This window comes from Hevea brasiliensis, chromosome 5 (genome assembly GCF_030052815.1).
Source record: "Hevea brasiliensis isolate MT/VB/25A 57/8 chromosome 5, ASM3005281v1, whole genome shotgun sequence".
NCBI classification, from domain to species: domain Eukaryota; kingdom Viridiplantae; phylum Streptophyta; class Magnoliopsida; order Malpighiales; family Euphorbiaceae; genus Hevea; species Hevea brasiliensis.
The window spans coordinates 47,910,656-47,982,744 of NC_079497.1; the positions used below are offsets into that span (position 1 = coordinate 47,910,656).

Sequence of the window (72,089 nt, forward strand, 5' to 3'; positions counted from 1 at the left end):
TACTCCATTTACCCTCAATTTTTGCTATTTACATTAGGTACCCCTAAATTAATTTTTCATTATATTTTCCAAGTGTAATATTATTTATTTTTAATGTACATTTAGGTCAAAAGACAATTCGGGATGTCAAATGACCACAATGCCCCTGTTCGGGTTGCATTCCTGATTTTTCGGTAACACCGGGTTTTATCCGCTTTTCGATTTCCCACTTTTCTTTGTACTAATTATTTAATTTTTATTTAATATTTCTAATGATATTTATACTTCAATAGGGGTCTATTTAAGTCCTAAAAATATTTTCCAGGGTTCCCCGTAGTCCAGGGCTAGTCAACGGTCCACGCCATAACTTCCCAGTGCGGTCACCCATCGCTAGGGTTCCCGGCTCGCTTAAGTTGGTTGCATTTCTTTACTATTATTTTTCCTTTTTTTTTCCTTGTATTTTCTTTTCTTGTATTTCATTATTTAATGTCTCCTCACTCATATCGAAGTGTAGTTCTAGGCATCCTAGCTGTCCGGACAACACTGGTCACCGGAACAGTAGAACGCATTATCGAACATAGGGGTGTTACAATTGTCCCCCCCTTAAAATAAATTTCGTCCACAAAATTTTACCCAATAGTCATCTTACAATAGTCATACGTTTATTTTTTTCCTTTTTATACGATCGTATAATCTTCTTTTCCTCAAATTTGTATAAGACTTTTAACAATCTAATACAACGTTTAATTTGTTTGTATATCACCAATCTTCTCTTACTATTGTCCTGTCTAATATTTCGATTCATGTTCCTTCTTGCATGACCCTTGAGGTCATATTAGAATCATTTATCTAGTCATTGGTCCTCTGACCATTCTAGTCCATAGTCTTCCTCACATTCGTAACATTTCTTTGTTATATTTGAACCAATTGTTTGAATTTTTTTACTTTCATAACTCTGTTTATCTGTTAATATTCTATAGCTTACTTCCTTTTGTACTGAACTATAACCTTTCGATATTCTAACCTTTGAGTTTTAGATCCCTAAGTAGGATTTTCAAACTTATTTCTAACAATTAAATTCTGTCCTGGCATAACTATACCAAAACAGATGCCGTTGGTAACTATTCTTATCTAGGTATACTATCGGGTAGTACGTAGCTCTAAACAATAATCTCAAGTCAGTACTGTAATCTGCAGCTTATAGTATAAACATCAAGAACATTGCGTAGTTACTACGATACATCCCAATAGATCAAACTTTCCTATCTTTTATCCTTTTCGAATTCACCGATATCTGAAACTTATTATGATTACAATATCCATTAACAATTAACAACTGTAACATCTCTGCCTTCATCTAGAACAATTCTATTACCGCATCTTACTTTTATGTCCTCTTGCCTTACATTAAGTAGGCTTGCCATTTAGCTTTATAATTTATAGTGTTTTAGAAAATACTTTTCGCCGATAAACTCTTCCAAAACAAATTTTACTTATTATCACAATCCTTATACATTTTATTAACACTGACCTCCAGTCCTAACAGACTTGTTACTAGCACCTCAAGTCCATTTTTGTGCATGGAATAGCAATGCAATCAATGATGCTAGCACTCACATAAGAATGGGTAGAACCCGGATCAAATAACACAAACACATCTTGGTTAAAAGTTGAAAAGGTACCAGCCACAATATCAGATGTCTCTGCCTCTTCTCTTTGTCTCATTGCATAGACTCTGACTGGAGCACTGTCTTGCTCTGAATGTTTTACTGTGCCTTGGTTGCCTGATAGGCTACCTCTACCCCTGCCTCTACCTCTGCTGGGTGGTTGTGAATTTCTGGTGACAGGGCTCTGAACTGACCCTTCTGCAGTAGTAGGAGGTGGTCCAACTCTGCGACTACTGGTGCAGTCCTTGGCAAAGTGTCCTGTGCCTCCACAGTCATAACAGGCTCCAGTAGCCTTATAGCATATCCCACCATGATATCTTCCACAAGCTTCACATTGACGAGAAAGGTAGGAACTTCTAGTTGTTCAACGACTGGACCTTGGTGGTCTCTGCCTTGATGATCCACCTCTGTTATATCCCTGAGCTCGGGGCTCCTCAATTTCTTTTCTCTTTCTCAAATTACTGCTTGAGCTCTAGCCCATAGGTTTCTCCCTCTTCTGTATTTCATGTTGCCCTTGTGGGGGTTGGGTCTATACTTGGGCTTGGGCTGACAGGTTATCAGCCATTTGTTGAAAGAAAGTGGCCATTTGCTGGGCCATTTGTGCAGTAATTTGTACCGGTAAAACTGGTACAGTCAGACCTTCGAAATTTTGTGGAGCTGGGACCTCAACTTGTTTTTCTGCCATCACAGACTGTTCTATTGTCTCATTCTTCTCTTCCATATCTTTTCACAAGATTTTCTATTCCTGTACAACCAACATAAGCAGATTCCTCTCCATTAGTTCATATTTATGATGTAAATGTACTATATGTATCAAACATTTGAGCAGTTGTAGTTACCGACAAAAAGATTTCAAATTCACAGTTCGAAATTAACTTTAAAACCATTGCTCTGATACCACAAAACATGTCACACCCTACTCCCCTGTAAGATGTAACATGATCCCGTAGTACACCTAATGAATTACCGTACTTCGCCTACCGATAACCCATTAGATATACTACAAGGGATTTTAAAATAATTTTCGTGAAATTTAAATCATCGATTAAAATCTGGTGTTATAAAATTTTTCAAAATTTCGGCAAAGTGCCGGCTGTATTTTGAGAAAACTGTTCTTCAATCCTGCAAAAGAAAATGCTCCCAATATGTTTTCTCAATTACAACTCCAATAAACTTTATTTCAATTCACAATTCAATTCTCAATAAACAATCAATTCATTTTCAAACTACTATCATCATAAAGAAACATTTCATTGATTATAAGACTCAAAATTTATAATACAAAACTATTCAAGTAAATAAAATCTCAACTTTATATTTACAATGATTCACATTTAATTACATAGCAAAATATTTTACAAGAGTTTTTATACAACTGCTGAAATAATTTACATACATATTATTACATGCATACATCAAAACCTATGTACATGGGTATACCTATGATATACCTGGAGCTGATCTGAATATGTCTTCAAAGAAACTTATTCACTGCTCTATGCTATTTTTACCTGCGACAGCATATAAAGCTATCGCTGAGTGGTGAACTCAGTGGTGTACAACTATAATTTAAAACATAGTACAATATACATTGACAAAATTTATAGTAAATAATTTTGAAATCTGAATACTCATCAAATTCCAAAACTCAAAATATTCATTGCCAATAATGTAAATCATTTGTATAAATGACTTTGATCACAAAATTCAATTTATCAAATCATGACTAACCATTTAAGTAATTCCAACAAAATCAATTATACATAAACCATAATTGAAATCACAATTCTTTACCATTCAAAAGCCATTCTGTATCTCAAAAATCATTATGTATCTCAAAAACCATGTTGTATCTCAAAAATCAATCTTTATCTCACTAACTATGCAAGACTAATCCGAAAGTGCCATATTCGATGTGATTCTAACTCCCTATGGTCGGGGAGGTCGAATCATCGTGCACAGTACCATCACAATAATGAATCTTCCGCAAGGGCCATAACGATAAAATAAACTTAGATCTAACCTCAAATCAGAGGAAAATCTAAGCCTGTGCACGTACCATGGTAATCAAAACACAACTAACTCCATTGTCTTCTCAACAAATGAGAGAGACGGGTAATAACCTAGTCAAGCATCTATAGTGAGATATAAAACAATATCACAATCCTTTCAGTGAGCATAAATCACAATACAATTCGATTCAAAGTCAATTCCAATATCCAATAATTTTTATGCTCATCACAATTCAAATCATAAATTTGCATTTTTCCATGAAAGTTACCATCACAATTCAAAACATGTTCTATCACAATTTTCCTAAACATAATTATTCAATCCATAACAATGCTTAATACTTGTGAAAATACCATTTCACAAAGCTAAATTCATACATACTATAACAATTTTCAATAATCATTGAATTAAATCCAATGCTTGTTAAACATAATACATAAGAAAAGTATGTCATTTAATCATATGAAATATTCAAACAAAATCAGTTAAAAACTAGTTGTGCACAAACCTCTGATAACTGTCTCTTAGTCTTGACTCAGTGTTTCCTTCCCTTTCCCTGAGTCTTTGCTAACTGAGAAACACAATTTGAAGTGTTTCAGTACTCATTTAAACTGTCTCTAACAATAATGCTTGATAATTAATTCACTGAATTCTAATATTTGCTTAGTCAACCTAATATGTCGACCCTCGATGCATTCTAGGTAAATTAGGTTTTAATGTTATTAATATGTCACATTCGATAGTATTTTAGGGTTGGTACATGTTACCGAGTTCATTTCCGTGTATACTGCATTTTCTTGCAATTTGCTGGATTCCAGGATACTAGTTTGACCTATCCGGATGACCTAGTTGCCTCAGTTTTCGGGTTTCGGTCAAAACTATAAACTTGTAGATCTATGTCTTATGGAACGCGGGGCAAAATTTCAGGTCATTCTGAGTTATGTAGACCAAGTTATGGTCATTTTACTATTGCTGGTCAAATTGCACCAAAATTGGTCATTTTAGGTCACTTTAGGTCATTTTAGGTTCGGCCAGTTTTTGGACCCGAACTTGTGCAAGCTGTTTGACATGCTTATGGTCATTTATGGGCTTTGGTGTCTTCATAAGACTTGTAGATATGGGTCTTAACTATTCATGGTTAAAATTTCAGGTCAATTGGACCTGTTTTGAGTGAGTTATGGCCTAAACACTAACTGCTGCCCAAATGGTCAATTTTCAGGTCTCAATTGCACTTAATCCGGATTTGGTCATTTTTGAAGCTACCTTGCAAGCAGAAATTTGGCAAGCTTCCTTCCTGAAAGTTGGCACATTTTGTGCCTAATTTCACCTCCAATTGGTCTCATACCAATTGGAGCCACACAATTAAAGTTATAGGCCTAAAACTCAAACTGCCTTATTGCAATTCTTGCATACACATCAAGCATCACTTTTAACACTCACCAAACTTAACATTCAAACCAATTCTGGTTGTACCACAACCTAAACATAATTCACAACACATTATAGGTCATTTTGGCAGCTTACAATTACATTCAACATACACGAACAAATGCAGAATTTTTCAATCCAATTTACAACAATTTAATCACCTTTTTATGCTCGTTTACATGTCCCACTTCACACCACCTTACACACACTCAAACTGCCATAACAACCAACACATTTTAATATCATTATTCCATAAACCAAGCATGAATTCTAGCATTCTTCAAGAGCTAACAAACTGCCACAATGGTACACTTACATTCCATTACTTTCCAAGCTTTAAATCTCATTTTACATTTACATATACTAAGTATACATCACCCAAACAATTTCCTACACAATATACATTTAATCAATCATTTAATTCACCATTTACAAGCACAAATAAACTGCCTTCAAAGTGTTTCCATGGCTGCCAAAAGTACACTTCTCCATTTAAACATCAAACCTCAAAAATTTCTTCATAATTCAAACACCCATAACATCCTTACAAACTTTAATTAAACAATAATCAAAAACACAAACTTACCACTTTGGAAATTCTTCAAAACCTCACCAAAACTTCTCTTTCTTGATTCCTACATGCTGCCCATGATTTGTAGAACAAGTTTAATGAAGAACAATTGGAGAAATTGTGGCTTGATCATTAGGAGTGGAGCTTGCATGCAAGGTATGGCCATGGTGGACAATAGAGAGAAAATTCAATTCTGCAAAGTGAGGATTCGAGAGGAAGAAGAAGACATTAGTGGAGTAATCTGCCCACTTAGTGAATTTTTAATTCCCATAGTGGTCCACTCACCTTAATTAAATCATATTATATGTTTTAATTGATAATTACTCCATTTACCCTCCATTTTTGCTATTTACATTAGGTACCCCTAAATTAATTTTTCATTATATTTTCCAAGTGTAATATTATTTATTTTTAATGGACATTTAGGTCAAAAGACAATTCGGGATGTCAAATGACCACAATGCTCCTGTTCGGGTTGCATTCCCGATTTTTCGATAACACCGGGCTTTGTCCGTTTTTCGATTTCCCACTTTTCTTCGTACTAATTATTTAATTTTTATTTAACATTTCTAATGATATTTATACTTCAATAGGGGTCTATTTAAGTCCTAAAAATATTTTCCAGGGTTCCCCGCAGTCCAGGGCCAGTCAACGGTCCACGCCGTGACTTCCCAGTGCGGTCACCCATCGCTAGGGTTCCCTGCTCGCTTAACTTGGTTGCATTTCTTTACTATTATTTTTCCTTTGTTTTTCTTGTATTTTCTTTTCTTGTATTTCATTATTTAATGTCTCATCACTCATATCGAAGTGTAGTTCTATGCATCCTAGCTGTCCGGACAACACTGGTCACCGGAACAGTAGAACGCATTACCGAACATAGGGGTGTTACACTTTAATTATAGCATTTCCAACTTAATCATTTGTTTGGAAGATTTTATGGTCATCCTATTTACTATTAAGCTCTCACTTTGCACATTATCCATTTAGCATGCATATATCATATACTTGCATAAATTCACATAAGTCTCATGCATTCATGGATAAACAGTAAATATGGTATGATCATGGACTTTCTAAGGGATTCAATTCTGAGCCACTAAGAATTGAATCAGGGCATTCCTAGTGTTAGTAGTATGCCCTATAACATATCATTTAGTATGTATCTTGTACATATTTTTATTAATAAAAGGCATTTCCACTTTTCCGTTTACATAATATATTTATGTGTAATAGAAAAAAGTCTATTGATATTTTGTTAGAAATATTATTCTTAAGTTGTTAAGAATATGAGTGACAATATTTCTAGCACAAAGTATCATAAATAGATTCACAATCGAGGATACTTCATAATAAGGACATGACTTATCCAGAAAGATTGTATTCATGTTTGTTACCAAGTTATTTATATGAGATATAAATAAGTTGGAATGGTGAGTCTCATGCCATATAACAAACATGATAGGCACTTATAAATGATAAGTAGGCCGAACCAGTGACACTTATGACAAGCACATGGAGTTTACTCTTGTCAATGTTTTATCATAAATCATATTAGTGCATATAATCTTTAGACCTGAGATAGCACAGTTATCTTGTATATAGGTAGTTTGAGTTTGATACTGCTTTCATACTTGTACTACGAATGGGTATATGGGCATCTGTTGGCTCCTACTAGTTATATATGGAGGTAGGTGTTGAGAAAATCTTTTTAATCAAGAACTGGTATTAAAAGAGAACATAATATTCATAGCAAATGGAGTTTGACATAAACCATGACTCTAGCTTGAGTTGGGATTTTGTAACAGAGAGATTCTAGTGCATGGTTGCATATGATTATAGGTTGATTTAAGGTAAACCTTATTACTAATTGGGTGGCCATGGCATGCTATGCTAGGTGTTAACCATGGTCTATGAGGTTCATAAAATGATTTAGAGAAATCATTTATGGTAAGAAAGAGTTCTGATGATATTAAGAGTTGATATCATGTCTCATTGCCAATTAGTGATGAGCCTAGTAAGTCACACACATACACAAGTTATCACCTATTTAAATATGATTTCATTAATTAATTAAAGAGTTTAATTGATTAATTAAATAGGTTTGGTTTGCAATTAAATTGCAAAGTCCCTAGCATGACTTGAATCCAAATTTAGATTATTAGATGTATAGTATAAGTTAAACTTATATTTAAAGTGTTTAAATATGAATTTAATTAATGAGAAATTAATTAATAGAGATTAATTAATTAATTTATATTTGATATAAATTAGAGGAAGAAAAAATAATTATTTTGGGTTAAGAACTCAAAATTAAGACACAGGGGCATTTTGGTCATTTCACAGTGTGACAAGTGGCACCATGAGATGGTGACACATAGGATTACACATAAGCTTGCCAAATGTTTTTTAATCATATAAGATGATTAAAATCAAGATTAAATACAGGTTTGACACTTGGCACAATGTGATTGGGTCACTTAAGCCTAGAGCTAATCAAAGGGTGACATGTGGCAAGGGTTTAATGTGTTGACCTAGCTATTTAAGTGTTGTTATGAGAAAATAAAATACAACCAGCAGCCACACTCCTTTGTCACACCACTTTGAGGGTTTTTATCTCTTCTTCTTCATCTCTTATCAATTCAAAGAGATTAGCCATCAATCTCTTGAATTAAGAATACTAGGAATTGTTTCTAGTGTCCTGTTTACATCTCTAATCTCTTAAAAGGCAAAACTTGAATTTCTAATTAATAGAAAAAGCTTTAGAAGCTGTTCAAGGGCTGCCATAGGTGTTCTTGGTGTGGACAAACTAGAGGGACAACATCTGGTGCTCAAGGGCGCAGACACGCTGCAGTGCATCAAGAGGTTAGTGTAATCGTTCTTGATTTAATCTTGGGTTCTAATATTAATCTGATTAATTTTAAAATCTTAAATGGCAAATAAAGATTCAAAAACATATTAAAAGAGTTTTAATATGTTGTTTATCATTGAAATCAAATAGATAAAAATAAATCTTGCATGATGCATGTGACCCTAGGTGAAAATTTTTGAATTCAATGGTATAAACTTGTGTTTTTCACGCTTCCATTCCTTCAATTTGTATCAAAGCCACTATATTTGCCATTTAGATTGATGTTTATATGATTTAATTGTGTGTTTGATCATGAGATCAAAAGTTCATTGCTGGTTGCAAAGACAAGGTGGCAGCACAAATGATGAACACCATGGTGCATGATGGATGATGGATGATGGATGATGGATGATCATGATTTAATTGTATGTATGTTTTATTTAATTGTTAAATAGTGATATGCATGATGGATGATCATGGACTATAAAAGACCAATGTGATTGGATTTATTTCTTTTATGTTTCTTTGGGATTGTAAATTAATTAATTTATTTTAATTTATTTTGGGCATGTATTATTAAGTTTGTAATAATTTTTGGGTTGTAGTTTCATTTATTTAAGTTCTTGTAAATTCGCCTTGGTATGCCAAGGATTACTATGTAATATTGGATTGCAAGAAGTTCAAGGAGGTATGCCCTAGAGCATATCATTTAGTATGTATCTTGTACATATTTTTATTAATAAAAGGCATTTCCACTTTTCTGTTTACATAATATATTTATGTGTAATAGAAAAGGTCCATTGATATTTTGCTAGAAATATTATTCTTAAGTTGTTAAGAATATGAGTGACAATATTTCTAGCACGAAGTATCATAAATAGGTTCACAATCGAGGATACTTCATAATAAGGACATGACTTATCCAGAAAGATTGTATTCATGTTTGTTCCCAAGTTATTTATATGAGATATAAATAATATGGAATGGTGAGTCTCATGCAATATAACAAACATGATAGGCACTTATAAATGATAAGTAGGTCGAACCAGTGACACTTATGACAAGCACATGGAGTTTATTATTGTCAATGTTTTGTCATAAATCATATCAGTGCATATAATCTTTAGACCTGAGATAGCACAGTTATCTTGTATATAGGTAGTTTGAGTTTGATACTGCTTTCATACTTGTACTGTGTATGGGTATATGGGCATGTGTTGGCTCTTACTAGTTATATATGGAGGTAGGTGTTGATCAAGATGGAATCTGTTCCTCTAAGTAAATAGAGATAAAATCCTATGTTCATTTAATTGTTCTTGATGTTTCAAGTTCTGGCGGAGACAGATAGATTTATTCGAAAGAGTTTACGATGAGAAAATCTTTTTAATCAAGAACTGGAATTAAAAGAGAACATAATATTCATAGCAAATGGAGTTTGACATAAACCATGACTCCAGCTTGAGTTGGGATTTTGTAACAAAGAGATTCTAGTGCATGGTAACATATGATTATAGGTTCATTTAAGGTAAACCTTATTACTAATTGGGTGGCTATGGCATACTATGCTAGGTGTTAACCATGGTCTATGAGGTTCATAAAATGATTTAGAGAAATCATTTATGGTAAGAAAGAGTTCTGATGATATTAAGAGTTGATATCATGTCTCTTTGCCAATTAGTGATGAGCCTAGTAAGTCACACACATACACAAGTTATCACCTAATTAAATATGATTTAATTAATTAATTAAAGAGTTTAATTGATTAATTAAATAGGTTTGGTTTGCAATTAGTTTGCAAAGTCCCTAGCATGACTTGAAACCAAATCTAGATTATTGGATGTATAATATAAGTTAAATTTATATTTAAAGTGTTTAAATATGAATTTAATTAATGAGAAATTAATTAATGGAGATTAATTAATTAATTTATATTTGATATAAATTAATTAGAAGAAGAAAAATAATTATTTTGGGTTGAGAACTCAAAATTAAGACACGGGGGCATTTTGGTCATTTTGTAGTGTGACACGTGGCACCATGAGATGGTGACACATGGCATAACACATAAGCTTTCCAAATGTTTTTTTAATCATGTAAGATGATTAAAATCAAGATTACATATAGGTTTGACACTTGGCACAATGTGATTGGATCACTTAAACCTAGAGCTAATCAAAGGGTGACATGTGGCAAGGGTTTAATGTGTTAACCTAGCTATTTAAGTGTTGTTATGAGAAAATAAAATACAACCAGCAGCCACACTCCTTTGTCACACCACTTTGAGGGTTTTTATCTCTTCTTCTTCATCTCTTATCAATTCAAAGAGATTAGTCATCAATCTCTTGAATTAAGAATACTAGGAATTGTTTCTAGTGACCTGTTTGAATCTCTAATCTCTTAAAAGGCAGAACTTGAATTTCTAATTAATAGAAAAGGCTTTAGAAGCTGTTCAAGGGCTGCCATAGGTGTTCTTGGTGTGGACAAGCTAGAGGGACAACATCCGTGTCTCAAGACGAATCTCAAAGCGCGAACATTGCGATTGCATCAAGAGGTTAGTGTAATCGTTCTTGATTTAATCTAGGGTTCTAAAATTAATCTGATTAATTTTAAAATCTTAAATGGCAAATACAGATCCAAAAACATATTAAAAGAGTTTTAATATGTTGTTTATCATTGAAATCAAATAGATAAAAATAAATCTTGCATGATGCATGTGACTCTAGGTGAAAATTTTTGAATTCAATGGTATAAACTTGTGTTTTTCACGCTTCCGTTCCTTCAACTGGTATCAGAGCCACTATATTTGCCATTTAGATTGTTGATTATATAATTTAATTGTGTGTTTGATTATGAGATCAAAAGATTATTGCTGGTTGCAAAGTAAGGTGGCGGCATACTTGAAAAAAGACCATCAATGGTACGCATGGTTTGGCTACCATGGGTGGTTCAAGGTTTGTCTTTTAATTCTGCAATTGTTGTATGATCTAAAGCCTATTCTTTGACTAATTAAAGTGTTTAATTAGTAGTTTTAATCACACAATTAAATTATGATTCAAATCAGAATTTTAAAAATTGTTTGAATGTGATTCAAATCTGAATTTTAAAAGTTGTTTGAATGTGATTCAAATCTGAACTTTTAAAGTTGTTTGAATCATATTTAAATCTGATTTTTTAAATTTGATTGAATAAAATTCAGATCTGATTTTTTAAAAAATGTTTGAATGTGATTCAAATCTGATTTTTTTAAAAATGTTTGAATGTGATTCAAATCTGAATTTTTAAAGTTGTTTGAATGTGATTCAAATCTGAATTTTTAAATTTGTTTGAATGAGATTCAAATCTGAATTTTTAAATTTATTTGAATCATATTCAGATCTGGATTTTTAATTTGAATATGAGATATTCAATTTAATTTAAGTATGTATGTTTTATTTAATTGTTAAATAGTGATATGCATGATGGATGATCATGAACTATAAAAGACCAATGTGATTGGATTTATTTCTTTTATGTTTCTTTGGGATTGTAAATTAATTAATTTATTTTAATTTATTTTGGGCATGTATTATTAAGTTTGTAATAATTTTTTGGTTGTAATTTCATTTATTTAAGTTCTTGTAAATTCGCCTTGGTATGCCAAGGATTACTATGTAATATTGGATTGCAAGAAGTTCAAGGAGGTCAAGAGCATTGGTGGGACCAGTGGGAGGAATTCAAGATCAAGTGTTGATTATGTACTCCTTCAGCAACTCTTGTAAAATGAATGAATGAAATGCACCTAGGAATGCCCTGATTCAATTCTTGGTGGCTCAGAATTGAATCCCTTAGAAAGTCCATGATCATACCATATTTACTGCTTATCCATAAATGCATGAGATGTATGGGAATGTATGCAATTATATGATATATGCATGCTAAATGGATAATGTGCAAAGTGAGACCTTAATAGTAATTAGAATGACCATAAAATCTTCCAAACAAATGATTAAGTTGGATATGCTATAATTAAAGTAATTATAACATAGGCCCTCCATTGGGGCAATTATTTTAAGAAATTTTAAATAGTTGCATGAGATGCAATTAATTTAAGAGATTTTCTTAAAAATATTTGTTAAGCATGAGATGTTGTAAATATGTAAATGGTTTGGTGGCCAATATTGGATGTACTTGAGGACATTAAAATTATTTACATAATTACTGGCTCAATGGGATCAACTTAACTAATGTAAGATAAGTCAATAATGGATGTACCTGAGATTTTGAGCATTAGGGGCTAGGTAAAGGATTGAACCTCACATGAGATGTGATGGGCAAGGAGTTGCTCACTTATAGTTTATTATAATTCCAATAATGGATGTACCTGAGGATGATCAATAGAATTATAAGAATTCAATCTCCCACTAGAAATCCATCCAACTAGGATTTTCGTTTCCTACTTTGGAAGTGTAGGATTCGCTAAGTTAGTGGGAGGACCAATTTTATTAAAAGACCATAATCATTTTGGTTAATTACATGATACATTTACTAATTAATCTGGTTATTTTCTGCAGTTAATTTTCTGATAAAAATGAGCACAAAACAACCACCACCATCAAATATCCTTGCAAGCATACTTGATCACAATAGGTTGATAGGACCAAATCTGTCTGATTGGCTAAGAAATTTGAAGCTTGTCCTGAACCTTGAACATATAGGATATATTCTAGATTCAAATGTTCCTAGTCCCTTGCCTCCAGAGGCCACACAAGAGGAACATGATACTTTGGACAAGTGGAAGGAGCATGATATGAGAGCTAAGTGTTACATGCTTGCTTCCATGAGTAATGAGTTACAGAAGCAACATGAGAACATGCAGAGTGCGAGTGAGATCCTCCTTCACCTACAAGAGTTGTATGGTGAGCACAGCAGGAATGCTAGGTATGAGATATCTAGACAGCTATTCCGTATGAGGATGTCTGAGGGACAGAATATTGGGGATCATGTCCACAAGATGATTCGGCTGATTGAGCAGTTAGAACATCTTGACTTCAACAAGGATTTCCAACTACTGACGGATTTGATCCTTCAGTCCCTTCCTGAGTCTTTTGGGAATTTTATGACAAATTTCCATATGACTAAACAGGAATGCACCTTAGCTGGTTTACTCAACATGCTGGTTACTGCCCAAAAGAATATGCCAGGCAATAAAGGGAAAGAGGTAGCTTTGGTTGCATCTTCTTCTGCTGGAAAGTCCAACAAGAAGAAGGGCAATAAGAAAAAGAAACCTAAGATTCCTGGTCCTTCCAAGAAAATAGCTAAACAGAAAAGGAAGACTAAAGCTGATGAAGGCAAAGGAAAGTGTTTCCACTGCCAAAAGGATGGGCACTGGAAAAGGAACTGCCCAGAGTATCTTGCTTCTCTGAAGGACAAGAAGGACACACCTTCGGAAGGTATGTCTATATCTTGTTATTTAGATTCTGATGATACTCATAGTTCATCTATAGCTTGGGTTTTAGATGCTGGTGCCAGTTCTCACATTTCTAATGATATGCAGGAACTAGCAAACAGTAGCAGCTTGCGTTCTCAAGATATTAGAGTCCGGATTGGCAATGGCTCAACTGTTGAAGCTTTAGCCATAGGATCTAAATCTTTTTACATGTTTGGACATGTTTTGTGTTTGGATAATATTTTATATGTACCTGATGCTTTTAAGAACATCATTTCTATATCTAGTTTGACTAGAAATGGCTATGAATTTCAGTTCACTGATGATGTTTGCAATATTTATTTTGGAAATAAATATGTTGGTTCGGGTTATATGAATGATGGTCTTTATTATTTGGATAATAATGACAAACACAAATTGAATGCAAGTGATCTAAAAGAATGCAATGCCATGGTGAAAACCAACTCAAGTTCAAAATATATTTGGCACTTAAGGTTATGTCATGTTGCAGAAGATAGGATTGCAAAATTGGAGAAAATGGGGATTCTATCCTCATTGGGCTCTGAGCCTACTCCAACTTGTGAATCTTGCCTTCAGGGCAAAATGACTAGATCACCCTTTGTTGGACAAGGGCTAAGAGCTGAAAATATTTTGGAGCTAATACATAGTGATGTATGTGGTCCATTTAAAGAAATGGCTAGAGGGGGTTTTCATTATTTTATTACCTTTACTGATGATAAATCAAGGTTTGGGTATTTGTATTTGATGAAATACAAACATGAATCTTTTGAAAAGTTAAAAGAATTTAAATCTGAAGTAGAAAATCAAACAGGAAAGAATATTAAAGCTCTTCGATCAGATCGTGGAGGTGAATATTTGAGTACTGAATTTGATGAATACTGAGAGAGCATGGCATTGTTTCTTAGCTGACTCCTCCAGGAACGCCACAGCTGAATGGTGTATCTGAAAGGAGAAATCGTACCCTATTGGATATGGTACGTAGTATGATGAGCTATACTGATATGCCAATCTTCTTTTGGGGATTTGCATTAGAATCAGCTTTGTATATTCTGAATAGGATTCCATCAAAATCAGTTTCTTCCACACCTTATGAGATATGGCATGGAAGAAAACCAAGTCTTAAGCATGTTAAGATTTGGGGTTGTACAGCTTATATCAAAAAGCTGAACACTGATAAATTGGAGACCAGATCAGAAAAAGGTCGATTTGTTGGATATCCAAAAGATAGTTTTGGATATTATTTTTATTTGCCTACTTCACAAAAGGTTGTGATAAGTAGAGATGCCACATTTCATGAACAACAGTTTGTTCAAAAAGGAGGCAAAGGAAGGCAAATAGAGTTAGAATTGGAGAATTTTGACCAACCAACAGATCAGATGGATATAGATCCATCTAGTCAACCAATACTCGTTGATGAAACATCTACAGCTGTTCCTCGTAGAACAACCAGGGTATCTCACCCACCAGTGAGATATGGTTTTCTTCATGAAGAAGAACAAGAGTTGTCTACTCATGAAGAAGTAGATCATGGAGATGATCCACTTACCTATGAAGAAGCTATATCAGATATAGACTCTTCAAAATGGATTGATGCTATGAAATCCGAGATTGATTCCATGTATAAGAATCAAGTTTGGGATCTTGTTGACCCACCTGAAGGTATTGTACCTATAGGGAACAAATGGGTTTTCAAGAAGAAAATTGGTTCTGATGGAAAGGTAGAGACCTATAAGGCAAGGCTAGTAGCGAAAGGGTTTTGCCAAAGGCAAGGAATCAACTATGAGGAGACTTTCTCGCCTATTGCCATGCTTAAATCAATTAGGATTTTATTAGCAATAGCTGCATACTATGATTATGAGATTTGGCAGATGGATGTCAAAACAGCTTTTCTCAATGGATACGTTGAAGAAAACATTTTCATGGAACAACCTAAGGGATTTGAATCCCAAGATAGTTCCAAGGTATGCAAGCTAAAGCGATCCATTTATGGGTTGAAACAAGCTTCAAGGAGTTGGAACATTCGTTTTGATGAAGCCATTAAATCCTTTGGTTTTATCCAAAATGAGGATGAGCCATGTGTATATAAGAAGGTTAGTGACAGTGCTATCACTTTCCTTGTCTTATATGTGGATAACATACTGTTGATGGGTAATGACACAGGTATGTTGATGACTATAAAGGTATGGTTGTCAAATACATTCTCCATGAAAGACTTAGGGGAGGCAACCTATATTCTTGGGATTCGCATCTATAGAGATAGAGCGAAAAGAATAATTGGTTTATCCCAAAGTCTATACTTGGAAAAGGTGTTAAAGAGGTTTAACATGCTTGATTCCAAGAGAGGATTGTTACTAGTGAGACATGGTATCCATCTTTCTAAAGAGATGTCTCCAAAGACACCTGAAGAAAGACACAAGATGGCCAGGATTCCATATGCTTCGGCTATTGGAAGTTTAATGTATGCAATGTTGTGTACTAGGCCGGATATCGCATATGCTGTTAGTTTGACTAGCAGGTATCAATCCAATCCAGGTTTGGAACATCGATAGTCACAAGAATATCCTTAAGTACTTGAGAAGAACTAAGGATTTATTCTTGATTTATGGAGGTGGAGACTTGCAATTGGATGGTTATACTGATTCTGATTTCCAATCAGATATCGATGACAGAAAGTCTACCTCTGGATATGTGTTCATTTGTAATGGAGGTGCAGTCAGTTGGAAGAGTTCCAAACAGAGCACGACTGCAGATTCCACTACAGAAGCTGAGTATATTGCTGCATCAGATGCTGCAAAGGAAGCTGTTTGGATAAAGAAGTTCATGACAGAACTTACAGTTGTTCCTTCCATTGAGTCAGCAGTTCCACTACACTGTGACAATAATGGAGCAATCATACAGGCTAAGGAACCAAGGTCTCACCAGAAATCCAAACACATAGAAAAGCGCTACAACATTATCAGAGAAATAGTTGGGCAAGGCGATGTAGCCATGCAGAAAATAGCATCAGCTGAAAATCCAGCTGATCCATTCACTAAGCCTATGTCACAAACTCAGTTAGACCGACATCTTGAGAAGATAGGTCTAAGATATTGTAATGAATGGCTCTAGTGCTAGTGGGAGATTGTTAGTAGTATGCCCTAGAGCATATCATTTAGTATGTATCTTATACATATTTTTATTAATAAAAGGCATTTCCACTTTTCCGTTTACATAATATATTTATGTGTAATAGAAAATGTCCATTGATATTTTGTTAGAAATATTATTCTTAAGTTGTTAAGAATATGAGTGACAATATTTCTAGCACGAAGTATCATAAATAGGTTCACAATCGAGGATACTTCATAATAAGGACATGACTTATCCAGAAAGATTGTATTCATGTTTGCTCCCAAGTTATTTATATGAGATATAAATAAGATGGAATGGTGAGTCTCATGCCATATAACAAACATGATAGGCACTTATAAATGATAAGTAGGCCGAACCAGTGACACTTATGACAAGCACATGGAGTTTATTATTGTCAATGTTTTGTCATAAATCATATCAGTGCATATAATCTTTAGACTTGAGATAGCACAGTTATCTTGTATATAGGTAGTTTGAGTTTGATACTGCTTTCATACTTGTACTGTGTATGGGTATATGGGCATGTGTTGGCTCCTACTAGTTATATATGGAGGTAGGTGTTGATCAAGATGGAATATGTTCCTCTAAGTAAATAGATATAAAATCCTATGTTCATTTAATTATTCTTAATGTTTCAAGTTCCTGGCCAGGACAGATAGATTTATTCAGAAAAGAGTTTCTGATGAGAAAATCTTTTTAATCAAGAACTGGAATTAAAACAGAAAATAATATTCATAGCAAATGGAGTTTGACATAAACCATGACTCCAGCTTGAGTTGGGATTTTGTAACAGAGAGATTCTAGTGCATGGTAACATATGATTATAGGTTCATTTAAGGTAAACCTTATTACTAATTGGGTGGCAATGGCATACTATGCTAGGTGTTAACCATGGTCTATGAGGTTCATAAAATGATTTAGAGAAATCATTTATGGTAAGAAAGAGTTCTGATGATATTAAGACTTGATATCATGTCTCATTGCCAATTAGTGATGAGCCTAGTAAGTCACACACATACACAAGTTATCACCTAATTAAATATGATTTAATTATTTAATTAAAGAGTTTAATTGATTAATTAAATAGGTTTGGTTTGCAATTAGTTTGCAAAGTCCCTAGCATGACTTGAAACCAAATCTAGATTATTGGATGTATAATATAAGTTAAATTTATATTTAAAGTGTTTAAATATGAATTTAATTAATGAGAAATTAATTAATAGAGATTAATTAATTAATTTATATTTGGCATAAATTATTTAGAAGAAGAAAAATAATTATTTTGGGTTGAGAACTCAAAATTAAGACACAGGGCCATTTTGGTCATTTTGCAGTGTGACACGTGGCACAATGAGATGGTGACACATGGCATAACACATAAGCTTGCCAAATGTTTTTTTAATCATGTAAGATGATTAAAATCAAGATTACATATAGGTTTGACACTTGGCACAATGTGATTGGATCACTTAAACCTAGAGCTAATCAAAGGGTGACATGTGGCAAGGTTTTAATGTGTTAACCTAGCTATTTAAGTGTTGTTATGAGAAAATAAAATACAACCAGCAGCCACACTCCTTTGTCACGCAACTTTGAGGGTTTTTATCTCTTCTTCTTCATCTCTTATCAATTCAAAGAGATTAGCCATCAATCTCTTGAATTAAGAACACTAGGAATTGTTTCTAGTGACCTGTTTACATCTCTAATCTCTTAAAAGGCAGAACTTGAATTTCTAATTAATAGAAAAGGCTTTAGAAGTTGTTCAAGGGCTGCCATAGGTGTTCTTGGTGTGGACAAGCTAGAGGGACAACATCTGGTGTCCTGAAGACGAATCTCAAAGGCGCAGACACGCTACAATGCATCAAGAGGTTAGTGTAATCGTTCTTGATTTAATCTAGGGTTCTAAAATTAATCAGATTAATTTTAAAATCTTAAATGGCAAATACAGATCCAAAAACATATTAAAAGAGTTTTAATATGTTGTTTATCATTGAAATCAAATAGATAAAAATAAATCTTGCATGATGCATGTGACCCTAGGTGAAAATTTTTGAATTCAATGGTATAAACTTGTGTTTTTCACGCTTCCGTTCCTTCAAGAAGTTCAAGGAGGTCAAGAGCATTGGTGGGACCAGTGGGAGGAATTGAAGATCAAGTGTTGATTATGTACTCCTTCAGCAACTCTTGTAAAATGAATGAATGAAATGCACCTAGGAATGCCCTGATTCAATTCTTGGTGGCTCAGAATTGAATCCCTTAGAAAGTCCATGATCATACCATATTTATTGCTTATTCATGAATGCATGAGATGCATGGGAATGTATGCTATTATATGATATATGCATGCTAATTGGATAATGTGCAAAGTGAAACCTTAATAGTAATTAGAATGACCATAAAATCTTCCAAACAAATGATTAAGTTGGAAATGCTATAATTAAAGTAATTATAACATAGGCCCTTCATTGGGGCAATTATTTTAAGAAATTTTAAATAGTTGCATAAGATGCAATTAATTTAAGAGATTTTCTTAAGAATAATTGTTAAGCATGAGATGTTGTAAATATGTAAATCGTTTGGTGGCCAATATTGGATGTACCTAAGGACATTAAAATTATTTGTATAATTATTGGCTCAATGGGATCAACTTAACTAATGCAAGATAAGTCTATAATGGATGTACCTGAGATTTATCTAGGGTCACATGCATCATACAAGATTCATTTTTATCTATTTGATTTCAGTGATAAACAATATATTAAAACTCTTTTAATATATTTTTGGATTTATAATTTCCATTTAAGATTTTAGAATTATTCAGATTAATTTTAGAACCCTATATTAGATCAAGAACAAGTGCACTAACCTCTTGATGCACTACAGTGTGTTTGGCACCTTTAGGATGCGTCTTTAGGATACCAGATGTTGTCCCTCTAGCTTGTCTGCACCAACATCACCTACGGCAGCCCTAGAACAACTTCTAAAGCTTTTTTTATGAATTAGAAAATCAAGTTTTTCCTTTTAAGAGATTACAGATGTAAATAGGACACTAGAAACAATTTCTAGTATTTTTAATTCAAGAGATTCTTTGCTCATCTCTTTGAATTGATGAGAGATGAAGAAGAAGAGAAGGGGGGAAGCTTCTTGGGTGGTGGCATCAAGGGAATGAGTAGCTTGTTTTCTTTTGGTCTTTCATCCTTACACTTATATGGCTAGGTCACCACTTAAAACCCTTTGCCACATGTCACCTTTTGATTAGCTCTAGGTTTAATTGACCCAATCACATTGTGCCGAGTGTCAGACCTTTATTTAATCTTAATTTTAATCATCTTACATGATTAAAAGACAATTGGTAAGCTTATGTGTAGTGCCATGTGTCACCATCTCATGGTGCCACATGTCACCTTGTGAAATGACCAAAATGCTCCTGTGTCTTAATTTTGAGTTCTCAACCCAAAATAATTATTTATCTTCTTCTAATCAATTTATATTAAATATAAATTAATTAATTAATGTCTATTAATTAATTTCTCTTTAATTAAATTCATATTTAAACACTTTAACTATAAATTTAACTTATACTATACATTCAATAACCTAGATTTGGTTTCAAGCCATGCTAGGGACTTTGCAATCTAATTGCAAATCAAACATATTTAATTAATCAATTAAACTATTTAATTAATTAATTACATTATATTTAATTTGGTGATTACTTGTGTATGTGTGTGACTTACTAGGCTCATCACTAATTTGCAATGAGACATGATATCAACTCTTAATATCATCAGAACTCTTTCTTACCATAAATGATTTCTCTAAATCATTTTATGCACCTCATAGACCATGGTTGTGACACCCCTTACCCGTCTACAGTGTAGCCGAGCAAGTTATGCCACTCAGTGTGTCGGAACACCAATTCATGTTTCAATTTCAATTAATCCTTTTTAATTTATTTATTTATAATTTTTGATAAATTTAAAATTTTTCGCAAATTTTATAGAAAATCTGATAGAGTGCCAGCTATAAATTAGAAAAACAGTTCTTCTGAACCTGTTAAAAACACTTCCAATAATATCATCACATTATTCTCAATCAACCTCCAATATATTCTCAACAATTTCTCAATTCACTTCAGTATCTCAAAAATTCAATTCAATTCAAAACATAATTAACTCAATGAAAAAAAATGCTCAATTTATTACTGAACATATTCCATAGATACTTACATCAAAAGTATAATTACATGAATTTATAATATACATTACCGAAGGTTACAAAATATAAAATATCAAAATATCAAAACGGCCTAATGTCCTACCAAATGCACTGCAATGTGAGGTGACTCTGAACTCTGAGTGCAGATATGATGACTCACCCTGTATGAGGCCTGCTGGACTCCCTAGCTATGTCTCCAGTACCTGCGCATGGCAAAAGCGACGTGCTAAGCAATTCTGCTTAGTGGTGACAATATAAAATAAAATAAAATAAAATAAAATAAAATAAAAACATGTGTACATAATGTATGTTTACATTTTTGGGTGAACTAAGTCTCAAATGTTTATTGCAATATTATTCAATTGAAGTTTGGTAAGATTTATTAATACTGCTCGAGTAACCTATACTAGTTGACTGGACTGGATAAACAGGTAAACTGGTACTGGGTACTAAGTACCTCGGACCATCACACCATCGGTCACATTGTGTCTCCCGGTGTGCAACAGAACAGCTAATAAGCTGTGAAAATTATCGGGGATTAAACTCGAGTATAACAACTTAATATCAAAGCCAAAGGCTATTATGTCACAGAATGGCATGGGAAGCCATGAAATACAGAATGGCATGAAGCCATATGTAGTACTGCTAACAGAACCCTATTGGCATGCCAACCTATCCAAACCAATCACATTAGGCCTACTAGGGCATTTAATACTTTTTATTTATGTAATTCTTTGAAATTGAATTTTTATGATTACTATTCATTTCATTGGTCAACCAAAATGTTGACTTTTGCATTGGCAATAGGTAAATTAGTTTAAATATCATCAACATACCACATTTTGCATTTTAAACTTGTTGGTATTGGTTGCCAATACCATCTCTAAACTTAATGTGAATTGGACAGAATTTTCAGTTTTCAAGCTTTGGCTTTACTATTCCATTAGTTACTGTTGCAATGGGAATTTGGAAAAATGATCAACATAAAAGTTGTTCCTTATTTTGTCTAGTTGAATTTCCTTTTTGAATCACTCCATTTTGAGTTTTGTAGCTCAAGTTATGGTCCAAAAACCACAACTGGCCGGATTGAAAATTTTGGTGACCATATCTGATCTGATGAGCAGTGATCGCAACTTAATTGTTGGATAGGTTCTGGTCATAATTTGGGGTAGGTTTCTTCATGAAAGTTGTTGGTATATATCTCATCTTGTTTCTGGTAAAATTTTAGGTCAATTGGACCTTTCTACATTGAGTGATGGCCAAATGAACAATTACTGTTCATTTGGTCATTCTGCAGAAATAGCCTGCAGGTCACCCGGATTTGAGCAAGTTTTTAGTCCACTTGGTTTAGTTTTATGGGCATGGTTTCTTCACCAAAGTTGTGCCATTTTGTGTCTAGTTTCATTTCCAATTGGCCAAACACCAATTGAACCTCTACAATTTATGTTATGGCTGTCCAAATAGGCTGGACTCACATCCAAACCTGCAGGTCACATAAGGCAGCCACTCCAACCTCAAATCCCACAACCCAATTCACTTCATTTTTTATTCAAACAAAACCAATTGGTCACTAATTGACCATTAAAACCTACTCCCATCATCACAAGATCAAAGTCTCATTCTTCAACCCAAACCCTAACTCATCATTTCAAAACCATGCATTATCATTGCATTTATCAATTCACTTATAAGATACACATTAAGGGCAGCCATACTAGCATGTTAACTCCCCAAAAATCATCACCATATTGCCCTAGCCATGGCTACCAAAATTTAGGGTTAACATACCAATGGTGTTTCATCAAATTTCTTTGTCATTTACACATATTTATAGTTCTTAAACATGAAATTAAAGTGAAATTCAAGGTTTAGGTCACTAACCTCTTAGGGAGTGAATTCCCACTTGCTCAAAGTCTTGGTTTCCTTTTCTTTTTGCTCCCACAAGAATTACCAAGATGATAGAATGAATTTTTGTGTTGGTAATTAGGGTTTTTAGTGGAAGAAAGCTAGGGAAGTGGAGGTTTAGAAGTTTGTTAATGGTGGTTATGGTGAAATGGTTCACGGCAAGAGGAAGAAAAAAGAAAGAGAAGTCTGATTTTCTCCATTTTCCAGCCCATTTGACCTCTTTTAAGTTAGTTTATGCCATGTGTCAACATTGGGTTGGTTGAAGGCACACTAATGACATCATGTGATGTCATAAATTCCCATTTAATTCATTTTTTTTCTTTTATTTTCTACTCATTTTCAATTCAATTTTTAGTAATATTTATTCACATTTTATGTCATAATAATTATTTACTTAATTGGACAAGTCGGCCAAAAATCACCTCTGAAGGCGAAATGACCAAAATGCCCTCCGTTTGGCTTAACGGGCCAAAATTGTCTGTACCGATTGAAAATTTTTTCTAAGTATTTTCTTGGCATTCTAATGCCATAAGAACCTCAATAACCCTTATCTGGAGTCCCAAAAATTATTTTATAATTTTTCCCCCCGGTTTAGGTCTCCTAGATGCAAGAACCGCAACTTCTCACTAGGTTACCCATCGCTAGGGCACCGGCTCATTTAACTTGGTTGTATTATATTTTTAAAATTTTTCCTAAATTTTTCTTATTAATATTTGAGTTAATTTTGGTTCCTCACTTTAGTTTAAATATTTTTCCGGACGTTCTAGCTGTCCGGACCAACACTGGTCACCGGAACAGTAGAATGTACGGAGTTGCTACATGGAGGGTGTTACACTATTTAAGTCACTTTGTTGACTTTCTAAGGCTTAATAGGTATGAGAATTCCAACTTCACCCACATACCACATTTTGGTCACTAAATTTGTTGGTTTTGGTCATTTTCTCAAAACTTAGGTCTTTTAGGCAAAATTGTAAATTTTTGGTTTTGGTGTCTTAGGTTGCACTATTCCATTGGTCATTTTGCTGTTATAATTTGGCAAAAGTTTCTTCTTAGAAAATGTTCCCTATTGTCTTAACTTTATTCTCCTTTTCGAATCACTCCAATTGGAGTTTTGTAGCTCAAGTTATAACCATTTGAATCATGGCTTCCGGATTAGACTTAACCTAGATTTCTGGGCACCAAACTGGTTCTGGCAGTTTTAGGTCACCAAATTTGAGTGGCCAAATGACTTGGTTAAGGGGATAATTTGGGTTTATGTTCTTCATGAAAGTTTTAGGTCTATATCTCAGCTATTCACTGGTAAACGTTTAGATCATTTAGACCTACCGAGCCCAAGTTATGGCCAAATGAACAAATACTGTTCATTTGGTCATTTTTGTACAGGTCAGACTGCAGAAATCCGGATTTGGTCAATTTGTTCACTAGGTTATGGTCACTTTTTGGGCATGATTCCTAAATGAAAAATGTTCCATTTTGTGTCTATTTTCATTCCCAATTGGTCTCATACCAATTAAACTTGTAAATTTTCAGTTTTGGTCCCTCAAAGGGACCTTGGTCATGCTGCCTGCAGCATGACCATTTTCAATCCGAATTCAAACTCACTTCCAACACTTCCAACACATCTCAATTGGTCACAAATGACCATTTTTCATCCCAAACAAGGTCAAACACACCAATTGACCAATTCTCACATTTTTTGCTTTCAAAACCCCATGTGCCAAAACCCTAATTTGTCTAATCATCACAATTCATGCAATCCAACTACACAAATCACATATACACACTTAACCCAACTTCTCTAACACTTTAATTCCAATATTTTCCATCAAATCCAATATCTCTCTAGGCTGGCTGAATTTCCTATGGTCCCTTAATAAGTGTTTACTTTCATTTTTAAGTTGAGTTCTAGGTTACTTAAACTAAAAACATAACTAAGAAACTAAATTTCTCAAACTAAATTACTTACCTCCAATTTCTTCAATTCTCTTCTTTCTTTCCTTTCCTTTGCTTCTTCAATCTTCCTTGTAAATCTCATACACAAGGTTTAAATAAGGAGCTTACTATCTCTATGGCTGAATTTAAGTTTTCTCCAAGCTCAAGGTGAGCTTCAGTGGAGGTTTAAGTGAGAGTAAGGGAGAGAGTGAGAGAGAGACGACAATGGTGAGGAAGTCAACTCTTTTTTACTTTTTTTTTCTTTCTTTTTTTTTTATAAACTTATCCTTATGGAAGACCCATAATTTATCCAAAATTTAATTGTTTATGTCAAACCCGATTTGCTATGAATATTATGTTCTCTTTTAATTCTAGTTCTTGATTAAAAGACTTTCTCATCAGAAACTCTTTTCTAATTAAATCTATCTGTCATGGCCAGGAACTTGAAACATCAAGAACAATTAAATAAACATAGGATTTTATCCCTATTTACTTAGAGGAACAGATTCCATCTTGATCAATACCTACCTCCATATATAACCATGGTCGATAATAATGACAGGCCAAGACTCTTACGAAACTACGGAGCTCCATCTATCTAAGGATTTTAGCCCAATGTCACAAGACCCATAGTGGAAGCTAACAATTTTGAGTTAAAACCAGCATGGCTTCAAATGATACAACAAACCTAGTTCAGAGGTTCACCAACAGAAGATCCACACTATCACCTCTAGTGCTTTCTTGCCCTTTGTGACACATTCAAGATGGATGGAGTTTTTGATCAAGCCATAAGACTCAGAGCATTCCCATTCTCCCTTCGAGACAGAGCAAGGAAGTTGTTACTCTCTCAACTAGCTGGAACATTCACCATATGGAAAAACCTCTCACAAGCTTTTCTAGCAAGGTACTTCCCACCTGCAAAGACTACAAGACTGAGACTTGAGCTCAACACCTTTAGACAAAAGGAAGGTGAATCACTATATGACGCATGGGAAAGATATAAAGACCTACAGAGGGAATGTCCACACCATGGCATAGAGGATTGGCTACTAGTGCAGAACTTCTATAATGGGTTACTACCCCCTACAAGGAGCACAGTTGATTCAGCTGTAGAAGATGACCTAATGGAGAAAATAGTGACACAAGCACTTGAACTTCTAGAGAGGGTTGCATACCATAATTATGAGTGGTCAAATGAAAGAGGAAATGCAAGGAGAGCAGCAGGGGTCCTGGAAGTGGACACTTTAACCATGATAAATGCCCAATTTGATCAGCTCACAAGGAGGCTTGATAAAATGCAAGCCAATACAGTAGGGATGAATAGTCAACATGAGGACAACTATGGAGGAGGATACATGAATTCAGAATATAATAGCTTAAATGAACCTTTCACAGAACAGATGAACTATGTGAATAATGGAGGAAACTTCAACCAGAGGCAGCCCAACAATCCATATTCAAACACTTATAACCCTGGATGAAGGAACCACCCAAATTTCTCATGGTCCAATCAACATAATCAGCCAATAAATAAGCAACAGGGGTACAAACCACTAGCAATGGCTGGATTTCAGAATAGAGGCCAAAACTTTTCACAGCCACCACCGCCTCCTCAACCTCAGCAACCTAAACTGAAGATGACCATGGAATCCATGATGGAAGGTTTCCTAGCAGCTCAACAACAACAGAATGAATTGATTAAATAGCTAACTTCTATAATGGACCAACTTGCTACCCATAATAAGATGCTAAAGAATCAAATTGCTCAACAAGCAAGTTCTTTAAGTAAGGCTGCTGGTAAACTACCTAGTCAGCATTGTAAGGCAGTTACATTGAGGAGTGGGAGAACTATAGTACAATCAGAGGAAGAACCAACAGAGGAGACCTCAGAAAAATCTGAAAGCCAAGCAAATAAAAGGGAGGAAGAAGCCAAGAAAGATCAGAAAGAGGAAGCAGCGAAGAAAAAGAAGTTACCAAAGCCACGCTAGCCTCCCCTACCTTTTCCTCAGAGATTTCAAAAAGCCAAATTGGACAAGCAGTTTGGAAAGTTTTTGGAAGTTTTACAGAAACTTTATATCAACATTTCCTTCACAAAAGCACTCTCTCAGATGCCATCATATGCCAAATTTCTTAAGGAAATTCTGTCAAAGAAAAGAAAACTAGAAGACTATGAGACGATTGCTCTAACAAAGGAATGCAGTGCCATACTGCAAAACAAGCTGTCTCCAAAGTTGAAAGATCCAGGAATCTTCTCCATATCCTGCCTCATTGGCAACAAGAAAATAGACAAAGCCCTATGTGATCTTGGGGCAAGTGTGAGTTTAATGCCTCTATCAATATGCAAAAAGCTAGAGATCGGAGAACTGAAGCCCATGACAATTTCACTGTAATTGGCCGATCGATTAGTTAAATATCCAGTGGGCATACTTGAGAACATCCCCATCAAAGTGGGCGCATTCTTCATTTCAATAGACTTTGTTGTCCTTGAGATGGAAGAAGATGTTCAGATCCCTATCATCTTGGGAAGACCATTCTTGGCAACCACTGGAGCAATCATAAACATAAAAAATGGGCGACTAACCCTCAAGGTAGGAGAAGAAGAAGTGGAATTCAACTTGTTCGACACAATGAAACACAAATTCAAACTGGTTGAATGCTTTAAGGTCAACATAATTGACAAACAAGTTGAAGAGGAATTTCATAAGATACATCATAAAGATCCTCTTGAAGCATGCATTGTGCACAGTCACACGGCAAATAATGAAAACACAGAAATAGCAGCCTATGTACAATAGCTAGCAGCTCATCCACTCCTACCCCTAGCTCAAGCCTCTGAGATGGAGGAGTTAAAGGAGGAATAACCCAAGGACAAGCTCCAGGAAAACACCAAATAGGTAGAGTTTAAAACTCTCCCATCCTCGTTAAAATATGCATTCATGGACTCAAACTCTAAATATCCTGTTATAATCAATGCTAACTTGTTAAAGTTAGAAGAGGAAAAATGGGGTACAGAATAGAAGACCTGAGAGGGATTAACCCCTCGATTTGCATGCATAGGATACCTATGGAGGAAGACAGTAAACCCACTATAGAGCATCAAAGAAGACTTAAACCAAACATGAAAGAAGTGGTCAAGAAGCAAATTTTGAAACTATTAGATGCAGGTATCATATACCCAATTTCTTATAGTAAATGGGTTAGTCCAATACATGTAGTTCCCAAGAAAGGTGGGACAACTGTTATCCAAAATGCAAACAACAAACTGATCCCCACTAGGGTAGCCACTGGTTGGCGAATGTACATAGATTATAGGAAATTGAATAATGCCACTAGAAAAGACCATTTTCCTCTCTCTTTCATTGACCAAATGCTAGAAAGGTTAGCAAAAAACTCTTATTTTAGTTATCTAGATGGGTATTCGGGATTCTTTAAAATTCCTATTCACCCAGAAGACCAAGAAAAGACCACATTCACTTGCCCTTATGGAACATTTGCATATAGGAGAATGCCTTTTGGTCTTTGTAATGCCCCTGCTAACTTTCAAAGATGCATGATGGCTTTTTTTTTAATTATATTAAAAATATCATGGAAGTATTTATGGATGATTTTTCCGTCTATGGAACTACTTTTGATGATTGCCTAGCTAATTTATCTAAGGTGTTGCAAAGATGTGAAGAATCAAATCTGGTTCTAAATTGGGAAAAATGCCACTTCATGGTAAGGGAAGGTATAGTGCTGGGACATTTGATATTAGAAAGAGGAATTGAGGTTGATAAGGCAAAAATTGAGATCATTGAAAACATGCCACCACCAACATCTGTCAAGGGAGTACGAAGCTTTTTGGGTCATGCAGGGTTCGACAAAAGATTCATTAAAGATTTTTCCAAAATAGCTAAGCCACTTACCAACCTATTAAGTCAAGATGTTCCCTTTGATTTTGATGAAAATTGCCTTGTCTCTTTTAACAGGATCAAAGAAGCCCTGATCTCAGCACCAGTAATGCAGCCACTAGATTGGGAGCTGCCATTCGAGGTGATGTGCGATGCGAGTGACTTTGCAGTTGGAGCGGTGCTCGGGCAAAGAAAAGATAAAAAGATCCATGCCAGTTGAAGGAACGGAAGCGTGAAAAATAGAAGTTTACACCATTGAATTCAAAAATTTTCACCTAGGGTCACATGCATCATGCAATATTTATTTTTATCTATTTGATTTCAATGATAAACAACATATTAAAACTCTTTTAATATGTTTTTGGATCTTTATTAGCCATTTAAGATTTTAAAATTAATCAGATTACTTTTAGAACCCTAGATTAAATCAAGAATGATTACACTAACCTCTTGATTCACTGCAGCGTGTCTGCACCTTTGAGATACGTCTTCAGGATACCAAATGTTGTCCCTCTAGCTTGTCCACACCAAGAACACCTATGGCAGCCCTTGAACAGCTTCTAAAGCTTTTTCTATTAATTAGAAGTTCATGTTCTGCCTTTTAAGAGATTAGACACCAAGAACACCTATGGCAGCCCTTGAACAGCTTCTAAAGCTTTTTCTATTAATTAGAAGTTCATGTTCTGCCTTTTAAGAGATTAGAGATGTAAACAGGACACTAGAAACAATTTATAGTGTTCTTAATTCAAGAGATTGATGGCTAATCTCTTTGAATTGATGAGAGATGAAGAAGAATAGATGGAGAGCCTCAAAATGGCGTGACAAAGGAGAGGAGTGGCTGCTGGTTGTTTTTCTTTTTCATAACAACACATATATAGCTAGGTTAACACATTAAACCCTTGCCACATGTCACCCTTTGATTAGCTCTAGGTTTAAGTGACCCAATCACATTGTGCCAAGTGTCAAACCTATATTTAATCTTAATATTAATCATCTTACATGATTAAAAACATTTGGCAAGCTTATGTGCAATCCCATGTGTCACCATCTCTTGGTGCCATGTGTCCAACTGTGAAATGACCAAAATGCCCCTGTGTCTTAATTTTGATTTCTCAACCCAAAATAATTATTTCTCTTCTTCTAATAAATTTATATCAAATATAAATTAATTAATTAATCTCTATTAATTCATTTCTCATTAATTAAATTCATATTTAAACACTTAAAATATAAATTTAACTTATACTACACATCCAATAATCTAGATGTGGTTTCAAGTCATGCTAGGGACTTGCAATCTAATTGCAAACCAAACCTACTTAATTAATCAATTAAACTCTTTAATTAATTAATTAAATCATATTTAATTAGGTGATAACTTGTGTATGTGTGTGACTTACTAGGCTCATCACTAATTGTCAATGAGACATGATATCAACTCTTAATATCATCAGAACTATTTCTTACCATAAATGATTTCTCTAAATCATTTTATGAACCCCACAGACCATGGTTAACACCTAGCATAGCATGCCATTGCCACCCAATTAGTAATAAGGTTTACCTTAAATGAACCTATAATCATATGTTACCATGCACTAGAATCTCTCTGTTACAAAATCTCAACTCAACCTGGAGTCATGGTTTATGTCAAACTCCATTTGCTATGAATATTATGTTCTCTTTTAAATCCAATTCTTGATTAAAAAGATTTTCTCATCAGAAACTCTTTTCTGAATAAATCTATCTGTCCTGGCCAGGAACTTGAAACATCAAGAACAATAAAATGAACATAGGATTTTATTTCTATTTACTTAGAGGAACAGATTCCATCTTGATCAACACCTACCTCCATGTATAACTAGTAGGAGCCAACATATGCCCATACACCCATACACAGTACAAGTATGAAAGCAGTATCAAACTCAAACTACCTATATACAAGATAACTGTGCTATCTCGGGTCTAAAGATTATATGCACTGATATGATTTATGACAAAACATTGACAAGAGTAAACTCGATGCGCTTGTCATAAGTGTCACTAGTTCCGCCTACTTATCATTTATAAGTGCCTATCATGTTTGCTATATGGCATGAGACTCACCACTCCATCTTATTTCTATCTCATATAAATAACTTGGTAACAAACATGAATACAATCTTTCTAGATTAGTCATGTCCTTATTATGAAGTATCCTCGATTGTGAACCTATTTATGATACTTTGTGCTAGAAATATTGTCACTTATATTCTTAACAACTTAAGAATAATATTTCTAACAAAATATCAATGGACCTTTTCTATTTCACATAAATATATTATGTAAATGGAAAAGTGGAAATGCCTTTTATTAATAAAAGTATGTACAAGATACATACTAAATGATATGCTCTAGGGCATACTACTAACAATCTCCCACTAGCACTAGAGCCATTCATTACAATATCTTAGACCTATCTTCCCAAGATGTCGGTCTAACTGAGGTCGTGACAAAAGCTTAGTGAATGGATCCACTGTATTTTCAGCTGATGCTTTTTTCTGCATGGCAACATCGCCTCGCCAAACTATTTCTCTGATAATGTGGTAGCGTCTTTCTATGTATTTGGATTTCTGGTGAGACCTTGGTTCCTTAGCCTGTATGACTGCTCCATTGTTGTCACAGTGTAGTGGAACTACTGACTCAATGGAAGGAACTACTGTAAGTTTTGTCAAGAACTTCTTTATCCAAACAGCTTCCTTTTGCAGCATCTGATGCAGCAATATACTCAGCCTCTGTAGTGGAATCTGCAGTCATGCTCTGTTTGGAACTCTTCCAACTGACTGCACCTTCATTACAAATGAACACATATCTAGAGGTAGACTTTCTATCATCGATATCTAATTGGAAATCAGAATCAGTATAGCCATCCAATTGCAAGTCTCCACCTGAAGGAACGGAAGCGTGAAAAACACAAGTTTATACCATTGAATTCAAAAATTTTCACCTGTGGTCACATGCATCATGCAAGATTTATTTTTATCTATTTGATTTCAATGATAAACAACATATTAAAACTCTTTTAATATGTTTTTGGATCTGTATTTGCCATTTAAGATTTTAAAATTAATCAGATTAATTTTAGAACCCTAGATTAAATCAAGAATGATTACACTAACCTCTTGATGCACTGCAGCGTGTCTACGCCTTTGAGATTCGTCTTCAGGACACCAGATGTTGTCCCTCTAGCTTGTCCACACCAAGAACACCTATGGCAGCCCTTGAATAGTTTCTAAAGCTTTTTCTATTAATTAGAAAATCAAGTTCTGCCTTTTAAGAGATTAAAGATGTAAACAGGACACTAGAAACAATTTCTAGTGTTCTTAATTCAAGAGATTGATGGCTAATCTCTTTGAATTGATAAGAGATGAAGAAGAAGAGATAAAAACCCTCAAAGTGGCGTGACAAAGGAGTGTGGCTGCTGGTTGTGTTTTATTTTCTCATAACAACACTTAAATAGCTAGGTTAACACATTAAACCCTTGCCACATGTCACCCTTTGATTAGCTCTAGGTTTAAGTGACCCAATCACATTGTGCCAAGTGTCAAACCTATATTTAATCTTGATTTTAATCATCTTACATGATTAAAAAAACATTTGGCAAGCTTATGTGTTATGCCATGTGTCACCATCTCATGGTGCCACGTGTCACACTGCAAAATGACCAAAATGCCCCTGTGTCTTAATTTTGAGTTCTCAACCCAAAATAATTGATTTTCTTCTTCTATTAATTAATTTCTCAATAATTAAATTCATATTTAAACACTTTAAATACAAATTTAACTTATATTATACATCCAATAATCTAGATTTGGTTTCAAGTCATGCTAGGGACTTTGCAATTTAATTGCAAACCAAACCTATTTAATTAATCAATTAAACTCTTTAATTAATTAATTAAATCATATTTAAATAGGTGATAACTTGTGTATGTGTGTGACTTACTAGGCTCTTCACTAATTGGCAATGAGACATGATATCAACTCTTAATTTCTTTAGAACTCTTTCTTACCATAAATGATTTCTCTAAATCATTTTATGAACCTCATAGACCATGGTTAACACCTAGCATAGCATGCCATGGCCACCCAATTAGTAATAAGGTTTATCTTAAATGAACCTATAATCATATGTTACCATGCACTAGAATCTCTCTGTTACAAAATCCCAACTCAAGCTGGAGTCATGGTTTATGTCAAACTCCATTTGCTATGAATATTATGTTCTCTTTTAATTCCAGTTCTTGATTAAAAAGATTTTCTCATCAGAAACTCTTTTCTGAATAAATCTATCTGTCCTGGCCAGGAACTTGAAACATCAAGAACAATTAAATGAACATAGGATTTTATCTCTATTTACTTAGAGGAACAGATTCCATCTTGATCAACACCTACCTCCATATATAACTAGTAGGAGCCAACACATGCCCATATACCCATACACAGTACAAGTATGAAAGCAGTATCAAACTCAAACTACCTATATACAAGATAACTGTGCTATCTCAGGTCTAAAGATTATATGCACTGATATGATTTATGACAAAACATTGACAAGAGTAAATTCCATGTGCTTGTCATAAGTGTCACTGGTTCGGCCTACTTATCATTTATAAGTGCCTATCATGTTTGTTATATGGCATGAGACTCACCATTCCATCTTATTTATATCTCATATAAATAACTTGGGAACAAATATGAATACAATCTTTCTGGATAAGTCATGTCCTCATTATGAAGTATCCTCGATTGTGAACCTATTTATGATACTTCATGCTAGAAATATTATCACTCATATTCTTAACAACTTAAGAATAATATTTCTAACAAAATATCAATGGACCTTTTCTATTACACATAAATATATTATGTAAACGGAAAAGTGGAAATGCCTTTTATTAATAAAAATATGTACAAGATACATACTAAATGATATGCTCTAGGGCATACTACTAACAATCTCCCACTAGAACTAGAGCCATTCATTACAATATCTTAGACCTATCTTCTCAAGATGTCGGTCTAACTGAGTTTGTGACATAGGCTTAGTGAATGGATCAACTGGATTTTCAGCTGATGCTATTTTCTGCATGGCTATATCGCCTTGCCCAGCTATATCTCTGATAATGTGGTAGTGCCTTTCTATGTGTTTGGATTTTAGGTGAGACCTTAGTTCCTTAGCCTGTATGACTGCTCCATTGTTGTCACAGTGTAGTGGAACTGCTGACTCAATGGAAGGAACTACTGTAAGTTCTGTCACGAACTTCTTTATCCAAACAGCTTCTTTTGCGACATCGATGCGAGAATATACTCGACCTCTGTAGTGGAATCTGCAATGCGTGCTCTATTTGGAACTCTTCCAACTGACTGCACCTCCATTACAAATGAACACATATCCAGAGGTAGACTTTCTATCATCGATATCTGATTGGAAATCAGAATCAGTATAACCATCCAATTGCAAGTCTCCACCTCCATAAATCAAGAATAAATCCTTAGTTCTTCTCAAGTACTTGAGGATATTCTTGATAGCTATCCAGTGTTCCAAACCTGGATTGCATTGATACCTGCTAGTCAAACTAACAGCATATGCGATATCCGGCCTAGTACACAACATTGCATACATTAAACTTCCAATAGCCGAAGCATATGGAATCCTGGCCATCTTATCTCTTTCTTCAGGTGTCTTTGGAGACATCTCTTTAGAAAGATGGATACCATGTCTCACTGGTAACAATCCTCTCTTGGAATCAAGCATGTTAAACCTCTTTAACACCTTTTCCAAGTATAGACTTTGGGATAAACCAATTATTCGTTTCGCTCTATCTCTATAGATGCGAATCCCAAGAATATAGGTTGCCTCCCCTAAGTCTTTCATGGAGAATGTATTTGACAACCATACCTTTATAGTCGTCAACATACCTGTGTCATTACCCATCAACAGTATGTCATCCACATATAAGACAAGGAAAGTGGTAGCATTGTCACTAACCTTCTTATATACACATGGCTCATCCTCATCTTTGATAAAACCAAAGGATTTAATGGCTTCATCAAAACGGATGTTCCAACTCCTCGAAGCTTGTTTCAACCCATAAATGGATCGCTTTAGCTTGCATACCTTGGAACCATCTTGGGATTCAAATCCCCTAGGTTGTTCCATGAAAATGTTTTCTTCAATGTATCCATTGAGAAAAGTCATTTTGACATCCATATGCAAAATCTCATAATAATAGTACGCAGCAATTGCTAATAAAATCCTAATTGATTTAAGAATGTCAAAAAGCGAGAAAGTCTCCTCATAGTCGATTCCTTGCCTTTGGCGAAACCCTTTCGCTACTAGCCTTGCCTTATAGGTCTCTACCTTTCCATCAGAACCAATTTTCTTCTTGAAAACCCATTTATTCCCTATAGGTATAATACCTTCAGGTGGGTCAACAAGATCCCAAACTTGATTCTTATACATGGAATCAATCTCGGATTTTATAGCATCAATCCATTTTGAAGAGTCTATATCTGATATAGCTTCTTCATAGGTAAATGGATCATCTCCATGATCTACTTCTTCATGAGTAGACAACTCTTGTTCTTCTTCATGAAGAAAACCATATCTCACTGGTGGGTGAGATACCCTGGTTGTTCTACGAGGAACAGCTGTAGATGTTTCATCAACGGGTATAGGTTGACTAGATGGATCTATATCCATCTAATATGTTGGTTGGTCAGAATTCTCCAATTCTAACTCTATTTGCCTTCCTTTGCCTCCTTGGACAAATTGTTGTTCAAGAAATGTGGCATCTCTACTTATCACAACTTTTGTGAAGTAGGCAAATAAAATAATATCCAAAACTATCTTTTGGATATCCAACAAATCGACCTTTTTTCTGATCTGGTCTCCAATTTATCAGTGTTCAGCTTTTTGATATAAGCTGGACAACCCCAAATCTTAACATGCTTAAGACTTGGTTTTCTTCCATGCCATATCTCATAAGGTGTGGAAAGCGATTTTGATGGAATCCTATTCGAATATACAAAGTGATTCTAATGCAAATCCCCAAAGGAGATTGGCATATCGGTATAGCTCATCATACTACGTACCATATCCAATAGGTACGATTTCTCCTTTAGATACACCATTCACCGTGGCGTTCCTAGAGGAGTCAGCTGAGAAACAATGCCATGCTCTCTCAAGTATTCATCAAATTCAGTACTCAAATATTCACCTCCACGATCTGATCGAAGAGCTTTAATATTCTTTCCTGTTTGATTTTCTACTTCAGATCTAAATTCTTTGAACTTTTCAAAAGATTCATGTTTGTATTTCATCAAATACAAATACCCAAACCTTTATTTATCATCAGTAAAGGTAATAAAATAATGAAAGCCCCCTCTAGCCATTTCTTTAAATGGACCACATACATCACTATGTATTAGCACCAAAATATTTTCAGCTCTTAGCCCCTGTCCAACAAAGGGTGATCTAGTCATTTTGCCCTGAAGGCAAGATTCACAAGTTGGAGTAGGCTCAGAGTCCAATAAGGATAGAATCCCCATTTTCTCCAATTTTGTAATCCTATCTTCTGCAACATGACATAACCTTAAGTGCCAAATATATTTTGAACTTGAGTAGGTTTTTCATCACGGCATTGCATTCATTTAGATTGCTATACTCTGGCCAGTGGAAACACTTTTCTATTGGCAATGGAAACACTTTCCTGTTGGCAGTGGAAACACTTTCCTTTGCCTTTGTCAGCTTTGGTCTTCCCTTTTTTTTTAGCTATTTTCTTGGAAGGACTAGGAATCTGAAGTTTCTTTTTCTTATTGCCCTTCTTCTTATTGGACTTTCCAGCAAAAGAAGATGCAACCAAAGCTACCTCTTTTCCTTTATTGCCTGGCATATTCTTTTGGGCAATAACCAGCATGTTGAGTAAACCAGCTAAGGTGCATTCCTGTCTAGTCATATGGAAATTTGTCACAAAATTCCCAAAAGACTCAGGAAGGGATCAAGGATCAAATTAAATGCAGTAGTTGGAAATCCATGTTGAAGTTAAGATGTTCCAACTGCTCAATCAGCCGAATCATCTTGTGGACATGATCCCCAACATTCTGTCCCTCAGACATCCTCATACGGAATAGCTGTCTAGATATCTCATACCTAGCATTCCTGCTGTGCTCACCATACAACTCTTATAGGTGAAGGAGGATCTCACTCGCACTCTGCATGTTCTCATGTTGCTTCTGTAACTCATTACTCATGGAAGCAAGCATGTAACACTTAGCTCTCATATCATGCTCCTTCCACTTGTCCAAAGTTTCATGTTCCTCTTGTGTGGCCTCTGGAGGTAAGGGACCAGGAACATTTGAATCTAGAACATATCCTATATGTTCAAGGTTCAGGACAAGTTTCAAATTTCTTAGTCAATCAGACAGATTAGGTCCTGTCAACTTATTGTGATCAAGTATGCTTGCAAGGATATTGGATGGTGGTAGTTGTTTTGTGCTCATTTTTATCAGAAAATTAACTGCAAAAAATAACCAGATTAATTAGTAAATGTATCATATAATTAACCAAAATGATTATGGTCTTTTAATCAAATTGGTCCTCCCACTAACTTAGCGAATCCTACACTTCCAAAGTAGAAAACGAAAATCCTAGTTGGATAGATTTCTAGTGGGTGATTGAATTCTTATAATTCTATTGATCATCCTCAGGTACATCCATTATTGGAATTACAATAAACTATAAGTGAGCAACTCTTTGCCTATCACATCTCATGTGAGGTTCAATCCTTTACCTTGCCCCTAATGCTCAAAATCTCAGGTACATCCATTATTGACTTATCTTGCATTAGTTAAGTTGATCCCATTGAGCCAGTAATTATGCAAATAATTTTAATGTCCTCAGGTACATCCAATATTGGCCACTAAACCATTTACATATTTACAACATCTCATGCTTAACAATTATTCTTAAGAAAATCTCTTAAATAAATTGCATCTTATGCAACTATTTAAAATTTCTTAAAATAATTGCCCCAATGGAGGGCCTATGTTATAATTACTTTAATTATAGCATTTCTAACTTAATCATTTGTTTGGAAGATTTTATGGTCATTCTATTTACTATTAAGGTCTCGCTTTGCACATTATCCATTTAGCATGCATATATCATATAATTGCATACATTCCCATACATCTCATGCATTCATGGATAAGCAGTAAATATGGTATGATCATGGACTTTCTAAGGGATTCAATTCTGAGCCACCAAGAATTGAATCAGGGCATTCCTAGGTGCATTTCATTCATTCATTTTACAAGAGTTGCTAAAGGAGTACATAATCAACACTTGATCTTGAATTACTCCCACTGGTCCCACCAATGCTCTTGACCTCCTTGAACTTCTTGCAATCCAATATTACATAGTAATCCTTGGCATACCAAGGCGAATTTACAAGAACTTAAATAAATGAAATTACAACCCAAAAATTATTACAAACTTAATAATACATGCCCAAAATAAATTAAAATAAATTAATTAATTTACAATCCCAAAGAAACATAAAAGAAATAAATCCAATCACATTGGTCTTTTATAGTCCATGATCATCCATCATGCATATCACTATTTAACAATTAAATAAAACATACATACTTAAATTAAATTGAATATCTCATATTCAACTTAAAAATTCAGATTTGAATATGATTCAAATAAATTTAAAAATTCAGATTTGAATCTCATTCAAATAAATTTAAAATTCAGATTTGAATCACATTCAAACAACTTCAAAAATTCAGATTTGAATCACATTCAAACATTTTTTAAAAAATCAGATATGAATCACATTCAAACATTTTTTAAAAAATCAGATCTGAATTTTATTCAATCAATTTTAAAAATCAGATTTAAATATGATTCAAACAACTTTAAAAATTCAGATTTGAATCACATTCAAACAACTTTTAAAATTCAGATTTGAATAACATTCAAACAATTTTTAAAATTCTGATTTGAATCATAATTTAATTGTGTGATAAAAATTCTAATTAAACAATTTAATTAGACATAAAATAGATCTTAAATCATACAACAATTGCACATTCACCATCCATTTACCTTTGCACACCATTGTGATGCATCAACCATGCACACCATGGTATTCATCATTTGTGCCGCCACTTTGACTTTGCAACCAGCAATAAACTCTTGATCTCATGATCAAACACACAATTAAATCATATAAACATCAATCTAAATGGCAAATATAGTGGCTCTGATACCAATTGAAGGAACGGAAGCGTGAAAAACACAAGTTTATACCATTGAATTCAAAAATTTTCACCTATGGTCACATGTATCATGCAAGATTTATTTTTATCTATTTGATTTCAATGATAAACAACATATTAAAACTCTTTTAATATGTTTTTGGATCTGTATTTGCCACTTAAGATTTTAAAATTAATCAGATTAATTTTAGAACCCTAGATTAAATCAAGAACGATTACACTAACCTCTTGATGCACTGCAGCGTGTCTGCGCCTTTGAGATTCGTCTTCAGGACACCAGATGTTGTCCCTCTAGCTTGTCCACACCAAGAACACCTATGGCAGCCCTTGAATAGTTTCTAAAGCTTTTTCTATTAATTAGAAAATCAAGTTCTGCCTTTTAAGAGATTAAAGATGTAAACAGGACACTAGAAACAATTTCTAGTGTTCTTAATTCAAGAGATTGATGGCTAATCTCTTTGAATTGATAAGAGATGAAGAAGAAGAGATAAAAACCCTCAAAGTGGCATGACAAAGGAGTGTGGCTGCTGGTTGTGTTTTATTTTCTCATAACAACACTTAAATAGCTAGGTTAACACATTAAACCCTTGCCACATGTCACCCTTTGATTAGCTCTAGGTTTAAGTGACCCAATCACATTGTGCCAAGTGTCAAACCTATATTTAATCTTGATTTTAATCATCTTACATGATTAAAAAAAACATTTGGCAAGCTTATGTGTTATGCCATGTGTCACCATCTCATGGTGCCACGTGTCACACTGCAAAATGACCAAAATGCCCCAGTGTCTTAATTTTGAGTTCTCAACCCAAAATAATTAATTTTCTTCTTCTAATTAATTTATATCAAATATAAATTAATTAATTAATCTCTATTAATTAATTTCTCAATAATTAAATTCATATTTAAACACTTTAAATATAAATTTAACTTATATTATACATCCAATAATCTAGATTTGGTTTCAAGTCATGCTAGGGACTTTGCAATTTAATTGCAAACCAAACCTATTTAATTAATCAATTAAACTCTTTAATTAATTAATTAAATCATATTTAAATAGGTGATAACTTGTGTATGTGTGTGACTTACTAGGCTCATCACTAATTGGCAATGAGACATGATATCAACTCTTAATTTCATTAGAACTCTTTCTTACCATAAATGATTTCTCTAAATCATTTTATGAACCTCATAGACCATGGTTAACACCTAGCATAGCATGCCATGGCCACCCAATTAGTAATAAGGTTTACCTTAAATGAACCTATAATCATATGTTACCATGCACTAGAATCTCTCTGTTACAAAATCCCAACTCAAGCTGGAGTCATGGTTTATGTCAAACTCCATTTGCTATGAATATTATGTTCTCTTTTAATTCCAGTTCTTGATTAAAAAGATTTTCTCATCAGAAACTCTTTTCTAAATAAATCTATCTGTCCTGGCCAGGAACTTGAAACATCAAGAACAATAAAATAAACATAGGATTTTATCTATATTTACTTAGAGGAACAGATTCCATCTTGATCAACACCTACCTCCATATATAACTAGTAGGAGCCAACACATGCCCATATACCCATACACAGTACAAGTATGAAAGCAGTATCAAACTCAAACTACCTATATACAAGATAACTATGCTATCTCAGGTATAAAGATTATATGCACTGATATGATTTATGACAAAACATTGACAAGAGTAAACTCCATGTGCTTGTCATAAGTGTCACTGGTTCGGCCTACTTATCATTTATAAGTGCCTATCATGTTTGTTATATGGCATGAGACTCACCATTCCATCTTATTTATATCTCATATAAATAACTTGGGAACAAACATGAATACAATCTTTCTGGATAAGTCATGTCCTCATTATGAAGTATCCTCGATTGTGAACCTATTTATGATACTTCGTGCTAGAAATATTGTCACTCATATTCTTAACAACTTAAGAATAATATTTCTAACAAAATATCAATGCCCCTTTTCTATTACACATAAATATATTATGTAAACGGAAAAGTGGAAATGCCTTTTATTAATAAAAATATGTGCAAGATACATACTAAATGATATGCTCTAGGGCATACTACTAACACCACCTCCATATATCAAGAATAAATCTTGAGTTCTTCTCAAGTATTTAATGATATTCTTGACAGCTATCCAGTGTTCCAAACCTGGATTGGATTGATATTTACTAGTCAAACTAATAGAATATGCGATATCTGGCCTAGTACACAACATTGCATACATTAAACTTTCAATAGCCGAAGCATATGGAATCCTAGCCATCTTATCTCTTTCTTCAGGTGTCTTTGGAGACATCTCTTTAGAAAGGTGGATACCATGTCTCACTGGTAAGAATCCTCTCTTGGAATCAAGCATGTTAAACCTCTTTAACACCTTTTCCAAGTATAGACTTTGGGATAAACCAATTCTTCTTTTCGCTCTATCTCTATATATGCAAATCCCAAGAATATAGGTTGCCTCCCCTAAGTCTTCCATGGAGAATGTATTTGACAACCATATCATTATAATTGTCAACATACCTGTGTCATTACCCATCAACAGTATATCATCCACATATAAGACAAGGAAAGTGATAGCACTGTTACTAACCTTCTTATATACACATGGCTCATCCTCATTTTTGATAAGACCAAAGGATTTAATGGCTTCATCAAAATGGATGTTCCAACTCCTCGAAGCTTATTTCAACCCATAAATGGATCGCTTTAGCTTGCATACCTTAGAACTATCTTGGGATTCAAAACCCCTAGGTTGTTCCATGAAAATGTTTTCTTTAATGTGTCCATTGAGAAAAGCTGTTTTGACATCCATTTGCCAAATCTCATAATCATAGTATGCAGCTATTGCTAATAGAATCCTAATTGATTTAAGCATGGCAACGGGCGAGAAAGTCTCCTCATAGTTGATTCCTTGCCTTGGGCGAAACCCTTTCGCTACTAGCCTTGCCTTATAGGTCTCTACCTTTCCATCATAACTAATTTTCTTCTTGAAAACCCATTTGTTCCCTATAGGTACAATACCTTCAGGTGGGTCAACAAGATCCAAAACTTCATTCTTATGCATGGAATCAATCTCGGATTTCATAGCATCAATCCATTTTAAAGAGTCTATATCTAATATAGCTTCTTCATAGGTAAGTGGATCATTTTCATGATCTACTTCTTCTTGAGTAGACAACTCTTGTTCTTTTTCATGAAGGAAACCATATGTCACTGGTGGGTGAGATACCCTGGTTGTTCAATGAGGAACAGCTGTAGATGTTTCATCAATGGGTATAGGTTGACTAGATGGATCTATATCCATCTGATCTGTTGGTTGGTTAGAAATCTCCAATTCTAACTCTATTTGCCTTCCTTTGCCTCCTTCTTAGACAAACTGTTGTTCAAGAAATGTGGCATCTCTACTTATCACAACCTTTTGTGAAGTAGGCAAATAAAAATAATATAAAAAACTATCTTTTGGATATCCAACAAATCGACCTTTTTCTGATCTGGTTTCCAATTTATCAGTGTTAAGCTTTTTGATATAGCTGGACAACCCCAAATCTTAACATGCTTAAGACTTGGTTTTCTTCCATGCCATATCTCATAAGGTGTGGAAGAAACTGATTTTGATGGAATCCTATTCAGAATATACAAAGCTGATTCTAATGCAAATCCCCAAAAGAAGATTGGCATATCAGTATAGCACATCATACTACGTACCATATCCAATAGGATACGATTTTTCCTTTCAGATTCACCATTCAGCTGTGGCGTTCTTGGAGGAGTCAGCTGGGAAACAATGCCATGCTCTCTCAAGTATTCATCAAATTCAGTACTCATTCACCTCCACAATCTGATTGAAGAGCTTTAATACTCTTTCTTGTTTGATTTTCTATTTTAGATTTAAATTCTTTGAACTTTTCAAAGGATTCATGTATGTATTTCATCAAATACAAATACCCAAATCTTGATTTATCATCAGTAAAGGTAATAAAATAATGAAAGCCCCCTCTAGCCATTTCTTTAAATGGACCAAATACATCACTATGTATTAGCTCCAAAATATTTTCAGCTCTTAGCCCTTGTCCAACAAAGGGTGATCTAGTCATTTTGCCTTGAAGGCAAGATTCACAAGTTGGAGTAGGCTTAGAGCCCAATGAGGATAGAATCCCCATTTTCTCTAGTTTTGTAATCCTATCTTCTGCAACATAACATAACCTTAAGTGCCAAATATATTTTGAACTTGAGTTGATTTTCACCATGGCATTGCATTCTTTTAGATTGCTATACCCTGGCCAGTGGAAACACTTTCTTACTGGCAATGGAAACACTTTCCAGTTGGCAAAGCAAACGCTTTCCTGTTGGCAATGGAAACACTTTCCTGCTTTGTCAGCTTTGGTCTTCCTTTTTCTGTTTAGCTATTTTCTTCGAAGGACCAGGAATCTGAGATTTCTTTTTCTTATTGCCCTTCTTCTTGTTAGACTTTCCAGTATAAGAAGATGCAATCAAAGCTACCTCTTTTCCTTTATTACCCGACATATTCTTTTAAGCAATAACCAGCATGTTGAGTAAACCAGCTAAGGTGCATTCCTGTTTAGTCATATGGAAATTTATCACAAAATTCCTAAAAGACTCAGGAACAGACTGAAGGATCAAATCCGTCTGTAGTTGGAAATCCATGTTGAAGTCAAGATGTTTCAACTGCTCAATTAGCTGAATCATCTTGTGGACATGATCCCCAACATTCTGTCCCTCAGAAATCCTCATACGAAATAGCTGTCTAGATATCTCATACCTAGCATTCCTGCTGTGCTCACCATACAACTCTTGTAGGTGACGGAGGATCTCACTCGCACTCTGCATGTTCTCATGTTGCTTCTGTAACTCATTACTCATGGAAGCAAGCATGTAACACTTAGCTCTCATATCATGATCCTTCCACTTGTCCAAAGTTTCATGTTCCTCTTGTGTGGCCTATGGAGGTAAGGGACAAGGAACATTTGAATCTAGAATATATCCTATATGTTCAAGGTTTAGGACAAGTTTCAAATTTCTTAGCCAATCAGACAGATTAGGTCCTGTCAACCTATTGCGATCAAGGATGCTTGCAAGGATATTGGATGGTGGTGGTTGTTCAGTGCCCATTTTTATCAGAAAATTAACTGCAGAAAATAACCAGATTAATTAGTAAATGTATCATGTAATTAACCAAAATGATTATGTTCTTTTAATCAAATTAGTCCTCCCACTAACTTAGCGAATCCTACACTTCCAAAGTAGAAAACGGAAATCCTAGCTGGATGGATTTCTAGTGGGTGATTGACTTCTTATAATTCTATTGATCATCCTCAAGTACATCCATTATTGGAATTACAATAAACTATAAGTGAGCAACTCCTTGCCCATCACATCTCATGTGAGGTTTAATCCTTTACCTAGCCCCTGATGCCCAAAATCTCAGGTACATCCATTATTAACTTATCTTGCATTAGTTAAGTTGATCCCACTGAGCCAGTAATTATGCAAATAATTTTAATGTCCTCAGGTACATCCAATATCGGCCACCAAACCATTTACATATTTACAACATCTTATGCTTAACAATTATTCTTAAGAAAATCTCTTAAATTAATTGCATCTTATGCAACTATTTAAAATTTCTTAAAATAATTGCCCCAATGGAGGGCCTATGTTATAATTACTTTAGTTATAGCATTTCCAACTTAATCATTTGTTTGGAAGATTTTATAGTCATCCTAATTACTATTAAGGTCTCACTTTGCACATTATCCATTTAGCATGCATATATCATATAATTGCATACATTCCCATACATCTCATGCATTCATGGATAAGCAATAACTATGGTATGATCATAGACTTACTAAGGGATTCAATTCTGAGCCACCAAGAATTGAATCAGGGCATTCCTAGGTGCATTTCATTCATTCATTTTATAAGAGTTGCTAAAGGAGTACATAATCAACACTTGATCTTGAATTCCTCCCACTGGTCAGACCAATGCTCTTGACCTCCTTGAACTTCTTGCAATCCAATATTACATAGTAATCCTTGGCATACCAAGGCGAATTTACAAGAACTTAAATAAATGAAATTACAACCCAAAAATTATTACAAACTTAATAATACATGCCCAAAATAAATTAAAATAAATTAATTAATTTACAATCTCAAAGAAACATAAAAGAAATAAATCCAATCACATTGGTCTTTTATAGTCCATGATCATCCATCATGCATATCACTATTTAACAATTAAATAAAACATACATACTTAAATTAACTTGAATATCTCATATTCAACTTAAAAATCCAGATTTGAATATGATTCAAATAAATTTAAAATTTCATATTTGAATCTCATTCAAACAAATTAAAAAATTCATATTTGAATCACATTCAAACAACTTTAAAATTTCAGATTTGAATCACATTCAAACATTTTTTAAAAAATCAGATTTGAATCACATTCAAACATTTTTTAAAAAATCAGATCTGAATTTTATTCAATCAATTTTAAAAAATCAGATTTAAATATGATTCAAACAACTTTAAAAATTCAGATTTGAATCACATTCAAACAATTTTTAAAATTTAGATTTGAATCACATTCAAACAATTTTTAAAATTCTGATTTGAATCATAATTTAATTGTGCGATAAAAATTATAATTAAACAATTTAATTAGACATAAAATGGATATTAGATCATACAACAATTGCACATTCACCATCCATTTACCTTTGCTCACCATTATGGTGCATCAACCATGCGCACCATGGTGTTCATCATTTGTGCCGCCACCTTGGCTTTGCAACCAGCAATGAACTCTTGATCTCATGATCAAACACACAATTAAATCATATAAACATCAATCTAAATGGCAAAATAGTGGCTCTAATACCAATTGAAGGAACGGAAGCGTGAAAAATAGATGTTTATACCATTGAATTCAAAAATTTTCACATAGGGTCACATGCATCATGCAAGATTTATTTTTATCTATTTGATTTCAATGATAAACAACATATTAAAACTCTTTTAATATGTTTTTGGTTCTGTATTTGCCATTTAAGATTTTAAAATTAATCAGATTAATTTTAGAATCCTAGATTAAATCAAGAACGATTACACTAACCTCTTGATGCACTGCAGCGTGTCTGCGCCTTTAAGATTCGTCTTCAGGACACCAGATGTTGTCCCTCTAGCTTGTCCACACTAAGAACACCTATGGCAGCCCTTGAACAGCTTCTAAAGCTTTTTCTATTAACTAGAAGTTCAAGTTCTGCCTTTTAAGAGATTAGACATGTAAACAGGACACTAGAAACATTTTCTAATGTTCTTAATTCAAGAGATTGATGGCTAATCTCTTTGATTTGATGAGAGATGAAGAAGAATAGATGGAGAGCCTCAAAATGGCGTGACAAAGGAGAGGAGTGGCTGCTTGTAACACCCTCTCGGTAGCAATTCTGTACATTCTACTGTTCCGGTGACCGGTGTCGGTCTGGACAGCTAGAACGTCTGGAAAAATATTTAAACTAAAGTTAGGAACTATAATTAACTCAAATATTAATAAGAAAAATTTATGAAAAATTTTAGAAATAAAATACAACCAAGTTAAACGAGCCGGTGCCCAAGCGATGGGTAACCAGAGGTAAGTTGCGGTTCTTGCAACGAGGAGCCCTAGACCCGGAAAAAAATTCATAAAATAATTTTTGGGACACCAGAGAAGGGTCATTGAGGTTCCTATGACATTAGAATGCCAAGAAAATATTTAGAAAATTTTTTCAATTGGTACAGACAATTTTGACCCGTTAAGCCAAACGGAGGGCATTTTGGTCATTTCGCCTTCAGAGACGATTTTTGGCCGACTTTTCCAGTCGAGTAAATAATTAATATGACATAAAATGTGAATAAATATTGTTGAAAATTGAATTGAAAATGATTAGAAAAGAAAAGGAAAGAAAAATGAAATAAAAAGCAAATTATGACATGTGATGATGTCATTTAAAACTCACCAACCAATCACAAGCTAATAAGCTTTCTTAAATACTTAAAAGAGACAAATGGACCTAAAAATTCTGCTCATCTTCTTCTTCTTCATCCTCCAATACGTGACCTCTTCCATAGCTATGTATATTCAAGCTTTTCAAAGCTTGATTCACCCATTTTTACCCAACAAAATCATAACCTAGCTTCACAAAAAATTAACCTAGCAACTTGAGCAACCTCTAGGCAGCCAAAAGAGGAAGAAAGAAAGGAGTTTAGGTGGCTAGAAATTCTGCCCCATTCAAGGTTAGTGCACATATACACCTAAAGTTCTTTATTTCTATGTTAATGACTTGAAATAAGTAAGGATTTGTAACTAAAATGAATAAAAACTATGTGTATGTATGCCATCAATTTTGGCAGCCCTAAGGAAGGGATGAGAGTGATTGTTTTGATGGACTTTAAGTGGACTAAAGATCATGATTAAAGAATATATGCATGTGATAATGAATTAGTGAGTTAAACTAAGGTAATATGGGTGAAACTTGAACTTGGGCTAGGGTTTGGAAGTGAAAAATTTGATTTGGCTTATGAAATGGTTAAAGAACATTCTAATGGTCAATTAGTGGCCATTTGAGGTATGTTGACCATAATTTGAGGTGCATTAGAGTGTTACAAACTGAAATGGGCAGGCTGCCCCATGAGTGCAGCAGGGTGACTGAAATTTCAGTCCACTTGGACTGCCGTATCTTGGGCTGTGTTGGTCCAATTGGTGTTTGGCCAATTGGACATGAAACTAGGCTTGTAATGGCACATTTTTTCTGAAGAAACCATGCCCAAAAGACCAAAGCAAGAGGACCAAAATTTGGCCTCAATCTGGATACTCGCAACAAAGACTGCAGAAATGACCAAATAAACGAATCGCTCATTTGGCCATAACTCACTGTAGAATGGTCAAATTGACCTGAAATTTTTACAGCAACAAGATAAGATATAGACAAACAACTTTCATGAAGAACATCACCCCACATTATGCCATTAACCCATTCAAATTATTGAAAATTTTGAGTTAACAAACCTGCAACTCTGCAGATTTACATTTGAACAGTAATGTTTGGATGGCTACAACTCTCTCTAGAAAACTCGGATTTAGGCGATTATTGAACCGATGGAAACCTAAGGCATGGTAGAACATTTCATATGAAGAAAGTTAGACCAAATTATGAACTTAACTTGGTCAAATTACTGACCGAAGTTGGACCAAAATCTTCCAAAACCCAAAATTTCAGCTGGAACAGTGCACGTGAACAGTAAACTTATTTTGGCCATAACTTGAGCTACAAAACTCCAAATGGAGTGATTCAAAAAAGGAAATTCAACTAGACAAAATAAGGAACAACTTTCATGTTTACCATTTCCTCAAATTCTTACTGCAACAGTGCTTAATGGAATAGTAAATTTGGGTTATAAAAACTGAAAATTTTGTTTCCCTTGGTTTAAACTTGGAAATGGTAATGGTGATCACTTCCAACAAGTTTTAAATGAAAAATGTGGTATGTTTGAAGTGCCAAAGTCTATGTACATATTTTCTATGCAAAAGTCAACTTTTTTGTTGACCAATGAAATGAATAGTGACACTAAAAGTTGAAATTCAAAGATTGAAGAATTTTAAAGTATCAAATGCCCTAGTATACCTAACAAGATTGGTTTGGATAGTTTGGCATGCCAATAGGGTATTGTTTTAGCAGTACTGCGAAAGGCTTTATGCTTGTATTCATGGCTTTATGCCCGTATTCATGGCTTTTATGCCCGTATGCATGGCTTTTATGCCCGATTATGTGATATCATGGCTTTTTAGCCATACTGACTGCATACATGGTTGACGTTCTGCGTCCCATGGTATGACGGCCCGAGGAACCGCGGTGTCCAGTGCCAACGACCCGTTATCCAGTCCAGTCGTCTAGTATAGGTTACTTGGGCAGTCAATTAAAGTATTATTCAATTCAGGCAGCTAAGTTAAGTTAAGTATAATGAAAATCCAGTACAATTAAATTAAGTATTGAATGAATAAGCAAAAGAGATTAGCAAAAGAAACATAACAAAAATATAAATTTCAAAACCGTACAGACTTGAAATACAATACAGGTAGAATAAATTATATACCTGCTAGTATTACTGAAAAGTTATAAACTAAGCACTTCCAAAGAGGAACAAACTAGTATACAAGATCGTTGATACTAGAAATACCATACCAAATTAAATTGATTCTTGAGTATCTGAATTATCATTTATTTCTTTCTTTACTTGTATATATTATTTCTGGTTATATTATTGCACCACTAAGCAGAAATGCTTAGCGCGATGGAATTGCTTCCTCGCGCAGGTACTTAAGGTAAAACCAGTAGACTGTCGACTGAGATTTTTTGGAGTCCAGATCTGCAGAATTGTCAGAAGAATTCAATATTGTCACCTCCTCAGCAATGCATGTAGATAGGGCTCATTTTATACATGTTATGTATATTGTTCATTCCTAGCACATTCTAAATTATTTGTATATATTGTACAAAATAAACTCATGTAATTAACCTTTGAATTATGGAAGCTATTCAAAGTAAGTAATTTAGTATGTGAATTGAATTTGAGTTATAATGAGATTATACTTGTGAATATTGAGATATTGAAAATCTAATGAGATTTCTGAGAAATCTGGATACTGTATTGAGATACATTATGTTTGAAAATTTTTGAGACTATTAAGTTTGAGAAATTGAGTATATATTGAAATTGTCTTTGGCAGGTTCAGAAGAACTGTTAGTCCAAATTACAGCCGACACTTTGTCGGATTATCATTAAAATTTTTGAAATTTCCAATTTAGTTAGATTTTGATAAAAGTAAAAATAGCCTAAATCTTCAATAAAGTTTTTGAATAAATAAATCAAGGACTGTAATGAAATCAGATAAAATAGAGTGCTCCGGCACACTGAGTGGCATAACTTGCTCGGCTACACTGTAGTCGGGTAAGGGTTGTCACATTTAGTGGTATCAGAGCACGGTTTAGGCGTTTCTGGACCTAGATAGATTGCATATCATGCATTGCATTCATAAGAGTCAAGGTGACACTATTGCAGATCTGTATTTCCTGTTTATTTTTGGTTAAGGTATGAAATAAGAGAGTAAAGAGACAATGAGATACCGAATGGAGATGAGAAGGAGACTGTATTTAAAATGAAAAAGGATGAGTACATAACTGTTTGAGGATAGGATTGAGACTAAGGAGAAAGTGAAGTAGGATAAAACGGAAAGGAGAAGAAATAAAGAGGTAGTAGCTCCTTGGCTATTTACATTGGATAAATTTCGAGGACGAAATTTAAATTAGAGGGGAAGAGTTGTAACACCCTCTCGGTAGCAATTCCGTACATTCTACTGTTCCGGTGACCGGTGTCGGTCCGGACAGCTAGAACGTCCGGAAAAATATTTAAACTAAAGTTAGGAACTATAATTAACTCAAATATTAATAAGAAAAATTTAGAAAAAATTTTAGAAATAAAATACAACCAAGTTAAACGAGCCGGTGCCCAAGCGATGGGTAACCAGAGGTAAGTTGCGGTTCTCGCAACGAGGAGCCCTAGACCCAGAAAAAAATTTATAAAATAATTTTTGGGATACCAGAGAAGGGTCATTGAGGTTCCTATGGCATTAGAATGCCAAGAAAATATTTAGAAAATGTTTTCAATCGGTACAGACAATTTTGACCCGTTAAGCCAAACGGAGGGCATTTTGGTCATTTCGCCTTCAGGGACGATTTTTGGCCGACTTGTCCAGTCTAGTAAATAATTAATATGACATAAAATGTGAATAAATATTGTTGAAAATTGAATTGAAAATGATTAGAAAAGAAAAGGAAAGAAAAATGAAATAAAAAGCAAATTATGACATGTGATGATGTCATTTAAAACTCACCAACCAATCACAAGCTAATAAGCTTTCTTAAATACTTAAAAGAGAAAAATGGACCTAAAAATTCTGCTCATCTTCTTCTTCTTCTTCCTCCAATACGTGACCTCTTCCATAGCTAAGTATATTCAAGCTTTTCAAAGCTTGATTCACCCATTTCTACCCAACAAAATCATAACCTAGCTTCACAAAAAATTAACCTAGCAACTTGAGCAACCTCTAGGCAGCCAAAAGAGGAAGAAAGAAAGGAGTTTGGGTGGCTGGAAATTCTGCCCCATTCAAGGTTAGTGCACATATTGTTAGTAGTATGCCCTAGAGCATATCATTTAGTATGTATCTTGTACATATTTTTAATAATAAAAGGCATTTCCACTTTTCCGTTTACATAATATATTTATGTGTAATAGAAAAGGTCCATTGATATTTTGTTAGAAATATTATTCTTAAGTTGTTAAGAATATGAGTGACAATATTTCTAGCACAAAGTATCATAAATAGGTTCACAATCGAGGATACTTCATAATAAGGACATGACTTATCCAGAAAGATTGTATTCATGTTTGTTCCCAAGTTATTTATATGAGATATAAATAAGATGGAATGGTGAGTCTCATGCCATATAACAAACTTGATAGGCACTTATAAATGATAAGTAGGCCGAACCAGTGACACTTATGACAAGCACATGGAGTTTACTCTTGTCAATGTTTTGTCATAAATCATATCAGTGCATATAATCTTTAGACCTGAGATAGCACAGTTATCTTGTATATAGGTAGTTTGAGTTTGATACTACTTTCATACTTGTACTATATATGGGTATATGGGCATGTGTTGGCTCCTGCTAGTTATATATGGAGGTAGGTGTTGATCAAGATGGAATCTGTTCCTCTAAGTAAATAGAGTTAAAATCCTATGTTCATTTAATTGTTCTTGATATTTCAAGTTCCTGGCCAGGACAGATAGATTTATTCAGAAAAGAGTTTCTGATGAGAAAATCTTTTAATCAAGAACTGGAATTAAAAGAGAACATAATATTCATAGCAAATGGAGTTTGACATAAACCATGACTCCAGCTTGAGTTGGGATTTTGTAACAGAGAGATTCTAGTGCATGCTAACATATGATTATAGGTTCATTTAAGGTAAACCTTATTACTAATTGGGTGGCCATGGCATGCTATGCTAGGTGTTAACCATGGTCTATGAGGTTCATAAAATGATTTAGAGAAATCATTTATGGTAAGAAAGAGTTCTGATGATATTAAGAGTTGATATCATGTCTCATTGCCAATTAGTGATGAGCCTAGTAAGTCACACACATACACAAGTTATCACCTATTTAAATATGATTTAATTAATTAATTAAAATTTTTAATTGATTAATTAAATAGATTTGGTTTGCAATCAAATTGCAAAGTCCCTAGCATGACTTGAAACCAAATCTAGATTATTGGATGTGTAGTATAAATTAAATTTATATTTAAAGTGTTTAAATATGAATTTAATTGATGAGAAATTAATTAATAGAGATTAATTAATTAATTTATATTTGATATAAATTAATTAGAAGAAGAAAATAATTATTTTGGGTTAAGAACTCAAAATTAAGACACGAGGGCATTTTGGTCATTTCACGATTGTGACACGTGGCACCATGAGATGGTGACACATGGCATAACACATAAGCTTGCCAAATGTTTTTTAATCATGTAAGATGATTAAAATCAAGATTAAATATAGGTTTGACACTTGGCACAATGTGATTGGGTCACTTAAACCTAGAGCTAATCAAAAGGTGACATGTGGCTAGGGTTTAATGTGTTAACCTAGCTATTTAAGTGTGGTTATGAAAAGAAAATATAACCAGCAGCCTCTCCTCTCATATGTCACGCCACTTTGAGCCTCTCTAGCTATTTCTCTTCATCTCTCATCAATTCAAAGAGATTAGCCATCAATCTCTTGAATTAAGAACACTAGAAATTGTTTCTAGTGTCCTGTTTGCATCTCTAATCTCTTAAAAGGCAGAAATTGAATTTCTAATTAATAGAAAAGGCTTTAGAAGCTGTTCAAGGGCTGCCATAGGTGTTCTTGGTGTGGACAAGCTAGAGGGACAACATCTGGTGTCCTGAAGACGAATCTCAAAGGCGCAGACACGCAAAGACATCAAGAGGTTAGTGTAATCGTTCTTGATTTAATCTAGGGTTCTAAAATTAATCTGATTAATTTTAAAATCTTAAATGGCAAATACAGATCCAAAAACATATTAAAAGAGTTTTAATATGTTGTTTATCATTGAAATCAAATAGATAAAAATAAATCTTGCATGGTGCTTGTGACCCTAGGTGAAAATTTTTGAATTCAATGGTATAATCTTGTGTTTTTCACGCTTCCGTTCCTACAATTGGTATCAGAGCCACTATATTTTCCATTTAGATTTTTGATTATATAATTTAATTGTGTGTATGATCATGAGATCAAGAGATTATTACTGGTTGCAAAGCAAGGTGTGGCGTCACACATGGTGAAACCACCATAGGTGGTGGCAACAATGGTTCCATGGGTGGTTCAAGGTTTGGCTTTTAATTCTGCAATTGTTGTATGATCTAAGGCTATTCTTTGACTAATTAAAGTGTTTAATTAGTTGTTTTAATCACACAATTAAATTATGATTCAAATCAGAATTTTAAAAAATATTTGAATGTGATTCAAATCTGAATTTTAAAAGTTGTTTGAATGTGATTCAAATCTGAATTTTTAAAGTTGTTTGAATCATATTTAAATCTGATTTTTTAAAATTGATTCAATAAAATTCAGATCTGATTTTTTAAAAAAATATTTGAATGTGATTCAAATCTGATTTTTTAAAAAATGTTTGAATGAGATTCAAATCTGAATTTTTGAAGTTGTTTGAATGTGATTCAAATCTGAATTTTTAAATTTGTTTGAATGAGATTCAAATCTGAATTTTTAAATTTATTTGAATCATATTCAAATCTGAATTTTTAAGTTGAATATGAGATATTCAATTTAATTTAAGTATGTATATTTTATTTAATTGTTAAATAGTGATATGCATGATGGATGATCATGGACTATAAAAGACCAATGTGATTGGATTTATTTCTTTTATGTTTCTTTGGGATTGTAAATTAATTTATTTTAATTTATTTTGGGCATGTATTATTAAGTTTGTAATATTTTTGGTTTTTAATTTCAGTTATTTAAGTGCTTGTAAATGCGCCTGGTATGCCAAGGATTACTATGTAATATTGGATTGCAAGAAGTTCAAGGAGGTCAAGAGCATTGGTGGGACCAAAGGGGAGGAATTCAATATCAAGTGTTGATTATGTACTCCTTCAGCAACACTTGTAAAATGAATGAATGAAATGCACCTAGGAATGCCCCCGATTCAATTCTTGGTGGCTCGAATTGAATCCCTTAGAAAGTCCATGATCATACCATATTTACTGCTTATCCATGAATGCATGAGATGTATGGGAATGTATGCAATTATATGATATATGCATGCTAAATGGATAATATGCAAAGTGAGACCTTAATAGTAATTAGGATGGCTATAAAATCTTCCAAACAAATGATTAAGTTGGAAATGCTATAATTAAAGTAATTATAACATAAGCCCTCCATTGGGGCAATTATTTTAAGAAATTTTAAATAGTTGCATGAGATGCAATTAATTTAAGAGATTTTCTTAAGAATAATTGTTAAGCATGAGATGTTATAAATATGTAAATGGTTTGGTGGCCAATATTGGATGTACCTGAGGACATTAAAATTATTTGCATAATTACTGGCTCAATGGGATCAACTTAACTAATGCAAGATAAGTCAATATTGGATGTACCTGAGATTTTGAGCATTAGGGGCTAGTAAAAGGATTGAACCTCACATGAGATGTGATGGGCAAGGAGTTGCTCACTTATAGTTTATTGTAATTCCAATAATGGATGTACCTGAGGATGATCAATAGAATTATAAGAATTCAATCACCCACTAGAAATCCATCCAACTAGGATTTGCTTACTTTGGAAGTGTAGGATTCGCTAAGTTAGTGGGAGGATCAATTTGATTAAAAGACCATAATCATTTTGGTTAATTACATGATACATTTACTAATTAATCTGGTTATTTTCTGCAGTTAATTTTCTGATAAAAATGAGCACAAAACAACCACCACCATCCAATATCCTTGCAAGCATACTTGATCACAACAGGTTGACAGGACCTAATCTGTATGATTGGCTAAGAAATTTGAAACTTGTCCTGAACCTTGAACATATAGGATATGTTCTATATTCAAATGTTCCTGGTCCCTTACCTCCAGAGGCCACACAAGAGGAACATGATACTTTGGACAAGTGGAAGGAGCATGATATGAGAGCTAAGTGTTACATGCTTGCTTCCATGAGTAATGAGTTACAGAAGCAACATGAGAACATGCAGATTGCTAGTGAGATCCTCCTTAACCTACACGAGTTGTATTGTGAGCACAGCATGAATGCTAGGTATGATATATATAAATAGTTATTCCGTATGAGGATGTCCGAGGGATGTAATGTTGGGGATCATGTCCACAAGATGATTCGGCTGATTGAGCAGTTGGAACATCTTGACTTCAACATGGATTTCCAACTACAAACGGATTTGATCCTTCAGTCCCTTCCTGAGTCTTTTGGGAATTTTGTGACAAATTTCCATATGACTAAACAGGAATGCACCTTAGCTGAATTACTCAACATGCTGGTTATTGCCCAAAAGAATATGCTGTGCAATAAAGGAAAAGAGGTAGCTTTGATTCTTCTTCTGTTGGAAAGTCCAACAAGAAGAAAGGCAATAAGAAAAAGAAACCTCAGATTCCTGGTCCTTCCAAGAAAATAGCTAAACAGAAAAGGAAGACTAAAGCTGATGAAGGCAAAGGAAAGTGTTTCCACTGCCAAAAGGATGGGCACTGTAAAAGGAACTGCCCAGAGTATCTTGCTTCTCTGAAGGACAAGAAGGATACACCTTCGGAAGGTATGTCCATATCTTGTTATTTATATTCTGAAGATACTTATATTTCATCTACTTGGGTTTTAGATATCGTGCGCTTCTCACATTTCTAATGATATGCAGAACTAGCAAACAAGAGTGACTTGCATTCTCAAGATATTAGAGTCCTGGATTGGCAATGGCTCAATCATTGAAGCTTTAGCCATAGGATATAAATCTTTTTACATGTTTTGACATGTTTTGTGTTTGGATAATATTTTATATGTACCTGATGCTTTTAAGAACATCATTTCTATATCTAGTTTGACTAGAAATGGCTATGAATTTCAGTTCACAGATGATGTTTGCAATATTTATTTTGGAAATAAATATGTTGGTTCGGGTTATATGAATGATGGTCTTTATTATTTGGATAATAATGACAAACACAAAATGAATGCAAGTGATCTAAAAGAATACAATGCCATGGTGAAAACCAACTCAAGTTCAAAATATATTTGGCACTTAAGGTTATGTCATGTTGCGTAAGATAGGATTGCAAAATTGGAGAAAATGGGGATTCTATCCTCATTGGGCTCGAGCCTACTCCAACTTGTGAATCTTGCCTTCAAGGCAAAATGACTAGATCACCCTTTGTTGGACAAGGGTTAAGAGTGAAAATATTTTGGAACTAATACATAGTGATGTATGTGGTCCGCTTAAAGAAATGGCTAGATGGGGCTTTCATTATTTTATTACCTTTATCGATGATAAATCAAGGTTTGGGTATTTGTATTTGATGAAATACAAACATGAATCCTCAAAAGTTCAAAGAATTTAAATCAAGTAGAAAATCAAACAGAAAAAATATTAAAGCTCTTCGATCGATCGTGGAGGTGAATATTTGAGTCTTGAATTTGATGAATACTTGAGAGAGCATGGCATTGTTTCTCAGCTGACTCCTCCAGGAACGCCACAACTGAAGGGTGTATCTGAAAGGAGAGATCGTACCCTATTGGATATGGTACGTAGTATGATGAGCTATACTGATATGCCAATCTCCTTTTGGGGATTTGCATTAGAATCACTTTATATATTCGAATAGGATTCCATCAAAATCGCTTTCTTCCACACCTTATGAGATATGGCATGGAAGAAAACCAAGTCTTAATCATGTTAAGATTTGGGGTTGTCCAAACTTATATCAAAAAGTCAACACCGATAAATTGGAGACCGGATCAAAAAAGGTCGATTTGTTGGATATCCAAAAGATAGTTTTGGATATTATTTTTATTTGCCTACTTCACAAAAGGTTGTGATAAGTAGAGATGCCACATTTCTTGAACAATGTTTGTTCAAGAAGGAGGCAAAGGAAGGCAAATAGAGTTAGAATTGGAGAATTCGACCAACCAATGCATCGATGGATATAGATCCATCTAGTCAACCTATACCCATTGATGAAACATCTACACTGCTCCTCGTAGAACAACTGCAGTATCTCACCCACCGGTGAGATATGGTTTTCTTCATGAAGAAGAACAAGAGTTGTCTACTCATGAAGAAGTAGATCATGGAGATGATCCACTTACCTATGAAGAAGCTATATCGATATAGACTCTTCAAAATGGATTGATGCTATGAAATCCGAGATTGATTACATGTATAAGAATCAAGTTTGGGATCTTTTTGACCCACCTGAAGGTATTGTACCTATAGGGAACAAATGGGTTTTAAAGAAGAAAATTGGTTCGATGGAAAGGTAGAGACCTATAAGGCAAGGCTAGTAGCGAAAGGGTTTCGCCAAAGGCAAGGAATTGACTATGAGGAGACTTTCTCTTTGTTGCCATGCTTAAATCAATTAGGATTTTATTAGCAATAGCTGCATACTATGATTATGAGATTTGGCAGATGGATGTCAAAACAGCTTTTCTCAATGGATACATTGAAGAAAACATTTTCATGGAACAACCTAAGGGATTTGAATCCCAAGATGGTTCCAAGGTATGCAAGCTAAAGCAATCCATTTATGGGTTGAAACAAGCTTCGAGGAGTTGGAACATCCGTTTTGATGAAGCCATTAAATCTTTTGGTTTTATCAAAAATGAGGATGAGCCATGTGTATATAAGAAGGTTAGTGACAGTGCTATCACTTTCCTTGTCTTATATGTGTATGACAAACTTTTTATGTTTAATGATACAGGTATGTTGACGACTATAAAGGTATGGTTGTCAAATACATTCTCCATGAAAGACTTAGGGGAGCCAACCTATATTCTTGGGATTCGCTTCTATAGAGATAGAGCGAAAAGAATAATTGGTTTATCCCAAAGTTTATACTTGGAAAAGGTGTTAAAGAGGTTTAACATGCTTGATTCCAAGAGAGGATTGTTACCAGTGAGACATGGTATCCACCTTTCTAAAGAGATGTCTCCAAAGACACCTGAAGAAAGAGATAAGATGGCCAGATTCCATATGCTTCGCTATTGGAAGTTTAATGTATGCAATGTTGTGTACTAGGCCTGATATCGCATATGTCGTTAGTTTGACTAGCGGTATCAATCTAATCCGTGTTTGGAACATCGATAGTCACAAGAATATCCTTAAGTACTTGAGAAGAACTAAGGATTTATTCTTGATATATGGAGGTGGAGACTTGCAATTGGATGGTTATACTGATTCTGATTTCCAATCAGATATCGATGATAGAAAGTCTACCTCTGGATATGTGTTCATTTGTAATGGAGGTGCGATCGTTGGAAGAGTTCCAAACAGAGCACGATCGCAGATTCCACTCATCGAGGTGAGTATATTATCGCATCGATGTCGCAAAGGAAGTCGTTTGGATAAAGAAGTTCGTGATGAACTTACAAAGAGTTCCTTCCATTGAGTCGCAGCTCCATTACATCGTGACAACAATGGAGCAGTTGATACTGAGCTAAGGAACTAAGGTCTCACCCAAAATCCAAACACATAGAAAGGCACTACCACATTATCGATATATAGTTGGGCAAGGCGATATAGCCATGCAGAAATAACATCACCGCAAAACCACCGATCCATTCACTAAGCCTTTGTCACAAGCTCGCTTAGACCGACATCTTGAGAAGATGGGTCTAAGATATTGTAATGAATGGCTCTAGTGCTAGTGGGAGATTGTTAGTAGTATGCCCTAGAGCATATCATTTAGTATGTATCTTGTACATATTTTTAATAATAAATGGCATTTCCACTTTTCCGCTTACATAATATCTTTATGTGTAATAGAAAATGTCCATTGATATTTTGTTAGAAATATTATTCTTAAGTTGTTAAGAATATGAGTGACAATATTTCTAGCACAAAGTATCATAAATAGGTTCACAATCGAGGATACTTCATAATAAGGACATGACTTATCCGTAAAGATTGTATTCATGTTTGTTCCCAAGTTATTTATATGAGATATAAATAAGATGGAATGGTGAGTCTCATGCCATATAACAAACTTGATAGGCACTTATAAATGATAAGTAGGTCGAACAGTGACACTTATGACAAGCACATGGAGTTTACTCTTGTCAATGTTTTGTCATAAATCATATCAAGGCATATAATCTTTAGACCTGAGATAGCACAGCTTATCTTGTATATAGGTAGTTTGAGTTTGATATCGCTTTCATACTTGTACTATGTATGGGTATATGGGCATGTGTTGGCTCCTGCTAGTTATATATGGAGGTAGGTGTTGATCAAGATGGAATCTGTTCCTCTAAGTAAATAGAGTTAAAATCCTATGTTCATTTAATTGTTCTTGATATTTCAAGTTCTGCCAGGACAGATAGATTTATTCAGAAAAGAGTTTCTGATGAGAAAAATCTTTTAATCAAGAACTGGAATTAAAAGATAACATAATATTCATAGCAAATGGAGTTTGACATAAACCATGACTCCAGCTTGAGTTGGGATTTTGTAACAGAGAGATTCTAGTGCATGCTAACATATGATTATAGGTTCATTTAAGGTAAACCTTATTACTAATTGGGTGGCCATGGCATGCTATGCTAGGTGTTAACCATGGTCTATGAGGTTCATAAAATGATTTAGAGAAATCATTTATGGTAAGAAAGAGTTCTGATGATATTAAGAGTTGATATCATGTCTCATTGCCAATTAGTGATGAGCCTAGTAAGTCACACACATACACAAGTTATCACCTATTTAAATATGATTTAATTAATTAATTAAAAAGTTTAATTGATTAATTAAATAGATTTGGTTTGCAATCAAATTGCAAAGTCCCTAGCATGACTTGAAACCAAATCTAGATTATTGGATGTGTAGTATAAATTAAATTTATATTTAAAGTGTTTAAATATGAATTTAATTGATGAGAAATTAATTAATAGAGATTAATTAATTAATTTATATTTGATATAAATTAATTAGAAGAAGAAAATAATTATTTTGGGTTAAGAACTCAAAATTAAGACACAGGGGCATTTTGGTCATTTCATTAGTGACACGTGGCACCATGAGATGGTGACACATGGCATAACACATAAGCTTGCCAAATGTTTTTTAATCATGTAAGATGATTAAAATCAAGATTAAATATAGGTTTGACACTTGGCACAATGTGATTGGGTCACTTAAACCTAGAGCTAATCAAAAGGTGACATGTGGCTAGGGTTTAATGTGTTAACCTAGCTATTTAAGTGTGGTTATGAAAAGAAAACATAACCAGCAGCCTCTCCTCTCATATGTCACGCCACTTTGAGCCTCTCCAGCTATTTCTCTTCATCTCTCATCAATTCAAAGAGATTAGCCATCAATCTCTTGAATTAAGAACACTAGAAATTGTTTCTAGTGTCCTGTTTGCATCTCTAATCTCTTAAAAGGCAGAACTTGAATTTCTAATTAATAGAAAAGGCTTTAGAAGCTGTTCAAGGGCTGCCATAGGTGTTCTTGGTGTGGACAAGCTAGAGGGACAACATCTGGTGTCCTGAAGACGAATCTCAAAGGCGCAGACACGCCGCAAAGACATCAAGATGTTAGTGTAATCGTTCTTGATTTAATCTAGGGTTCTAAAATTAATCTGATTAATTTTAAAATCTTAAATGGCAAATACAGATCCAAAAACATATTAAAAGAGTTTTAATATGTTGTTTATCATTGAAATCAAATAGATAAAAATAAATCTTGCATGGTGCTTGTGACCCTAGGTGAAAATTTTTGAATTCAATGGTATAATCTTGTGTTTTTCACGCTTCCGTTCCTTCACATATACACCTAAAGCTCTTTATTTCTATGTTAAAGACTTGAAATAAGTAAGGATTTGTAACTAAAATGAATAAAAACTATGTGTATGTATGCCATCAATTTTGGTAGCCGTAAGGAAGGGATGAGAGTGATTGTTTTGATGGACTTTAAGTGGACTAAAGATCATAATTAAAGAATATATGCATGTGATAATGAATTAGTGAGTTAAACTAAGGTAATATGGGTGAAACTTGAACTTGGGCTAGGGTTTGGAAGTGAAAAATTTGATTTGGCTTATGAAATGGTTAAAGAACATTCTAATGGTCAATTAGTGACCATTTAAGGTATGTTGACCATAATTTGAGGTGCATTAGAGTGTTACAAACTGAAATGGGCAAAGTGCCCCATGAGTGCAAAGAGGTGATCAAATTTCAGTCCACTTGGACTGCCATATCTTGGGCTGTGTTGGTCCAATTGGTGTTTGGCCAATTGGACATGAAAATAGGCTTGTAACGCCACATTTTTTCTGAAGAAACCATGCCCAAAAGACCAAAGCAAGAGGACCAAAAGTTGGCCCCAATCCGGATACCCTGCAACAGCACCTGCAGAAATGGCCAAATGAACAGTAACTGTTCATTTGGCCATAACTCACTGTAGAATGGTCAAATTGACCTGAAATTTTTACAGCAACAAGATAAGATATAGAAAAACAACTTTCATGAAGAACATCACCCCAAATATGCCATTAACCCATTCAAATTATTGAACAAAGTTGAGTTAACAAACCTGTAACTCTGCAGATTTACATTTGAACAGTAATGTTTGGATGGCTCTAACTCTCTCTAGAAAACTCAGATTTAGGCGATTCTTGAACCGATGGAAACCTAAGGCATGGTAGAACATTTCATATGAAGAAAGTTAGACCAAATTATGAACTTAACTTGGTCAAATTACTGACCAAAGTTGGAGCAAAATCTGCCAAAACCAAAAATTTCAGCAGGAACAGTGCACGTGAACAGTAAACTTATTTTGGCCATAACTTGAGCTACAAAACTCCAAATGGAGTGATTCAAAAAAGGAAATTCAACTAGATAAAATAAGGAACAACTTTCATGTTTATCATTTCCTCAAATTCTTACCGCAAAAGGGCTTAATGGAATAGTAAAGTTGGGTTACAAAAACTGAAAATTTTGTTTCCCTTGGTTTAAACTTGGAAATGGTAATGGTGATCACTTCCAACAAGTTTTAAATGAAAAATGTGGTATGTTTGAAGTGCCAAAGTCAATGTATATATTTTCTATGCAAAAGTCAACTTTTTTGTTGACCAATGAAATGAATAGTGACACCAAAAGTTGAAATTCAAAGATTGAAGAATTTTAAAGTATCAAATGCCCTAGTATACCTAACAAGATTGGCTTGGATAGTTTGGCATGCCAATAGGGTATTGTTTTAGCAGTACTGCGAAAGACTTTATGCCTGTATTCATGGCTTTATGCCCGTATTCATGGCTTTTATGCCCGTATGCATGGCTTTTATGCCCGATTATGTGATATCATGGCTTTTTAGCCATACTGACTGCATACATGATTGACGTTTTGCGTCCCATGGTATGACGACCCGAGGCACCGCGGTGTCCAATGCCAACGACCCGTTATCCAGTCCAGTCGTCTAGTATAGGTTACTTGGGCAGTCAATTAAAGTATTATTCAATTCAGCCAGCTAAGTTAAGTTAAGTATAATGAAAATCCAGTACAATTAAATTAAGTATTGAATGAATAAGCAAAAGAGATTAGCAAAAGAAACATAATAAAAATATAAATTGCAGAACCGTACAGACTTGAAATACAATACAGGTAGAATAAATTATATACCTGCTAGTATTACTGAAAAGTTATAAACTAAGCACTTCCAAAGAGGAACAAACTAGTATATAAGATCGTTGATACTAGAAATACCATACCACATTAAATTGATTCTTGAGTATCTGAATTATCATTTATTTCTTTCTTTACTTGTATATATTATTTCTGGTTATATTATTGCACCACTAAGCAGAAATGCTTAGCGCGATGGAATTGCTTCCTCGCAGTACTTAAGGTAAAACCAGAGATCGTCGATCGAGATTTTTTGGAGTCCAGATCTGCAGAAGTGTCAGAAGAATTCAAGATTGTCACCTCCTCAGCAATGCATGTAGATAGGGCTCATTTTATACATGTTATGTATATTGTTCATTCCTAGCACATTGTAAATTATTTGTATATCTTATACAAAATAAACTTATGTAATTAACCTATGAATTATGGAAGCTATTCAAAGTAAGTATTTTAGTATGTGAATTGAATTTGAGTTATAATGAGATTATACTTGTGAATATTGAGATATTGAAAATCTAATGAGATTTCTGAGAAATCTGGATACTGTATTGAGATACATTATGTTTGAAAATTTTTGAGACTATTAAGTTTGAGAAATTGAGTATATATTGAAATTGTCTTTGGTAGGTTCAGAAGAACTATTAGTCCAAATTACAGCCGACACTTTGTCGGATTATCGTTAAAATTTTTGAAATTTCCAATTTAGTTAGATTTTGATAAAAGTAAAAATAGCCTAAATCTTCAATAAAGTTTTTGAATAAATAAATCAAGGACTGTAATGAAATCAGATAAAATAGAGTGCTCCGGCACACTGAGTGGCATAACTTGCTCGGCTACACTGTAGTCGGGTAAGGGGTGTCACACTGCTGGTTGTTTTTCTTTTTCATAACAACACTTATATAGCTAGGTTAACACATTAAACCCTTGCCACATGTCACCCTTTGATTAGCTCTAGGTTTAAGTGACCCAATCACATTGTGCCAAGCGCCAAACCTATATTTAATCTTAATATTAATCATCTTACATGATTAAAAACATTTGGCAAGCTTATGTATAATCCCATGTGTCACCATCTCATGGTGCCACGTGTCACACTGTGAAATGACCAAAATGCCCCTGTGCCTTAATTTTGAGTTCTCAACCCAAAATAATTATTTCTCTTCTTCTAATCAATTTATATCAAATATAAATTACTTAATTAATCTCTATTAGTTCATTTCTCATTAATTAAATTCATATTTAAACACTTTAAATATAAATTTAACTTATACTGCACATCCAATAATCTAGATTTGGTTTCAAGTCATGCTAGGGACTTTGCAATCTAATTACAAACCAAACCTATTTAATTAATTAATTAAATCATATTTAATTAGGTGATAACTTGTGTATGTGTGTGACTTACTAGGCTCACCACTAATTGGCAATGAGACATGATATCAACTCTTAATATCATCAGAACTCTTTCTTACCACAAATGATTTCTCTAAATCATTTTATGAACCTCATAGACCATGGTTAACACCTAGCATAGTATGCCATTGCCACCCAATTAGTAATAAGGTTTACCTTAAATGAACCTATAATCATATGTTACCATGCACTAGAATCTCTCTGTTACAAAATCCCAACTCAAGCTGGAGTCATGGTTTATGTCAAACTCCATTTGCTATGAATATTATATTCTCTTTTAAATCCAGTTCTTGATTAAAAAGATTTTCTCATCAGAAACTCTTTTCTGAATAAATCTATCTGTCCTGGCCAGGAACTTGAAACATCAAGAACAATAAAATAAACATAGGGTTTTATCTCTATTTACTTAGAGGAACAGATTCCATCTTAATCAACACCTACGTCCATATATAACTAGTAGGAGCCAACAGATGCCCATATACCCATACACAGTATAAGTATGAAAGCAGTATTAAACTCAAACTACCTATATACAAGATAACTATGCTATTTCGGGTCTAAAGATTATATGCACTGATATGATTTATAACAAAACATTGACAGGAGTAAACTCCATGTGCTTGTCATAAGTGTCACTGGTTCCGCCTACTTATCATTTATAAGTGCCTATCATGTTTGCTATATGGCATGAGACTCACCACTCCATCTTATTTATATCTCATATAAATAACTTGGTAACAAACATGAATACAATCTTTCTAGATAAGTCATGTCCTTATTATGAAGTATCCTCGATTGTAAACCTATTTACGATACTTTGTGCTAGAAATATTGTCACTTATATTCTTAACAACTTAAGAATAATATTTCTAACAAAATATCAATGGACCTTTTCTATTACACATAAATATATTATGTAAACGGAAAAGTGGAAATGCCTTTTATTAATAAAAGTATGTACAAGATACATACTAAATGATATGCTCTAGGGCATACTACTAACAATTTATTATGCTAGTAAGACACTCGATGACACATAAATAAATTATGTTACCACAGAGAAGGAATTCCTAGCAGTGGCGTTTGCAATGGACAAATTTAGATCCTACTTAATTGGGTCAAAAGTTATTATTTTCACAGATCATGCTGCAATCCGGTACCTTTTGAACAAGAAGGAAGCAAAACCAAGGCTGATTCGATGGATTTTACTCCTGTAAGAATACTTTGAAATCAAGGACAAAAAAGGGTCTGAAAATGTAGTAGCTGACCATCTATCCAGGCTGAAATTGGAGTACACAAGAAACTTCGAGGATTTGCCAATTGATGACTCATTTCTTGATGAGCAATTATTAGCATTCTCCCAAGCTCCATGGTATGCTGATTGATACACTTGAATTGTATAGATGTTTTAAGCACAATTGTATAGTATCTCATAGCATTTAGTTAAGTAATCTCATGCATAGTAATTGATTTCATTAGTTTTTGTAATTTCTATTGTCAAGCCCTTAATTCCATGTTTTCTGCATCATTTCAGGTGTTTGGGTGAAGTCCCAGAGTATAGGAGTGCAAAAGAGAAGCTTGGAGAGGACAGAAGACTCAGAATTTCTGCTAATACAAAGTACAAGGGCCGTGTAAGCAAAGCCACAAATCCGTGTAACCTTCTGCCAGACGAAAGCTAGAAAGCCAATAAAGAAACATAAGTACACGGGTTATGTAATTAGACCCTTGTAATCCACAGGGACCCGTGTAAGTCTTTGTCGGGCACAAACTTGAAGAACTTTCTGAGAACAAAAGTACACGACCCATATAATTAGGCCCGTGTAGCTAGCGCAGACTCGTGTAAGTCTCTGCGCTAATGCAAGATTCCGCAATTCCACTCCAGTAAGTTACACGGCCTGGGGCCGTGTAGTGACACATGGGCCATGTACCAGGTGGTAGCCAGTTTTCAAACCCAAATTCCCGCTCTTGTTTACACATTCAAATCAGACTCCTAAGGCTTTCGGGACTCAAAATGACCTAACCCTAGAATAACAACTATAAATAGAAAGAGAAAACATCTAAAGAGGGGGGGATCCTTTGACAGCACTTTTTTAGGAGTTTTAAAGAGACTCGCATTCTGTACTCTCTCCAGCCGTCTTGAGCAGAGGAATATTAGTATCAAGAGCAGTTTTCCAGCTAAAGTTCCACAAGATCAAAGCTGCAAACTCTCTCCAGTTCCTTCATTCCATCTCCTTAAATAGATTTTTATTGTTTTATTTCTTCTATATGATTTCTTTTTACTATCTTTACCTTTTTATCATGATGTTTGCTGAACTCACGAGTGAGTAGTTTTCATACTCTGGAATTGGAAGAGTAATGCTTGTAATCATTATTATGGATAAACATTAAGTTTTATTTATTGGATTTGAGATTTGTTCCTTGATTTAATTTCTTGTGATCTTAATGCATACTATGTGCCGGTACCTACTTTATAGTGATTGTAGATATTAATTGAAGAACTTAAAGGTGAAGATTAATATTAAAAAAGCAAGATCTTGAACCTAGGAATTCTGACATAGACATAGGTTGATACCTTTATGGAATTTCAAAATTAGTCAAAGACCTTAAAGGATTTTAATTAATATGATCGCTATGAAAGTCGGGTTTAAGTTAATTAGAATACACTCTAGGTGCCTTAAGAGAGGACTTAGGATACCTTAGGACTGATTTGCATCAAGGCAAACAATTCTTAATCCAGTAAATAAACAAAATAACATCCATAGTTAGATTTAAGTGTGAAATCTTAATTCCGGAATTGTTCCAAAATAGATTACTTCATTTTAAGTTTATCATTTTAGTATTTAAAATAGACAACTTTCATTCCCGCATTGTTCGATAGCCTAAACAGTCAAAATTACTGTGTAGATTGGTACTTACTAATCAAATTCCTCATGGGAATGATACTTTACTCATCACTTTATTACATGTTAGCGATCCGTGCACTTGCGGTGGTTGTAAAACTAGTAAACAAGTTTTTTGGAACCATTGCTTGGGAATTTTTGCTTTAGTAATATCGAGCGATAAGCAATTTAGCTTATTTAGGTAATTATCTTTATTATATAATTTTATTTTACTGGTTTTATCTCTCTTCTTTTCTCTCAGGTGCCCAACCTAGTATATGACTAGAACAAGGCCAGAAGAAGAAATTTTGGACTGTGATCCGGAGATAGACAGAACTCTAAGAGCCATCAGGAGGGAAAGGAAACATCAAGAGCACGATCAAGAAGATCTTGAAATTCCAACCATGGCCGATAATAATGATAGACCAAGACTCTTGAGAGATTACGGAGCTCCATTTGTCCAAGGATTTCAACCCAGTGTCACTGGACCCACAGTGGAAGCCAATAACTTTGAATTAAAACCAGCATGCCTTTAAATGATTCAGCAAACCCAGTTCGGAGGTCCACCAATAGAAGGTCCACACTATCACCTCCAGTGTTTTCTTGCCCTATGTGATACATTCAGGATGAATGGAGTTTCTGATCAAGCCATAAGACTCAGAGCATTCCCATTCTTCCTTTGAGATAGGGCAAGGAAGTGGTTACTTTCTCATCTCAACCAGCTAGAACAGTTACCACTTGGGAAAACCTCTCATAAGCTTTTCTAGCAAGGTATTTTCCACCTGCAAAGACTGCAAGACTGAGGCTTGAGCTTAACACTTTCAGACAAAAAGAAGGTGAATTACTCTATGACGCATGGGAAAGATATAAAGACCTACAGAGGGAATGTCCACACCATGGCATAGAGATTGGTTAGTATTGCAAAATTTCTATAATGGGTTACTACCCTCTATAAGGAGCATAGTTGATTCAGCTGCAGAAGTTGATCTAATGGAGAAAACAATGACACAAGCACTTGAACTTCTAGAGAGGGTTGCATACCATAATTATGAGTGGTCAAATGAAAGAGGAAATACAAGAAGAACAGCAGGGGTCCTAGAAATGGACCCCCTAAGTTTGATAAATACTCAATTTGATCAGCTCATAAAGACACTCGACAGAATCCAAGCCAACGCAGTTGTTACAAATAGTCAACATGGGGATAGCTATGGAGGAGGATACATGAGTTTAGAGTATAACAGTTTCAATGAACCTCCCACAGAACAGATGAAATATGTGAATAATGGAGCAAACTTCAACCAGAGGCAGCCCAACAATCCATATTCAAATACTTACAACCTTGGATGGAGGAACCACCCAAATTTCTCATGGTCTAATCAACAGAATCAGCCAATAAACAAGCAACAAGGGTACAAACCACCAGCACCTCCTTGATTTCAGAATAGAGGCCAAAACATTGCACAGCCACCACCGCCTCCTCAACCTCAGCAACTTGAACTGAAGATGACCATGGAATCCATGATGGAATGGTTCCTAGCAGCTCAACAACAACAGAATGAATTGATTAAATAGCCAACTTCCAGAATGGACTAACTTGCTACCCATAACAAGATACTAGAAAATCAAATTGCCCAGCAAGCAAGTTATCCAAGTAAGGGTGCTGGTAAACTACCTAGTCAACTAGAGATGAACTCAAGGAAGCATTGTAAGGCAGTTACATTGAGGAGTGGGAGAACTCTAGTACAACCAGGGGAAGAACCTGTAACACCCTCATTGTAGCCATTCCATACATTCTACTGTTTCGATGACTGGTGTCGGTTCGGACAGCTAGAACATCTGGAAAATATGTAGACTAGAGTAAGGAGTCATAAATAACTCAAATAATGGTAAGAAAAATTTAGAAAAAAATTTAGAAATAAAATATATCCAAGTTAAATGAGCCAGTGCCCTAGTGATGGGTAACATAGTGGGAAGTTTCGGTCTTCGCAACTAGAAGCCCTAAGCCTGGGAGAAAATTCATAAAATAATTTTTAAAACTCTAGAGAAGAGTCATTGAGGTTTCTATTGCATTAGAATGCCAAGAAAAGGCTTAGAAAAATTTTTAGATCAGTACAGACGATTTTGCCTAAATAAGCTAAACGGAGGGCATTTTGGTCATTTCTTCTTCAGAGATGATTTTTGGCCTACTTGTCCAGTTAAGTAAATAATTATTATGATCTAAAATGTGAATAAATATTGCTAAAAATTGAATTGAAAATGAGTAGAAAAGAAAAGAAAAAGAAAATGAATTAAATGGGAAATATGACATCACATGATGTTATTAGATAGGTCTCCACCAATCACAACTCACCAAGCCAATTAAAAAGAGCTAAATGAGGGAAAATTGAAAAGAAAAATTCTGGTTTCTTCTTCTTCTTCAGCCGAATCAAGAGAGAGAGAGAGAGAGAGAGAGAGAGAAAAGGAAAAGAAAGAAAGAAAGGAAGAAGGAGAAGGAGATGAACAGTAGCAGAAATAGGGTTCAGCTGGGGCAGCATGTTTCTCTTCCGTGCAGTTGAGTTTGGCTCAACTTATACCGTTGTTTTTTGGATATGTTTGAGGTATGTATGTGTAGAAGTTATGGTTAAAATTTGGTGATTGTTCAACTGTTGGATTTGGAAAAATATATTGTTGGACACAGGTTGTCTGCAGGTTAAATTATGAATTTTGGCTACTGAAATTTGAGAAAAATAAATAGTTATGATGCTTATAAAATTATGAAATTTGGTACAAATGATTTAGGATGTTGAGGCTGTTGTGTTAAAATTTGGTGAATTTTAAAATTGTGGTTTATGAGATATAAATTATTTTGCATGAGCTGTCTGAGTAAGACTGATTTATGCAAAAATTCAGATTTTGAAAGGTTGAATGAATAATTTGATATCTCATGATATAGAGATGATTTAATGCTAAAATTTTCACTAATATTGTATAGGAATGTCTTGAATATATGGTTAAAATATAGGTTTTATCTGACGGTTAGATCATTATATATAAATTTGAATGCACAAGCTGCCATATTGGGTATTAATGGTTTGTGGATTTGAGATTTATGATACGAGTTTAGTCCAATTTAAGGGGAAATGCTGTTGAATTTTTATTGGATATTTAATTTGGGAAAGTGAAGTTATAATTGATTATGATTATTATGGTTCTAGGAGAAATCTTGAAGAATAATAAGCTCAAGTTTGGTTTCAAAAAGGTTAGTGCTAACTCTTACATCTCTCTTTTTATTCCATGTTAGGAAGTTAAAGTGAATGAGAAATTGTTAAGAAATTGAATAAAACACTATTAGTAGTATGCCCTAGAGTATATCATTTACTATGTATCTTGTACATATTTTTATTAATAAAAGGCATTTCCACTTTTTCGTTTACATAATATATTTATGTGTAACAGAAAAGGTCCATTGAAATTTTGCTAGAAATATTATTCTTAAGTTGTTAAGAATATGAGTGACAGGAATTCGAGCACAAAGTATCATAAATAGGTTCACAATCGAGGATACTTCATAATAAGGACATGACTTATCCAGAAAGATTGTATTCATGTTTGCTACCAAGTTATTTATATGAGATATAAATAAGATAGAATAGTGAGTCTCATGCCATATGACAAACATGATAGGCACTTATAAATGATAAGTAGGCCGAACCAGTGACACTTATGACAAGCACATGGAGCTTATTCTTGTCAATGTTTTGTCATAAATCATATCAGTGCATATAATCTTTAGACCTGAGATAGCACAGTTATCTTGTATATAGGTAGTTTGAGTTTGATACTGCTTTCATACTTGTACTATGCATGGGTATATGGGCATGTGTTGGCTCCTACTAGTTATATATGGAGGTAGGTATTGATCAAGATGGAATCTGTTCCTCTAAGTAAATAGAGATAAAATCCTATGTTCATTTAATTGTTCTTGATGTTTCAAGTTCCTGGTCAGGACAGATAGATATATTCAGAAAAGAGTTTCTGATGAGAAAATCTTTTTAATCAAGAATTAGAATTAAAAGAGAACATAATATTCATAGCAAATGGAGTTTGACATAAACCATGACTCCAGCTTGAGTTAGAATTTTGTAACAGAGAGATTCTAGTGCATGGTAACATATGATTATAGGTTCATTTAAGGTAAACCTTATTACTAATTGGGTGGCCATGGCATGCTATGCCAAGTGTTAACCATGGTCTATGAGGTGCATAAAATGATTTAGAGAAATCATTTATGGTAAGAAAGAGTTCTTATGATATTAAGAGTTGATATCATGTCTCATTGCCAATTAGTGATGAGCCTAGTAAGTCAC

General features: G+C 34.3%; 2 non-coding genes across 2 annotated transcripts; both read right to left on the bottom strand.

Moving 5' to 3' along the window:
- Positions 1 to 26,068: 26,068 nt before the first annotated feature.
- Positions 26,069 to 26,175, bottom strand: LOC131180345 (small nucleolar RNA R71). Its single transcript, XR_009149121.1, has one exon. It is a non-coding gene; the product is annotated as a small nucleolar RNA R71 (small nucleolar RNA).
- Positions 26,176 to 68,539: 42,364 nt separating this feature from the next.
- LOC131180329 (small nucleolar RNA R71) lies at positions 68,540 to 68,646 on the bottom strand. The gene has a single exon (XR_009149105.1). It is a non-coding gene; the product is annotated as a small nucleolar RNA R71 (small nucleolar RNA).
- Positions 68,647 to 72,089: the final 3,443 nt, after the last annotated feature.